The sequence below is a fragment of the Procambarus clarkii genome, chromosome 35 (genome assembly GCF_040958095.1).
Source record: "Procambarus clarkii isolate CNS0578487 chromosome 35, FALCON_Pclarkii_2.0, whole genome shotgun sequence".
Classification (NCBI taxonomy): Eukaryota; Metazoa; Arthropoda; class Malacostraca; order Decapoda; family Cambaridae; genus Procambarus; species Procambarus clarkii.
Window position 1 is genome coordinate 19,276,179 of NC_091184.1, and position 71,887 is coordinate 19,348,065.

The 71,887-nt window shown below is 53.4% G+C and overlaps 1 protein-coding gene across 1 annotated transcript; it reads left to right on the plus strand.

The window, feature by feature from the left end:
* The first annotated feature begins 1,803 nt into the window (after positions 1-1,803).
* On the plus strand, positions 1,804-56,731 carry LOC138371375 (uncharacterized). The gene is made up of 3 exons (XM_069336158.1): positions 1,804-1,945; positions 52,912-53,091; positions 53,208-56,731. Exons 1-3 carry the CDS (start codon positions 1,829-1,831, stop codon positions 53,718-53,720), a joined length of 810 nt encoding a protein of 269 aa, XP_069192259.1. The 5' UTR covers positions 1,804-1,828; the 3' UTR covers positions 53,721-56,731.
* Positions 56,732-71,887: the final 15,156 nt, after the last annotated feature.

The window sequence follows — 71,887 nt, forward strand, 5'->3', positions numbered from 1 at the left end:
AACATGTCCTGGACTGACATTAGGACACTGGGTTTTTGGCGGTTGAACAGGGTCCTGGCTGCATGCTACCTCGTTAACGTTCCTGGGCCTAGTTGGGCCTGTGTCGCTTTGGGTCGGTGGCTGCAGCCTGTCTCAACTTCGAGTTGAGATGTGGAACACTGACCGCCTCCAAGCAACAGCCTAGTGGACCATGCTCTCACAAGTCAAATAGTTCTCCTCCCCAAGCACGCCGGGCTCCTCCCCAAGCACGCCGGGCTCCTCCCCAAGCACGCCGGGCTCCTCCCCAAGCACGCCGGGCTCCTCCCCAAGCACGCCGGGCTCCTCCCCAAGCACGCCGGGCTCCTCCCCAAGCACGCCGGGCTCCTCCCCAAGCACGCCGGGCTCCTCCCCAAGCACGCCGGGCTCCTCCCCAAGCACGCCGGGCTCCTCCCCAAGCACGCCGGGCTCCTCCCCAAGCACGCCGGGCTCCTCCCCAAGCACGCCGGGCTCCTCCCCAAGCACGCCGGGCTTGGGGAGTAGAACTATTCCCAGAACCCCATCAAGCAGGTATCCCGGGTAAGTCCCCCTTCTTTCTTTTTAGTCGTTGGTGAAGTAGCTCCGGGGAGCCGTAGGGGCTACCCCTCAGAACATCAGTGTTGAATGTAATGAAACACCATTTTCTGGGTGAGTCCCAGAGGCTCCCCGGCAACCCTCCCTTTTTCCGGTTGGCAATTTTTGTGTATTTTAACATCCAGCCCCAGAACTTTAGGGTGGATTGCCGGTGTGGGTGTCTGGGGCTTCCTCTTCCCCCTCTTGGGGAGGGGGGATCTGTGTAGACATGCAATGTGGCTCGTGTGACGTCATGCTTGTTTGCTCGTTTTCATTTGGGGGTGGGGGGTTCTGTCCACTCGCTTGTCTAATTTCGTTGTTTTTAACCAGAATAGGGGTTTGTTTTGGGGCGCTTGCCTCTCTGGGTGCCTGTCCCAGTCGATGGCAGATATAGATTGCTCCAAATCACATGTGCATTTCTATACGCCATTGCTCCTCGTGCCTCTCCGAGGGGGCCATGTTCTGGCTCGTGGATCCCGGTAGACAAGAACTCCATGCACATTGATGCCAGAAAGCTAATATATCCATATCAGCTTGGATATCTGTGGGGAGCCTCCGGGACTCGCCCAGAAAATGGTGTTTCATTACATTCAACGCTGTTTTTTTGCTCTAATACCTGAAACGTTGTTATTACTAAAGTTAACTGTCATCTTGGTGTTTCTCTTCACTGTGGTCAGTGTCGAGAAACAACATTACTTATATTTTCCAGTTACTTTACTCAGAGCCTGATGCTTCATTATAGTCCAGTTACTTTACTCAGAGCCTGATGCTTCATTATAGTCCAGTTACTTTACTCAGAGCCTGACACTTCATTATAGTCCAGGTTCCACCATTAATGTTTGTGTTGGTAATGACAGGTGCAGGAGACCATCAGGGAGGCCCTGGAGATGATGACCACAGAGACAGGTGCCATAGCTGACCCCGTACACCTGGGAGACTCAGCCTCCACCATTAATGTTTGTGTTGGTAATGACAGGTGCAGGAGACCATCAGGGAGGCCCTGGAGATGATGACCACAGAGACAGGTGCCACAGCTGACCCCGTACACCTGGGAGACTCGGCCTCCACCATTATTGTGTTGGTAATGACAGGTGCAGGAGACCATCAGGGAGGCCCTGGAGATAACGACCACAGAGACAGGTGCCACAGCTGACCCCATACACCTGGGAGACTCAGCCTCCACCATTAATGTTTGTGTTGGTAATGACAGGTGCAGGAGACCATCAGGGAGGCCCTGGAGATGATGACCACAGAGACAGGTGCCACAGCTGAACCCGTATACCTGGGAGACACAGCCACCAGCATCATGAAAAAAGTTCAGGAAATCACTGGAGAGATCCCCCAGAAGCAATTAACAGTAAGTTTTTTATTTTCTCTCATAGGTCATATCTCAAGATAATGAATTGCGTTTTGAGAAGAGAAAGTTTGTTCTTAGGTTTACCGAGGTTCCCCAAGTTCTACTACTGAATTTCCTTAACATACAATCCACAATACGATCTAAAATATTTGTCTAACTCCTGGATAAATATATTCTGGTAAGTGAACAGATAAACAGATCAGGTGAAAGGAAACATGGGAACCTTTTCTGTTCTCCATGATGATTAAGCCTGTGATCCTCTATTGAACCCGGGATCCTGCCCCCCCCTCACAGAGGCACAAAGGGCAGGTGACACTCCACCAACCTACCGGGAAAGCATCCAGGAAGACAGTGAACCAAAACAGACCACTGATGGGTTCGAAGAGACTGAAGCAGTGAAAATGCCAACAAACTCCCAAACAATGCCAGCACCAACCCCCTGCCAGTAGAGGGAGGCTGGAGCTACAGGTCCAGCACCAACCCCCTGCCAGTAGAGGGGGGCTGGAGCTACATGTCCAGCACCACCCCCCTGCCAGTAGAGGGGGGCTGGAGCTACAGGTCCAGCACCAACCCCCTGCCAGTAGAGGGGGGCTAGAGCTACAGGTTCGGCACCAACCCCCCTGACAGTAGAGGGAGGCTGGAGCTACAGGTCCAGCACCAACCCCCTGCCAGTAGAGGGGGGCTGGAGCTACAGGTCCAGCACCAACCCCCCCCCCCCCTGCCAGTAGAAGGGGGGCTGGAGCTACAGGTCCAGCACCAACCCCCTGCCAGGAGAAGGGGGCTGGAGCTACAGGTCCAGCACCCCCCCCCCCTGCCAGTAGAGGGGGGCTGGAGCTACAGGTCCAGCACCAACCCCTTGCCAGTAGAGGGAGGCTGGAGCTACAGGTCCAGCACCAACCCCCTGCCAGTAGGGGGGGGCTGGAGCTACAGGTCCAGCACAAACCCCCTGCCAGTATAGGGGGGGGGGAGCTACAGGTCCAGCACCATCTGTCTGCCAGTAGAGGGGGACTGGAGCTACAAGTCCAGCACCAACCTCTGCTATTAGAGGGAGGCTGGAGCTACAGGTCCAGCACCAACCCTCTGCCAGTAGAGGGGGGCTGGAGCTACAGGTCCAACACCAACCCCCTGCCAGTAGAGGGGGGCTGGAGCTACAGGTCCAGCACCAACCCCCCACCCCTGCCAGTAGAGGGGGGGCTGGAGCTTCAGGTCCAGCACCAGCCCCCTGTCAGTAGAGGGGGCTAGAGCTACAGGACCAGCACTAACCCCCTGCCAGTAGAAGGGGGGCTGGAGATACAGGTCCAGTACCAACCCCCTGTCAGTAGAGGGGGCTGGAGCTACAGGACCAGCACTAACCCCCTGCCAGTAGAAGGGGGGCAGGAGATACAGGTCCAGTACCAACCCCCTGTAAGTAGAAGGGGGCTGGAGCTACAGGTTCAGCAACAACCCCCTGCCAGTAGAGGGGGGCTGGAACGACAGGTTCAGCACCAACCGCCTGCTATTAGAGGGGGGGCTGGAGCTACAGGCCCAGCGCCAACCCCCTGCCAGTAGAGGGGGGATGGAGCTACAAATCCAGCACCAACCCCCTGCCAGGAGAAGGAGCCTGGAGCTACAGGTCCAGCACCAACCCCCTGCCAGGAGAACGGGGCTGAAGCTACAGGTCCAGCACCAACCCCCTGCCAGTAGAGGTGGGCTGGAGCTACAGGTCCAGCACTAACCCCCTGCCAGTAGAGGGGGGCTGGAGCTGCAGGTCCAGCACCAACCCCCTGCCAGTAGAGGGGGGGCTGGAGCTACAGGTCCAGCACCAACCCCCTGCCAGTAGAAGGGGGGCTGGAGATACAGGTCCAGTACCAACCCCCTGTCAGTAGAGGGGGCTGGAGCTACAGGACCAGCACTAACCCCCTGCCAGGAGAAGGGGGCTGGAGCTACAGGTCCAGCACCAACCCCCTGCCAGTAGAAGGGGGGCTGGAGCTACAGGTTCAGCAACAACCCCCTGCCAGTAGAGGGGGGCTGGAACGACAGGTTCAGCACCAACCGCCTGCTATTAGAGGGGGGGCTGGAGCTACAGGCCCAGCGCCAACCCCCTGCCAGTAGAGGGGGGATGGAGCTACAAATCCAGCACCAACCCCCTGCCAGGAGAAGGGGCCTGGAGCTACAGGTCCAGCACCAACCCCCTGCCAGGAGAAGGGGGCTGAAGCTACAGGTCCAGCACCAACCCCCTGCCAGTAGAGGTGGGCTGGAGCTACAGGTCCAGCACCAACCCCCTGCCAGTAGAGGGGGGCTGGAGCTGCAGGTCCAGCACCAACCCCCTGCCAGTAGAGGGGGGGCTGGAGCTACAGGTCCAGCACCAACCCCCTGCCAGTAGAAGGGGGGCTGGAGATACAGGTCCAGTACCAATCCCCTGTCAGTAGAGGGGGCTGGAGCTACAGGACCAGCACCAACCCCCTGCCAGTAGAGGGGGGCTGGAGCTACAGGTCCAGCACCAACCCCCTGCCAGGAGAAGGGGGCTGGAGCTACAGGTCCAGCACCAACCCCCCCCCCCCCTGCCAGTAGAAGGGGGGCTGGAGCTACAGGTCCAGCCCCAACGCCCTGCCAGTAGAGGAGGGCTGGAGCTACATGTCCAGCACCAACCACCTGCCAGTAGAGGGGGGCTGGAGTTACAGGTCCAGTGTAACGGGGGGTGGGGGAAATAGCTCTATCTTGTCCATTATTCCACCCCCCAGTTAACTAACGAGGCCGGGGGAAACAGCTCTCTCTAGTCCGTTATCCCGTCCTCAGTTAGCTAACTATTCTAGAGCACCCTCCAGAGTTCCTAAGGCAACCTCTCTCGTTCAACACCTTGTAACCTAGGTATTCGACTACCTAGGTGCTAAGACTACAAGGCGCCGTCACTTGATCAGTTACCCGAAACTCTAGAGAGAACTCTAGAATACAGAATCATTGCCACAAACGTATAAGAGGAAACGAAAGGAAAGAAATGAATAGTGAAGTAATTAGTGAGGGTTTGGGGTAAGAGGTAGGGAGGTGGGAGGAGCGAGGAGGGTCATTAGTTGAAAGTGAGAGTTTAGAGATGGGTGGAGGGAGAGGTGTAGATAGGTAGAAGTAGAAGAGTAGATAGAAGTAGAAGAGTAGATAGTAGAAGACGAAATGCTGCCACCATCCATTCATGATCATTACATACAAGACAAGGAATGGAACTTGCCTGTATCACAAAATATTCTCAAAAGATGTTATTACCATGTATCAACTCCAAACATGTACTCATTAATATCTTGAATCTAGTAACCACCGAGGCTTTCTCACCTCAACTCAATTCTCTAGGGAACACAGTGAAAGACCATTTAAATAATAAATTCAACAATTATATTTTTCATGATAAGTATCATAACTTAAGCAATCCAAGTAAAATGTTAACGATTAATATTCAAAGTGAGTCATCATCCAAGAATTCGAGAACCCTACAACTTGACTGCCCCTGATCATCACACAACATATGTAAACACGACCAAGTCACCTTACTGTTCACTCACCGAGGACTGAGTCTAAGTTGAATAGAGAGGGGGGGGGGGGTCTGTAGCTTGACAGAGACTGTCTCGCCCCTGCCGGCCGACAGCCTCCCTGCTAGGGACGTCGTCTCAGCTCTCCTGGCTCGTGTGCTGTTCTGTCTCGTTAATCCTTATGCTCTATGCTCCCTCAGTATATATTGGGGACCCTAGTACTAACTCCGCCCACCAATAGATAGCCTCCGGCACTCTACCAAGCCACTCCTTAAACGTCGGCATGTTTGAAGGCTACCCGGCTCCAATTATACGCTTAGCGGAAGCAAGGTGAAATTCTCATGATCTGACCTCAGGTCACTTGGGGTCATTAACGCTTTGAGGTGTGAGATCTCAGGCAGACAACTGGCGCCTCTCAGATCCTTGTCTGTGACTCATGTACTATATATATTTTAAATAAACTAACCCAAACACTTTTACAGTGTTACATCTCCCCTTCTCCCCGAAATAAAGTTTTTGCAACACTGCTAAAGCAAGCTAGCTGTGTGCAACAACTTTATTAACGAAAAAAAAAATACATCCTAGCTAAACAAATATACATCATCCTACTCTAAAAATGAAATATGTGGACAGACGTCCATTGTCTCTGGCTGGGCGACGTCACTGCTTGGTCTTGTAGATAATCCTGTACCACATTTCTTCAACACAACTGCCTCCGTCGCTTCTCCGTCGTTAACGCACAACAACCCTTGGTCAACCCGAAAGCCGTTACTACTTGAACTGCGCACAGGACCGTGGAATTCGGTTGTCCCAGCTGATCTGTAATTGGCCCTACGTCAGTCACCATGAGAGACGTATATTGGGGTTCTTCACAGCTATAGGGACTACAAGTTTCGAGACCTTCATATAGTTGCCAACAGTAGAAATCCCATCCTACTCTTCTTCCTCCCTGTTGCTCCAGCACGCCTCCTTCAGAGAGCTACTTCTGACAGCCACATCAAGTCCGCACGACACAGGAAGAATCACTCAACAGAGCAACATGCTTGTAGGAGGGGCGGCCAGTCAAGGCAAACGATCCTGTCTTGCAATTACGCTCCATGCAATGATGCTGACACCAGCAAGGGACACTAGGTATCATGTCTCACTCAGCTTGTCTTATCTTCTCTTCTTTCTTCTCTCTACCTTCTTCTCTCTTCTTTCTTCTCTCTTCTTTCTTCTCTCTTCCTCCTCCCATGGGTCTTTGACAAGCGACCTGGGGTCCATTGGGGTCCGTCCGTCCTGGGGTCCATCCTGGGTAGACCGATGTTGGTGGGACAGACTGGAGTCGTTGTTGCTCCTCTTCCATCTTTACTGGGTCGTCTGGGGTCGTCTGCAGAACGACCTGGGGTCCACTGGGGGTCCGTCCGTCTTGGGGTCCGCTGGGGTCCGTCCGTCCTGGGGTCCACTGGGGTCCGCCCGTCTTGGGGTCCACTGGGTAGACCAATGTTGACCGACCGAGAGGACTGCATCTTGGGGTCCCCCGGGGTGGTGGTGGTGGTGGTGGAACCATGACCTCCAGGTAGTGGGCTGGTCGTGGTGGTGGTGATAAACGCCCGTGAGTATGGTACACAGCAGCCGTCTCCCTCTTTTGTATGTGCGTCTCTCCTCTCTTCTGGCTCCCACCTGTGGGTGAACAGAAAGGCGACAATACCCGTGTTCCATCTTGTTGTGTGACCCTGTAGTTTGTATAGGGTTCACACAGTCCAATTATAAGCTCTCCTCCTGGCAACAACTACACTTAATTTTTTTTTTTTTTTTAATAATCCAATTAACTCTGAATGATATTGACTTGGTGGAACATAAAACAGTAACAGAGTAAAGTTAGAGAAGAGAGAATAAGGTCGTCACTCCTTTTAACTTGTCACAAAAAAAAATCAACACTAATAGACAAAACACTAGCCTAAACTTAACTGTACCGTTCTTAATCTTAAGTACTTAATTAACCATTACTCCCACCCTTAACCTACAGCCACCTACGTGACCCAGAGTGTCTCCCTAGCATCTCCGCCGGTAAACAACTCCAAACTGTTGCCACCCCTGTGACCAGACTATCTAACGTCGAGCGTCCCCAACGTGAAGTCTACTGACATACTAAGCCTCCCCCTAGCATGCTGTACAAGACCAGTACACCTCGGGTTATTGCGTTCAAATGGAGTAAAACAGTCGATCGCAATAATCTGAGCAGAACCACACTTAAACTACTTAAGAACTACACCTGCCACTCCCCACTGACCTGGAGACCAGCGGTGGCTGGGTGTCCCCGTGGGACATGCGAGGTCACCTGTCACACTCAGCTGACCTGCACTACCAACACCGCTAAGTTCCCAAATCGCCAAATCTTATTACTAACATAAATCACTACACACGCAAGTTCTGGTGAACATTCCCTGAATACCACAAAACTCACAAAATCACTAAACCACAACACTAGAGAATCACAATCTCCTAACCTGAAAACTCGCTAAATCGCGAAAGTAAACACCTGTCAAGATCTCCCTGATAGCGCCTGAGCGGCAAAAGACACGTGGGACTGAACAATGTTAAAAGAACACCAACTACCTACAACATTGTTCAACACCGCTGCCAACATTGTAACGAGGGGTGGGGGAAATAGCTCTATCTTGTCCATTATTCCACCCCCCCCAGTTAACTAACGAGGCCGGGGGAAACAGCTCTCTCTAGTCCGTTATCCCGTCCTCAGTTAGCTAACTATTCTAGAGCACTCCCAGAGTTCCTAAGGCAGCCTCTCTCGTTCAACACCTTGTAACCTAGGTATCGACTACCTAGGAGCTAAGACTACAAGGCGCCGTCACTTGATCAGTTACCCGAAACTCTAGAGAGAACTCTAGAATACATAATCATTGCCACAAACGTATAAGAGGAAACGAAAGGAAAGAAATGAAAAGTGAAGTAATTAGTGAGGGTTTGGGGTGAGAGGTAGAGAGGTGGGAGGAGCGAGGAGGGTCATTAGTTGAAAGTGAGAGTTTAGAGAGGGGTGGAGGGAGAGGAGTAGATAGGTAGAAGTAGAAGAGTAGATAGAAGTAGAAGAGTAGATAGTAGAAGACGAAATGCTGCCACCATCCATTCATGATCATTACATACAAGACAAGGAATGGAACTTGCCTGTATCACAAAATATTCTCAAAAGATGTTATTACCATGTATCAACTCCAAACATGTACTCATTAATATCTTGAATCTAGTAACCACCGAGGCTTTCTCACCTCAACTCAATTCTCTAGGGAACACAGTGAAAGACCATTTAAATAATAAATTCAACAATTATATTTTTCATGATAAGTATCATAACTTAAGCAATCCAAGTAAAATGTTAACGATTAATATTCAAAGTGAGTCATCATCCAAGAATTCGAGAACCCTACAACTTGACTGCCCCTGATCATCACACAACATATGTAAACACGACCAAGTCACCTTACTGTTCACTCACCGAGGACTGAGTCTAAGTTGAATAGAGAGGGGGGGGGGGGGTCTGTAGCTTGACAGAGACTGTCTCGCCCCTGCCGGCCGACAGCCTCCCTGCTAGGGACGTCGTCTCAGCTCTCCTGGCTCGTGTGCTGTTCTGTCTCGTTAATCCTTATGCTCTATGCTCCCTCAGTATATATTGGGGACCCTAGTACTAACTCCGCCCACCAATAGATAGCCTCCGGCACTCTACCAAGCCACTCCTTAAACGTCGGCATGTTTGAAGGCTACCCGGCTCCAATTATACGCTTAGCGGAAGCAAGGTGAAATTCTCATGATCTGACCTCAGGTCACTTGGGGTCATTAACGCTTTGAGGTGTGAGATCTCAGGCAGACAACTGGCGCCTCTCAGATCCTTGTCTGTGACTCATGTACTATATATATTTTAAATAAACTAACCCAAACACTTTTACAGTGTTACATCTCCCCTTCTCCCCGAAATAAAGTTTTTGCAACACTGCTAAAGCAAGCTAGCTGTGTGCAACAACTTTATTAACGAAAAAAAAAATACATCCTAGCTAAACAAATATACATCATCCTACTCTAAAAATGAAATATGTGGACAGACGTCCATTGTCTCTGGCTGGGCGACGTCACTGCTTGGTCTTGTAGATAATCCTGTACCACATTTCTTCAACACAACTGCCTCCGTCGCTTCTCCGTCGTTAACGCACAACAACCCTTGGTCAACCCGAAAGCCGTTACTACTTGAACTGCGCACAGGACCGTGGAATTCGGTTGTCCCAGCTGATCTGTAATTGGCCCTACGTCAGTCACCATGAGAGACGTATATTGGGGTTCTTCACAGCTATAGGGACTACAAGTTTCGAGACCTTCATATAGTTGCCAACAGTAGAAATCCCATCCTACTCTTCTTCCTCCCTGTTGCTCCAGCACGCCTCCTTCAGAGAGCTACTTCTGACAGCCACATCAAGTCCGCACGACACAGGAAGAATCACTCAACAGAGCAACATGCTTGTAGGAGGGGCGGCCAGTCAAGGCAAACGATCCTGTCTTGCAATTACGCTCCATGCAATGATGCTGACACCAGCAAGGGACACTAGGTATCATGTCTCACTCAGCTTGTCTTATCTTCTCTTCTTTCTTCTCTCTACCTTCTTCTCTCTTCTTTCTTCTCTCTTCTTTCTTCTCTCTTCCTCCTCCCATGGGTCTTTGACAAGCGACCTGGGGTCCATTGGGGTCCGTCCGTCCTGGGGTCCATCCTGGGTAGACCGATGTTGGTGGGACAGACTGGAGTCGTTGTTGCTCCTCTTCCATCTTTACTGGGTCGTCTGGGGTCGTCTGCAGAACGACCTGGGGTCCACTGGGGGTCCGTCCGTCTTGGGGTCCGCTGGGGTCCGTCCGTCCTGGGGTCCACTGGGGTCCGCCCGTCTTGGGGTCCACTGGGTAGACCAATGTTGACCGACCGAGAGGACTGCATCTTGGGGTCCCCCGGGGTGGTGGTGGTGGTGGTGGAACCATGACCTCCAGGTAGTGGGCTGGTCGTGGTGGTGGTGATAAACGCCCGTGAGTATGGTACACAGCAGCCGTCTCCCTCTTTTGTATGTGCGTCTCTCCTCTCTTCTGGCTCCCACCTGTGGGTGAACAGAAAGGCGACAATACCCGTGTTCCATCTTGTTGTGTGACCCTGTAGTTTGTATAGGGTTCACACAGTCCAATTATAAGCTCTCCTCCTGGCAACAACTACACTTAATTTTTTTTTTTTTTTTAATAATCCAATTAACTCTGAATGATATTGACTTGGTGGAACATAAAACAGTAACAGAGTAAAGTTAGAGAAGAGAGAATAAGGTCGTCACTCCTTTTAACTTGTCACAAAAAAAAATCAACACTAATAGACAAAACACTAGCCTAAACTTAACTGTACCGTTCTTAATCTTAAGTACTTAATTAACCATTACTCCCACCCTTAACCTACAGCCACCTACGTGACCCAGAGTGTCTCCCTAGCATCTCCGCCGGTAAACAACTCCAAACTGTTGCCACCCCTGTGACCAGACTATCTAACGTCGAGCGTCCCCAACGTGAAGTCTACTGACATACTAAGCCTCCCCCTAGCATGCTGTACAAGACCAGTACACCTCGGGTTATTGCGTTCAAATGGAGTAAAACAGTCGATCGCAATAATCTGAGCAGAACCACACTTAAACTACTTAAGAACTACACCTGCCACTCCCCACTGACCTGGAGACCAGCGGTGGCTGGGTGTCCCCGTGGGACATGCGAGGTCACCTGTCACACTCAGCTGACCTGCACTACCAACACCGCTAAGTTCCCAAATCGCCAAATCTTATTACTAACATAAATCACTACACACGCAAGTTCTGGTGAACATTCCCTGAATACCACAAAACTCACAAAATCACTAAACCACAACACTAGAGAATCACAATCTCCTAACCTGAAAACTCGCTAAATCGCGAAAGTAAACACCTGTCAAGATCTCCCTGATAGCGCCTGAGCGGCAAAAGACACGTGGGACTGAACAATGTTAAAAGAACACCAACTACCTACAACATTGTTCAACACCGCTGCCAACATTGTAACGAGGGGTGGGGGAAATAGCTCTATCTTGTCCATTATTCCACCCCCCCCAGTTAACTAACGAGGCCGGGGGAAACAGCTCTCTCTAGTCCGTTATCCCGTCCTCAGTTAGCTAACTATTCTAGAGCACTCCCAGAGTTCCTAAGGCAGCCTCTCTCGTTCAACACCTTGTAACCTAGGTATCGACTACCTAGGAGCTAAGACTACAAGGCGCCGTCACTTGATCAGTTACCCGAAACTCTAGAGAGAACTCTAGAATACATAATCATTGCCACAAACGTATAAGAGGAAACGAAAGGAAAGAAATGAAAAGTGAAGTAATTAGTGAGGGTTTGGGGTGAGAGGTAGAGAGGTGGGAGGAGCGAGGAGGGTCATTAGTTGAAAGTGAGAGTTTAGAGAGGGGTGGAGGGAGAGGAGTAGATAGGTAGAAGTAGAAGAGTAGATAGAAGTAGAAGAGTAGATAGTAGAAGACGAAATGCTGCCACCATCCATTCATGATCATTACATACAAGACAAGGAATGGAACTTGCCTGTATCACAAAATATTCTCAAAAGATGTTATTACCATGTATCAACTCCAAACATGTACTCATTAATATCTTGAATCTAGTAACCACCGAGGCTTTCTCACCTCAACTCAATTCTCTAGGGAACACAGTGAAAGACCATTTAAATAATAAATTCAACAATTATATTTTTCATGATAAGTATCATAACTTAAGCAATCCAAGTAAAATGTTAACGATTAATATTCAAAGTGAGTCATCATCCAAGAATTCGAGAACCCTACAACTTGACTGCCCCTGATCATCACACAACATATGTAAACACGACCAAGTCACCTTACTGTTCACTCACCGAGGACTGAGTCTAAGTTGAATAGAGAGGGGGGGGGGGGGGGGTCTGTAGCTTGACAGAGACTGTCTCGCCCCTGCCGGCCGACAGCCTCCCTGCTAGGGACGTCGTCTCAGCTCTCCTGGCTCGTGTGCTGTTCTGTCTCGTTAATCCTTATGCTCTATGCTCCCTCAGTATATATTGGGGACCCTAGTACTAACTCCGCCCACCAATAGATAGCCTCCGGCACTCTACCAAGCCACTCCTTAAACGTCGGCATGTTTGAAGGCTACCCGGCTCCAATTATACGCTTAGCGGAAGCAAGGTGAAATTCTCATGATCTGACCTCAGGTCACTTGGGGTCATTAACGCTTTGAGGTGTGAGATCTCAGGCAGACAACTGGCGCCTCTCAGATCCTTGTCTGTGACTCATGTACTATATATATTTTAAATAAACTAACCCAAACACTTTTACAGTGTTACACCAGCACCAACCCCCCCATCCCCCCCTGCCAATAGAAGAGGGCTGGAGCTATCGGTCCAGCACCAACCCTCCCTGCCAGTAGAGGGGGGGCTGGAGCTACAGGTCCAGCTTCAACCCCCTGCCAGTAGAGGGGGCTGGAGCTACAGGTCCAGCACCAACCTCCTGCTGAAGAAGAGGGCTGGAGCTACGGGTCCAGCACCAACCCCCTGCCAGTAGAGGGGAGCTGGAGCTACAGGTCCAGCACCAACCCCCAGCCAGTAGAGGGGGGGCTGGAGCTACAGGTCCAGCACCAACCCCTTGCCAGTAGAGGGAGGCTGGAGCTACAGGTCCACCACCAACCCCCTGCCAGTAGGGGGGAGAGGGTTGGAGCTACAGGTCCAGCACCAACCCCCTGCCAGTATTGGGGAGAGGGTTGGAGGTACAGGTCCAGCACCAACCCCCTGCCAGTAGGGGGGAGAGGGTTGGAGGTACAGGTCCAGCACCAACCCCCTGCCAGTAGGTGGTGGCTGGAGCTACAGGTCCAGCACCAACCCCCTGCCAGTAGGGGGTTGTTTGAAGGCTACCCGGCTCCAATTATACGCTTAGCGGAAGCAAGGTGAAATTCTCATGATCTGACCTCAGGTCACTTGGGGTCATTAACGCTTTGAGGTGTGAGATCTCAGGCAGACAACTGGCGCCTCTCAGATCCTTGTCTGTGACTCATGTACTATATATATTTTAAATAAACTAACCCAAACACTTTTACAGTGTTACACCAGCACCAACCCCCCCATCCCCCCCTGCCAATAGAAGAGGGCTGGAGCTATCGGTCCAGCACCAACCCTCCCTGCCAGTAGAGGGGGGGCTGGAGCTACAGGTCCAGCTTCAACCCCCTGCCAGTAGAGGGGGCTGGAGCTACAGGTCCAGCACCAACCTCCTGCTGAAGAAGAGGGCTGGAGCTACGGGTCCAGCACCAACCCCCTGCCAGTAGAGGGGAGCTGGAGCTACAGGTCCAGCACCAACCCCCAGCCAGTAGAGGGGGGGCTGGAGCTACAGGTCCAGCACCAACCCCTTGCCAGTAGAGGGAGGCTGGAGCTACAGGTCCACCACCAACCCCCTGCCAGTAGGGGGGAGAGGGTTGGAGCTACAGGTCCAGCACCAACCCCCTGCCAGTATTGGGGAGAGGGTTGGAGGTACAGGTCCAGCACCAACCCCCTGCCAGTAGGGGGGAGAGGGTTGGAGGTACAGGTCCAGCACCAACCCCCTGCCAGTAGGTGGTGGCTGGAGCTACAGGTCCAGCACCAACCCCCTGCCAGTAGGGGGGGCTGGAGCTACAGGTCCAGCACAAACCCCCTGCCAGTATAAGGGGGGGGGGGAGCTACAGGTCCAGCACCATCTGTCTGCCAGTAGAGGGGGGGCTGGAGCTACAAGTCCAACACCATCCCTCTGCCAGTAGAGGGGGGCTGGAGCTACAGGTCCAGCACCAACCCCCTGCCAGTAGAGGGGGGGGGGGCTGGAGCTACAGGTCCAGCACCAACCCTTTGCCAGTAGAGGGGGGCTGGAGCTACTGGTCCAGCACCAACCCCCTGCCAGTAGAGGGGGGCTGGAGATACAGGTCCAGCACCAACCCCCCACCCCTGCCAGTAGAGGGGGGGCTGGAGCTTCAGGTCCAGCACCAGCCCCCTGTCCGTAGAGGGGGCTAGAGCTACAGGACCAGCACTAACCCCCTGCCAGTAGAAGGGGGGCTGGAGATACAGGTCCAGTACCAACCCCCTGTCAGTAGAGGGGGCTGGAGCTACAGGACCAGCACTAACCCCCTGCCAGTAGAAGGGGGGCAGGAGATACAGGTCCAGTACCAACCCCCTGTAAGTAAGAGGGGGGCTGGAGCTACAGGTTCAGCAACAACCCCCTGCCACTAGAGGGGGGCTGGAACGACAGGTTCAGCACCAACCCCCTGCTATTAGAGGGGGGGGCTGGAGCTACAGGTCCAGCACCAACTCCCTGCCAGTAGAGGTGGGGGGCTGGAGCAACAGGTCCAGCACCAACCCCCCCCTGCCAGTAGAGGGGGCTGGAGCTACAGGTCCTGCACCAACCCCCTGCCAGTAGAGGGGGGGGGGCTGGAGCTACAGGTCCAGCACCAACCCCCTGCCAGTAGAGGGGGGGCTGGAGCTACAAGTCCAGCAACAACCCCCCCCTGCCAATAGAGGGGGGTTGGAACGACAGGTTCAGCACCTTCCCCCTGCTATTAGAGGGGGGGGGGTGTTGGAGCTACAGGTCCAGCACCAACCCCCTGCCAGTAGAGGGGGGGGAGGGCTGGAGCTACAGGTCCAGCACCAACGCCCAACCAGTAGAGGGGGGCTGGAGCTACAGGTCCAGCAACAACCCCTTAGCCAGTAGAGGGGGAGGGGCTGGAGCTACAGGTCCAGCAACAACCCCTTAGCCAGTAGAGGGGGGGGGGGCTGGAGCTACAGGTCCAGCACCAACCCCCTGCCAGTAGGGGGGAGAGGGTTGGAGGTACAGGTCCAGCACCAACCCCCTGCCAGTAGGTGGTGGCTGGAGCTACAGGTCCAGCACCAACCCCCTGCCAGTAGGGGGGGCTGGAGCTACAGGTCCAGCACAAACCCCCTGCCAGTATAAGGAGGGGGGGAGCTACAGGTCCAGCACCATCTGTCTGCCAGTAGAGGGGGGGCTGGAGCTACAAGTCCAACACCATCCCTCTGCCAGTAGAGGGGGGCTGGAGCTACAGGTCCAGCACCAACCCCCTGCCAGTAGAGGGGGGGGGGGCTGGAGCTACAGGTCCAGCACCAACCCTTTGCCAGTAGAGGGGGGCTGGAGCTACTGGTCCAGCACCAACCCCCTGCCAGTAGAGGGGGGCTGGAGATACAGGTCCAGCACCAACCCCCCACCCCTGCCAGTAGAGGGGGGGCTGGAGCTTCAGGTCCAGCACCAGCCCCCTGTCAGTAGAGGGGGCTAGAGCTACAGGACCAGCACTAACCCCCTGCCAGTAGAAGGGGGGCTGGAGATACAGGTCCAGTACCAACCCCCTGTCAGTAGAGGGGGCTGGAGCTACAGGACCATCACTAACCCCCTGCCAGTAGAAGGGGGGCAGGAGATACAGGTCCAGTACCAACCCCCTGTAAGTTAGTGGGGGGCTGGAGCTACAGGTTCAGCAACAACCCCCTGCCAGTAGAGGGGGGCTGGAACAACAGGTTCAGCACCAACCCCCTGCTATTAGAGGGGGGCTGGAGCTACAGGTCCAGCACCAACTCCCTGCCAGTAGAGGGGGGGGGGCTGAAGCTACAGGTCCAGCACCAACATCCCCTGCCAGTAGAGGGGGGCTCGAGGTACAGGTCCTGCACCAACGCGCTGCCAGTAGAGGGGGCTGGAGCTACAGGTCCAGCACCAACCACCCTGCCAGTGGAGGGGAGGCTGGAGCTACAGGTCCAGCACCAACCACCCTGCCAGTAGAGGGGGGCTGGAGCAACAGGTCCAGCACCAACCCCCCCCCCTGCCAGTAGAGGGGGCTGGAGCTACAGGTCCTGCACCAACCCCCTGCCAGTAGAGGGGGGGGCTGGAGCTACAGGTCCAGCACCAACCCCCTGCCAGTAGAGGGGGGGGGCTGGAGCTACAAGTCCTGCACCAACCCCCTGCCAGTAGACGGGGACTGGAGCTACAGGTCCAGCAACAACCCCCCCCTGCCAGTAGAGGGGGGTTGGAACGACAGGTTCAGCACCTACCCCCTGCTATTAGAGGGGGGGGGGGTGTTGGAGCTACAGGTCCAGCACCAACCCCCTGCCAGTAGAGGGGGGGGGAGGGCTGGAGCTACAGGTCCAGCACCAACGCCCAACCAGTAGAGGGGGGCTGGAGCTACAGGTCCAGCAACAACCCCTTAGCCAGTAGAGGGGGGGGGGGCTGGAGCTACAGGTCCAGCACCAACCCCCTGCCAGTAGAATTGGGCTGGAGCTACAGGTCCAGCACCAACCCCTTGCCAGTTGAGAGGGGAGGGTGGAGCTACAGGTCCAGCACCAACCCCCTGCCAGTAGAAGGGGGCTGGAGCTACAGGTCCAGCACCAACCCCCTGCCAGTAGAGTAGGGGGCTGGAGCTACATGTCCAGCACCAACCCCCTGCCAGTTGAGGTGGGGGGGGGGTTGGGACTACTTTTTCAGCACCAACCCCCCTGCCAGTAGAGGGGGGGGGGCTGGAGCTACAGGTCCAGCACCAACCCCCTGACAGTAGAGGGGGGCTGGAGGTACAGGTCCAGAAACAACCCCTGCCAGTAGAGGGGGGGGAGGCTGGAGCTACAGGTCCAGATTCAACCCCCTGCCAGTAGAGGTGGGCTGGAGCTACAGGTCCAGCACCAACCCCATGCCAGTAGAGGTGGGGCTGGAGCTACAGGCCCAGAACCACACCCCTGGCAGTAGAGACTGGGGGGGGGGGTCTGGAGCTACTGGTCCAACACCAACCCCCCTGCCAGTAGAGGGGGGGCTGGAGCTACAGGTCCATCACCAACCGCCTGCCAGTAAAGGGGGGCTGGAGCTACAGGTCCAGCACCTACCCCCCTGCCAGTAGAAGGGAGATGGAGCTACAGGTCCAGCACCAACCCCCTGCCAGTAGAGGGGGGCTGGAGCTACAGGTCCAGGACAAACCCCCTGCCAGTAGAGGTGGGCTGGAGCTACAGGTCCAGCACCAACCCCTTGCCAGTAGAGGGGGGCTGGAGCTACAGGTCCAGGACAAACCCCCTGCCAGTAGAGGTGGGCTGGAGCTACAGGTCCAGCACCAACCCCCTGCCAGTAGAGGGGGGCTGGAGCTACAGGTCCAGCACCAACCCCCTGCCAGTAGAGAGGGCCTGGAGCTACAGATCCATCACCAACCCCCTGCTAGTAGAGGGGGGGGGGGGCTGGAGCTACAGGTCCAGCACCAACGCCCAACCAGGAGAGGGGGGGGAAGCTGGAGCTACAGGTCCAGCACCAACCCCCTACCAGTAGAGAGGGGAGGGTGGAGCTACAAGTCCAGCACCAACCCCCTGCCAGTAGAATTGGGCTGGAGCTACAGGTCCAGCACCAACCTCCTGCCAGTAGAGAGGGGAGGGTGGAGCTACAGGTCTAGCACCAACCCCACTGCCAGTAGATGGGGGCTGGAGCTACAGGTCCAGCACCAACCCCCTGCTAGTAGAGGGGGAAGCTGGAGCTACAGGTCCAGCACCAGCCCCCTGCCAGTAGAGGGGGGGGGGCTGGAGCTACAGGTCCAACACCAACCCCCTGCCAGTTGAAGGGGGGTGGGGGGGCTGGAGCTACAGGTCCAGCACCAACCCCCGGCCAGTAGAGGGGGGCTGGAGCTACAGGTCCAGCACCAACCCCCTGCCAGTAGAGGGGGCTGGAGCTACAGGTCCAGCACCAACCCCCTGCCTGTAGAGGGGGGCTTGAGCTACAGGTCCAGCACCAACCCCCTGCCAGTAGAGGGGGCTGGAGCTACAGGTCCAGCACCAACCCCCTGCCAGTAGAGGGGGATGGAGCTACAGGTCCAGCACCAACCCACCTGCCAGTAGAGGGGGGGGGGCTGGAGCTACAGGTCCAGCACCAACCCCCCAGCCAGTAGAGGGGGGCTGGAGCTACAGGTCCAGCAACAACCCCCCAGCCAGTAGAGGGGAGGGGCTGGAGCTACAGGTCCAGCACCAACTCCCTGCCAGTTGAGGTGGGGGGGGGCTGTAACTACTATTTCAGCACCAACCCCCCTGCCAGTAGAGGGGGGGGGGGCTGGAGCTACAGGTCCAGCACCAACCCCCCTGCCAGTAGAAGGGGGGGCTGGAGCTACAGGTCCAGAAACAACCCCCTGCCAGTAGAGGGGTGCTGGAGCTACAGGTCCAGCAGCAACCCCCTGCCAGTAGAGGGAGGCTGGAGCTACAGGTCCAGCACAAACCCTCTGCCAGTAGAGGGGGGCTGAAGCTACTGGTCCAGCACCAACCCCCTGCCGGTAGAGGGGGGCTGGAGCTACTGGTCCAACACCAACCCCCCCCTGCCAGTAGAGGTGGGTTGGAGGTACAGGTCCAGCACCAACACCCTGCCAGTAGCTACTGGTCCATCACCAACCCCCTGCCAGTAGATGGGGGATGGGGCTACAGGTCCAGCACCATCCCCCCCCTGCCAGTAGAGTGGGGGGGCTGGAGCTACATGTCCAGCACCAACCCCCTGCCAGTAGAGGTGGGGGGGCTGGGACTTCTTTTTCAGCACCAACCCCCTGCCAGTAGAGGGGGGCTGGAGCTACAGGTCCAGGACAAACCCTCTGCCAGTAGAGGGGGGCTGGAGCTACAGGTCCATCACCAACCCCCTGGAAGTTGAGGTGGGCTGGAATTCCAGGTCTAGCACCAACCCCCTGCCAGTAGAAGGGGGGCTGGAGCTACAGGTCCAGAAACAACCCCCTGCCAGTAGAGGTGGGTGGAGCTACAGGTCCAACACCAATCCTCTGCCAGTAGAGGTGGGCTGGAGCTACAGGTTCAGAACCAACCCCCTGCCAGTAGAGGTGGGCTGGAGCTACAGGTGCAGCACCAACCCCCTGCCGGTAGAGGGGGGCTGGAGCTACTGGTCTAGCACCAACCCCACTGCCAGTAGAGGGGGGCTGGAGCTACAGGTCCACAACCAACCCCCTGCCAGTAGAGGGGGGAAGCTGGAGCTACAGGTCCAGCACCAACCCCACTGCCAGTAGATGGGGGCTGGAGCTACAGGTCCAGCACCAATCCCCTGCCAGTAGAGGGGGGAAGCTGGAGCTACAGGTCCAGCACCAAACCCCTGCCAGTAGAGGGGGCTGGAGCTACAGGTCCAGCACCAGCCCCCTGCCAGTAGAGGGGGGGGGGCTGGAGCTACAGGTCCAGAACCAACAGCCTGCCAGTAGAGGGGGGCTGGAGCTACTGGTCCAACACCAACCTCTGCCAGTAGAAGGGGGGTAGGGGGGCTGGAGCTACAGGTCCAGCACCAACCCCCCTGCCAGTAGAAGGGAGATGGACCTACAGGTCCAGCACCAACCCCCTGCCAGTAGAGGGGGGCTGGAGCTACAGGTCCAGCAGCAACCCCCTGCCAGTAGAGGGGTCTGGAGTTACAGGTCCAGCACCAACCCCTAGCCAGTAGAGGGGGGCTGGAGCTACAGGTCCAGGACAAACCCCCTGCCAGTAGAGGGGGGCTGGAGCTACAGGTCCAGCACCAACCCTCCTGCCAGTTGAGGGGGGGGGCTGGAGCTACAGGTCCAGCACCAACGCCCAACTAGTAGAGGGGGGCTGGAGCTACAGGCCCAGCAACAACCCTTTAGCCAGTAGAGGGGGGGGGGCTGGAGCTACAGGTCCAGCACCAACCCCCTGCCAGTAGAGGGGGGGGAGGGCTGGAGCTACAGGTCCAGCACCAACGCCCAACCAGTAGAGGGGGGCTGGAGCTACAGGTCCAGCAACAACCCCTTAGCCAGTAGAGGGGGGGGGGGCTGGAGCTACAGGTCCAGCACCAACCCCCTGCCAGTAGAATTGGGCTGGAGCTACAGGTCCAGCACCAACCCCTTGCCAGTAGAGAGGGGAGGGTGGAGCTACAGGTCCAGCACCAACCCCCTGCCAGTAGAAGGGGGCTGGAGCTACAGGTCCAGCACCAACCCCCTGCCAGTAGAGTAGGGGGCTGGAGCTACATGTCCAGCACCAACCCCCTGCCAGTTGAGGTGGGGGGGGGTTCTGACTACTTTTTCAGCACCAACCCCCCTGCCAGTAGAGGGGGGGGGCTGGAGCTACAGGTCCAGCACCAACCCCCTGACAGTAGAGGGGGGCTGGAGGTACAGGTCCAGAAACAACCCCTGCCAGTAGAGGGGGGGGAGGCTGGAGCTACAGGTCCAGATTCAACCCCCTGCCAGTAGAGGTGGGCTGGAGCTACAGGTCCAGCACCAACCCCATGCCAGTAGAGGTGGGGCTGGAGCTACAGGCCCAGAACCACACCCCTGGCAGTAGAGACTGGGGGGGGGGGGGTCTGGAGCTACTGGTCCAACACCAACCCCCCTGCCAGTAGAGGGGGGGCTGGAGCTACAGGTCCATCACCAACCGCCTGCCAGTAAAGGGGGGCTGGAGCTACAGGTCCAGCACCTACCCCCCTGCCAGTAGAAGGGAGATGGAGCTACAGGTCCAGCACCAACCCCCTGCCAGTAGAGGGGGGCTGGAGCTACAGGTCCAGGACAAACCCCCTGCCAGTAGAGGTGGGCTGGAGCTACAGGTCCAGCACCAACCCCTTGCCAGTAGAGGGGGGCTGGAGCTACAGGTCCAGGACAAACCCCCTGCCAGTAGAGGTGGGCTGGAGCTACAGGTCCAGCACCAACCCCCTGCCAGTAGAGGGGGGCTGGAGCTACAGGTCCAGCACCAACCCCCTGCCAGTAAAGAGGGCCTGGAGCTACAGATCCATCACCAACCCCCTGCTAGTAGAGGGGGGGGGGCTGGAGCTACAGGTCCAGCACCAACGCCCAACCAGGAGAGGGGGGGGAAGCTGGAGCTACAGGTCCAGCACCAACCCCCTACCAGTAGAGAGGGGAGGGTGGAGCTACAAGTCCAGCACCAACCCCCTGCCAGTAGAATTGGGCTGGAGCTACAGGTCCAGCACCAACCTCCTGCCAGTAGAGAGGGGAGGGTGGAGCTACAGGTCTAGCACCAACCCCACTGCCAGTAGATGGGGGCTGGAGCTACAGGTCCAGCACCAACCCCCTGCTAGTAGAGGGGGAAGCTGGAGCTACAGGTCCAGCACCAGCCCCCTGCCAGTAGAGGGGGGGGGGCTGGAGCTACAGGTCCAACACCAACCCCCTGCCAGTTGAAGGGGGGTGGGGGGGCTGGAGCTACAGGTCCAGCACCAACCCCCGGCCAGTAGAGGGGGGCTGGAGCTACAGGTCCAGCACCAACCCCCTGCCAGTAGAGGGGGCTGGAGCTACAGGTCCAGCACCAACCCCCTGCCTGTAGAGGGGGGCTTGAGCTACAGGTCCAGCACCAACCACCTGCCAGTAGAGGGGGCTGGAGCTACAGGTCCAGCACCAACCCCCTGCCAGTAGAGGGGGATGGAGCTACAGGTCCAGCACCAACCCACCTGCCAGTAGAGGGGGGGGGGCTGGAGCTACAGGTCCAGCACCAACCCCCCAGCCAGTAGAGGGGGGCTGGAGCTACAGGTCCAGCAACAACCCCCCAGCCAGTAGAGGGGAGGGGCTGGAGCTACAGGTCCAGCACCAACTCCCTGCCAGTTGAGGTGGGGGGGGGGCTGTAACTACTATTTCAGCACCAACCCCCCTGCCAGTAGAGGGGGGGGCTGGAGCTACAGGTCCAGAACCAACCCCCCTGCCAGTAGAAGGGGGGGCTGGAGCTACAGGTCCAGAAACAACCCCCTGCCAGTAGAGGGGTGCTGGAGCTACAGGTCCAGCAGCAACCCCCTGCCAGTAGAGGGAGGCTGGAGCTACAGGTCCAGCACAAACCCTCTGCCAGTAGAGGGGGGCTGAAGCTACTGGTCCAGCACCAACCCCCTGCCGGTAGAGGGGGGCTGGAGCTACTGGTCCAACACCAACCCCCCCTGCCAGTAGAGGTGGGTTGGAGGTACAGGTCCAGCACCAACACCCTGCCAGTAGCTACTGGTCCATCACCAACCCCCTGCCAGTAGATGGGGGATGGGGCTACAGGTCCAGCACCATCCCCCCCCTGCCAGTAGAGTGGGGGGGCTGGAGCTACATGTCCAGCACCAACCCCCTGCCAGTAGAGGTGGGGGGGCTGGGACTTCTTTTTCAGCACCAACCCCCTGCCAGTAGAGGGGGGCTGGAGCTACAGGTCCAGGACAAACCCTCTGCCAGTAGAGGGGGGCTGGAGCTACAGGTCCATCACCAACCCCCTGGAAGTTGAGGTGGGCTGGAATTCCAGGTCTAGCACCAACCCCCTGCCAGTAGAAGGGGGGCTGGAGCTACAGGTCCAGAAACAACCCCCTGCCAGTAGAGGTGGGTGGAGCTACAGGTCCAACACCAATCCTCTGCCAGTAGAGGTGGGCTGGAGCTACAGGTTCAGAACCAACCCCCTGCCAGTAGAGGTGGGCTGGAGCTACAGGTGCAGCACCAACCCCCTGCCGGTAGAGGGGGGCTGGAGCTACTGGTCTAGCACCAACCCCACTGCCAGTAGAGGGGGGCTGGAGCTACAGGTCCAGCACCAACCCCCTGCCAGTAGAGGGGGGAAGCTGGAGCTACAGGTCCAGCACCAACCCCACTGCCAGTAGATGGGGGCTGGAGCTACAGGTCCAGCACCAATCCCCTGCCAGTAGAGGGGGGAAGCTGGAGCTACAGGTCCAGCACCAAACCCCTGCCAGTAGAGGGGGCTGGAGCTACAGGTCCAGCACCAGCCCCCTGCCAGTAGAGGGGGGGGCTGGAGCTACAGGTCCAGAACCAACAGCCTGCCAGTAGAGGGGGGCTGGAGCTACTGGTCCAACACCAACCTCTGCCAGTAGAAGGGGGGTAGGGGGGCTGGAGCTACAGGTCCAGCACCAACCCCCCTGCCAGTAGAAGGGAGATGGACCTACAGGTCCAGCACCAACCCCCTGCCAGTAGAGGGGGGCTGGAGCTACAGGTCCAGCAGCAACCCCCTGCCAGTAGAGGGGTCTGGAGTTACAGGTCCAGCACCAACCCCTAGCCAGTAGAGGGGGGCTGGAGCTACAGGTCCAGGACAAACCCCCTGCCAGTAGAGGGGGGCTGGAGCTACAGGTCCAGCACCAACCCTCCTGCCAGTTGAGGGGGGGGGCTGGAGCTACAGGTCCAGCACCAACGCCCAACTAGTAGAGGGGGGCTGGAGCTACAGGCCCAGCAACAACCCTTTAGCCAGTAGAGGGGGGGGGGGGCTGGAGCTACAGGTCCAGCACCAACCCCCTGCCAGTAGAGAGGGGAGGGTAGAGCTACAGGTCCAGCACCAACCCCCTGCCAGTAGAGTGGGGGGCTGGAGCTACATGTCCAGCACCAACACCCTGCCAGTTGAGGTGGGTGGGGGGCTGGGACTACTTTTTCAGCACCAACCCCCCTGCCAGTAGAGGGGGGGGGCTGGAGCTACAGGTCCAGCACCAACCCCCTGCCAGTAGAATTAGGCTGGAGCTACAGGTCCAGCACCAACCCCCTGCCAGTAGAGAGGGGAGGGTGGAGCTACAGGTCCAGCACCAACCCCCTGCCAGTAGAGTGGGGGTTGGAGCTACAGGTCCACCAACAACCCCCTCCCAGTAGAGGGGGGCTGGAGCTACAGGTCCGGCACCAACCCTTGCCAGTAGAAGGGGGATGGGGCTACAGGTCCAGCACCATCCCCCCCCTGTCAGTAGAGTGGGGGCTGGAGCTACATGTCCAGCACCAACCCCCCTGCCAGTAGAGGTGGGGGGCTGGAGCTACATTTCCAGCACCAACCCCCTGGAAGTTGAGGTGGGCTCGAGTTTCAAGTCTAGCACCAACCCCCTGCCAGTAGAAGGGGGGGGGGCTGGAGCTACAGGTCCAGAAACAACCCCCTGCCAGTAGAGGGGGGGCTGGAGCTTCAGGTCCAGAACCAACAGCCTGCCAGTAGAGGGGGGGGGCTGGAGCTACAGGTCCAGCACCAAACCCCTGCCAGTAGAGGGGGCTGGAGCTACAGGTTCAGCACCAGCCCCCTGCCAGTAGAAGGGGGGTGGGGGGGGCTGGAGCTACAGGTCCAGCACCAACCCCCTGCCAGTAGAAGGGGGGTGGGGGGGCTGGAGCTACAGGTCCAGCACCAACCCCCTGCCAGTAGAAGGGGGCTGGGACTTCTTTTTCAGCACCAACCCCCCCTGCCAGTAGAGGGGGGGGGGCTGGAGCTACAGGTCCAGCACCAGCCCCCTGCCAGTAGAGGAGGGGGGGCTGAAGCTACAGGTCCAGAACCAACAGCCTGCCAGTAGAGGGGGGCTGGAGCTACTGGTCCAACACCAACCCCCTGCCAGTAGAAGGGGGGTGGGGGGGCTGGAGCTACAGGTCCAGCACCAACAGCTTGCCAGTAGAGGGGGGCTGAAGCTACAGGTCCACCACCAACCCCCTGCCAGTAGAGGGGGGGGGGGCTGAAGCTACAGGTCCAGAACCAACAGCCTGCCAGTAGAGGGGGGCTGGAGCTACAGGTCCAACACCAATCCCCTGCCAGTAGAGGGGGGGGGCTGGAGCTACAGGTCCAGCACCAATCCTCTGCCAGTAGAGGGGGGGGCTGGAGCTACAGGTTCAACACCAATCCCCTGCCAGTAGAGGGGGGGGATGGAGCTACAGGTGCAGCACCAACCCCCCTGCCAGTAGAAGGGAGATGGAGCTACAGGTCCAGCACCAGGGGGGTGGAGCTACAGGTCCAGCATCAACACCCCTGCCAGTAGAAGGGATGGCTGAAGCTATAGGTCCAGAAGCAACCCCCTGCCAGTAGAGGGGGGGGCTGGAGCTATATGTCAAGCACCAACCCCCTGCCAGTAGAGGGGGGCTGAAGCTGCAGGTCCAGCACCAACTCCCTGCCAGTAGAGGTGGGCTGGAGCTACAGGTCCAGCACCAACCCCCTGCCAGTAGAGGTTGGGGCTGGAGCTACAGGTCCAGCACCAACCCCCTGCCAGTAGAAGGGGGGTGGGGGGGGGCTGGAGCTACAGGTCAAGCACCAACACCCTGCCTGTAGAGGGGGGCTGGAGCTACAGGTTCAGCACCAACTTCCTGCCAGTAGAGGGGGGCTGGAGCTACAGGTCCAGCACCAACCTTCTGCCAGTAGAGGGGGGGGGGCTGGAGCTACAGGTCCAGCACCAACCCCCTGCCAGTAGAGGAAAGCTGGAGCTACAGTTCCAGCACCAACCCTCTGCCAGTAGAGGGGCGGGAGCTACAGGTCCAGCCCCAACCCCCTGCCAGTAGAGGCGGGCTGGAGCTACAGGTCCAGCACCAACCCCCCTGCCAGTAGAGTGGGGCTGAAGCTACAGGTCCAGCACCAACCCCCTGCCAGTAGAGGTGGGCTGGAGCTACAGGTCCAGCACCAACCCCCTGCCAGTAGAGGGGGGGGGGGTTGGAGCTGCAGGTCCAGCACCAACCCCCTGCCAGTAGAAGGGGGGGGCCGGAACTGCAGGTCCAGCACCAACCCCCTGCCAGTAGAGGAGGCTGGAGCAACAGGTCCAGCACCAACCCCTTGCCAGTAGAGGGGGGGGGGGGCTGGAGCTGCAGGTCCAGCACCAACCCCCTGCCGGTAGACGGGGGCAGGAGCTACTGGTCCAGCACCAACCCCCCCTGCCAGTAAATGGGGGCTGGAGCTACAGGTCTAGCACCAATTCCCTGCCAGTAGAGGGGAGCTGGAGTTACAGGTCCAGCACCAACCCCCTGCCAGTAGAAGGGGGCTGGAGCTACAGGTCCAAAACCAACCCCCTGCCAGTAGAGGGGGTGGGAGGGGCTGGAACTACAGGTCCATCACCAACCTCCCTGCCAGTAGAGGAGGGGGGGTGTTGGAGCTACAGGTCCATCACCAACCCCCTGCCAGTAGAGGGGGGCTGGAGCTACAGTTCCAACACCAACCCCCTGCCAGTAGAGGGGGACTGGAGATACAGGTCTAGGACTAACCCCCTGCCAGTAGAGGGGGGCTGGAGCTACAGGTCCAGCACCAACCCCCTGCCAGTAGAGGTAGGCTGGCGCTACAGGTCCAGCACCAACGCCCAGCCAGTAGAGGGGGGCTGGCGATACAGGTCTAGGACTAACCCCCTGCCAGTAGAGGGGGGCTGGAGCTACAGGTCCAGCACCAACCCCCTGCCAGTAGAGGTAGGCTGGCGCTACAGGTCCAGCACCAACGCCCAGCCAGTAGAGGGGGGCTGGAGATACAGGTCTAGGACTAACCCCCTGCCAGTAGAGGGGGGGGGGCTGGAGCTACAGGTCCAGCACCAACCCCCTGCAAGTAGAGGTAGGCTGGAGCTACAGGTCCAGCACCATCCCCCTGCAAGTAGAGGTAGGCTGGCGCTACAGGTCCAGCACCAACGCCCTGCCAGTAGAGGGGGGCTGGAGATACAGGTCTAGGACTAACCCCCTGCCAGTAGAGGGGGGGCTGGAGCTACAGGTCCAGCACCACCCCCCTGCCAGTAAAGGGGGGGCTGGAGCTACAGGTCTAGCACCTTCCCCCTGCCAGTAGAGGTGGCTGGAGCTACAGGTCCATCACCAACACCTTGCCAGTAGAGGGGGGGGGGGCGGCAGGAGCTACAGGTCCACTACCAACCCCCTGCCAGTAGATGGGGGTCCAGCACCAACCCCTGCCAGTAGAAGAGGTCTGGGGCTACAGGTCCAGCACCATCCCCCTGCCAGTACAGGGGGCTGGAGCTACAGGTCCATCACCAACACCTTGCCAGTAGAGGGGGGCTGGAGCTACTGGTCCAGCACCAACCCCCTGCCAGTAGAGGGGGGCTGGAATTACAGGTCCATCACCAATCCCCTGTCAGTAGATGGGGCCTTGAGCTACAATTCCAGCACCAACCCCCTGCCAGTAGAGGGAGGCTGTGGGTACAGGTCCAGCACCAACCCCATGCCAGTAGAAGGGGGGGGGGGGCTGGAGTTACATGTCCACCACCAACCCCCTGCCAGTAGAGGGGAGCTGGAGGTACAGGTCCAGCACCACCCCCTGCCAGTAGAGGGGGGAAGCTGGAGCTACAGGTCCAGCACCAAACCCCTGCCAGTAGAGGGGGCTGGAGCTACAGGTCCAGCACCAGCCCCCTGCCAGTAGAGGGGGGGGGCTGGAGCTACAGGTCCAGAACCAACAGCCTGCCAGTAGAGGGGGGCTGGAGCTACTGGTCCAACACCAACCTCTGCCAGTAGAAGGGGGGTAGGGGGGCTGGAGCTACAGGTCCAGCACCAACCCCCCTGCCAGTAGAAGGGAGATGGACCTACAGGTCCAGCACCAACCCCCTGCCAGTAGAGGGGGGCTGGAGCTACAGGTCCAGCAGCAACCCCCTGCCAGTAGAGGGGTCTGGAGTTACAGGTCCAGCACCAACCCCTAGCCAGTAGAGGGGGGCTGGAGCTACAGGTCCAGGACAAACCCCCTGCCAGTAGAGGGGGGCTGGAGCTACAGGTCCAGCACCAACCCTCCTGCCAGTTTAGGGGGGGGGGGCTGGAGCTACAGGTCCAGCACCAACGCCCAACTAGTAGAGGGGGGCTGGAGCTACAGGCCCAGCAACAACCCTTTAGCCAGTAGAGGGGGGGGGGCTGGAACTACAGGTCCAGCACCAACCCCCTGCCAGTAGAGAGGGGAGGGTGGAGCTACAGGTCCAGCACCAACCCCCTGCCAGTAGAGAGGGGAGGGTGGAGCTACAGGTCCAGCACCAACCCCCTGCCAGTAGAGTGGGGGGCTGGAGCTACATGTCCAGCACCAACACCCTGCCAGTTGAGGTGGGTGGGGGGCTGGGACTACTTTTTCAGCACCAACCCCCCTGCCAGTAGAGGGGGGGCTGGAGCTACAGGTCCAGCACCAACCCCCTGCCAGTAGAATTAGGCTGGAGCTACAGGTCCAGCACCAACCCCCTGCCAGTAGAGAGGGGAGGGTGGAGCTACAGGTCCAGCACCAACCCCCTGCCAGTAGAGTGGGGGTTGGAGCTACAGGTCCACCAACAACCCCCTCCCAGTAGAGGGGGGCTGGAGCTACAGGTCCGGCACCAACCCCTGCCAGTAGAAGGGGGATGGGGCTACAGGTCCAGCACCATCCCCCCCCTGTCAGTAGAGTGGGGGGCTGGAGCTACATGTCCAGCACCAACCCCCCTGCCAGTAGAGGTGGGGGGCTGGAGCTACATTTCCAGCACCAACCCCCTGGAAGTTGAGGTGGGATCGAGTTTCAAGTCTAGCACCAACCCCCTGCCAGTAGAAGGGGGGGGGCTGGAGCTACAGGTCCAGAAACAACCCCCTGCCAGTAGAGGGGGGGCTGGAGCTTCAGGTCCAGAACCAACAGCCTGCCAGTAGAGGGGGGGGCTGGAGCTACTGGTCTAGCACCAACCCCACTGCCAGTAGAGGGGGGGAAGCTGGAGCTACAGTTCTAGCACCAACCCCCTGCCAGTAAAGGGGGGCTGGAGCTACAGGTCCAGCACCAAACCCCTGCCAGTAGAGGGGGCTGGAGCTACAGGTTCAGCACCAGCCCCCTGCCAGTAGAAGGGGGGTGGGGGGGCTGGAGCTACAGGTCCAGCACCAACCCCCTGCCAGTAGAAGGGGGGGGGGGGGCTGGAGCTACAGGTCCAGCACCAACCCCCTGCCAGTAGAAGGGGGCTGGGACTTCTTTTTCAGCACCAACCCCCCCTGCCAGTAGAGGGGGGGGGGCTGGAGCTACAGGTCCAGCACCAGCCCCCTGCCAGTAGAGGAGGGGGGGCTGAAGCTACAGGTCCAGAACCAACAGCCTGCCAGTAGAGGGGGGCTGGAGCTACTGGTCCAACACCAACCCCCTGCCAGTAGAAGGGGGGTGGGGGGGCTGGAGCTACAGGTCCAGCACCAACAGCTTGCCAGTAGAGGGGGGCTGAAGCTACAGGTCCACCACCAACCCCCTGCCAGTAGAGGGGGGGGGGCTGAAGCTACAGGTCCAGAACCAACAGCCTGCCAGTAGAGGGGGGCTGGAGCTACAGGTCCAACACCAATCCCCTGCCAGTAGAGGGGGGGGCTGGAGCTACAGGTCCAGCACCAATCCCCTGCCAGTAGAGGGGGGGGGCTGGAGCTACAGGTCCAACACCAATCCCCTGCCAGTAGAGGGGGGGATGGAGCTACAGGTGCAGCACCAACCCCCCTGCCAGTAGAAGGGAGATGGAGCTACAGGTCCAGCACCAGGGGGGTGGAGCTACAGGTCCAGCATCAACACCCCTGCCAGTAGAAGGGATGGCTGAAGCTATAGGTCCAGAAGCAACCCCCTGCCAGTAGAGGGGGGGCTGGAGCTATATGTCAAGCACCAACCCCCTGCCAGTAGAGGGGGGCTGAAGCTGCAGGTCCAGCACCAACTCCCTGCCAGTAGAGGTGGGCTGGAGCTACAGGTCCAGCACCAACCCCCTGCCAGTAGAGGTTGGGGCTGGAGCTACAGGTCCAGCACCAACCCCCTGCCAGTAGAAGGGGGGTGGGGGGGGGCTGGAGCTACAGGTCCAGCACCAACACCCTGCCTGTAGAAGGGGGCTGGAGCTACAGGTTCAGCACCAACTTCCTGCCAGTAGAGGGGGGCTGGAGCTACAGGTCCAGCACCAACCTTCTGCCAGTAGAGGGGGGGGGGCTGGAGCTACAGGTCCAGCACCAACCCCCTGCCAGTAGAGGAAAGCTGGAGCTACAGTTCCAGCACCAACCCTCTGCCAGTAGAGGGGCGGGAGCTACAGGTCCAGCCCCAACCCCCTGCCGGTAGACGGGGGCAGGAGCTACTGGTCCAGCACCAACCCCCCCTGCCAGTAGAGGGGGGGGGGCTGGAGCTGCAGGTCCAGCACCAACCCCCTGCCGGTAGACGGGGGCAGGAGCTACTGGTCCAGCACCAACCCCCCCTGCCAGTAAATGGGGGCTGGAGCTACAGGTCTAGCACCAATTCCCTGCCAGTAGAGGGGAGCTGGAGTTACAGGTCCAGCACCAACCCCCTGCCAGTAGAAGGGGGCTGGAGCTACAGGTCCAAAACCAACCCCCTGCCAGTAGAGGGGGTGGGAGGGGCTGGAACTACAGGTCCATCACCAACCTCCCTGCCAGTAGAGGAGGGGGGGTGTTGGAGCTACAGGTCCATCACCAACCCCCTGCCAGTAGAGGGGGGCTGGAGCTACAGTTCCAACCCCAACCCCCTGCCAGTAGAGGGGGACTGGAGATACAGGTCTAGGACTAACCCCCTGCCAGTAGAGGAGGGCTGGAGCTACAGGTCCAGCACCAACCCCCTGCCAGTAGAGGTAGGCTGGCGCTACAGGTCCAGCACCAACGCCCAGCCAGTAGAGGGGGGCTGGCGATACAGGTCTAGGACTAACCCCCTGCCAGTAGAGGGGGGCTGGAGCTACAGGTCCAGCACCAACCCCCTGCCAGTAGAGGTAGGCTGGCGCTACAGGTCCAGCACCAACGCCCAGCCAGTAGAGGGGGGCTGGAGATACAGGTCTAGGACTAACCCCCTGCCAGTAGAGGGGGGGGGGGCTGGAGCTACAGGTCCAGCACCAACCCCCTGCAAGTAGAGGTAGGCTGGAGCTACAGGTCCAGCACCATCCCCCTGCAAGTAGAGGTAGGCTGGCGCTACAGGTCCAGCACCAACGCCCTGCCAGTAGAGGGGGGCTGGAGATACAGGTCTAGGACTAACCCCCTGCCAGTAGAGGGGGGGCTGGAGCTACAGGTCCAGCACCACCCCCCTGCCAGTAAAGGGGGGGCTGGAGCTACAGGTCTAGCACCTTCCCCCTGCCAGTAGAGGGGGCTGGAGCTACAGGTCCATCACCAACACCTTGCCAGTAGAGGGGGGGGGGGGCGGCAGGAGCTACAGGTCCACTACCAACCCCCTGCCAGTAGATGGGGGTCCAGCACCAACCCCTGCCAGTAGAAGAGGTCTGGGGCTACAGGTCCAGCACCATCCCCCTGCCAGTACAGGGGGCTGGAGCTACAGGTCCATCACCAACACCTTGCCAGTAGAGGGGGGCTGGAGCTACTGGTCCAGCACCAACCCCCTGCCAGTAGAGGGGGGCTGGAATTACAGGTCCATCACCAATCCCCTGTCAGTAGATGGGGCCTTGAGCTACAATTCCAGCACCAACCCCCTGCCAGTAGAGGGAGGCTGTGGGTACAGGTCCAGCACCAACCCCATGCCAGTAGAAGGGGGGGGGGGGCTGGAGTTACATGTCCACCACCAACCCCCTGCCAGTAGAGGGGAGCTGGAGGTACAGGTCCAGAAACAACCCCCTGCCAGTAGAGGTGGGCTTGAGCTACAGGTCCAGTACCAACCCCCTGCCAATAGAGGGGAGCTGGAGCTACAGGTCTAGCACCAACCCCCTGCCAGTAGAGGGGGGCTGGAACTACAGGTCCAGCACCAAACCCCCTGCCAGTAGAATGGGGTAGGAGCTACAGGTCCAGCACCAACCCCCTGCCAGCAGAAGGGGCTGACCCTACAGGTCCAGCACCAATCTCCTGCCAGTAGAGGGGGGCTGGAATTACAGGTCCGGCAGCAATCCCCTGTCAGTAGATAGGGGCTGGAGCCACAAGTCCAGCACCAACCCCCTGCCAGCAGAGGGGGCTGGACCTACAGGTCCAGCACCACCCCCTGCCTGTAGAGGGGGGGGCTGGACTTACAGGTCCAGCACCAACCCCCTGCCAGCAGAGGGGGCTGGAATTGCAGGTCCATCACCAATGCCCTGTCAGTAGAAGTAGTAGGGATGGCAACGCACAGACGATTTTTTTTTTTGGGGGGGGGGAAATCGTCTGTGTGAGCCATGGTTTTCAGGGTTTTCAGGTCAAAAATCGTCTGTGTGAGCCATGGTTTTCAGGTAAATTTAGAATATCGTCTGTGCGTTGCCAGGGTTTTCAGGAGAATTTGGCTAGTCACAGATTTGGGATTAAGGATTTCTTATGAGCAAGTAATTTTTGAGATTTTAGAAGTTTGTTAAGGTTTCTTATGATGAAAATAAGTTTATACGAGTTTGTTAAAGTTCTTATGGGAGAAATTCAAATATCGTCTGTGAGTTGCCAGGGTTTTCAGGAGAATTTGGGGAGTCACAGATTTGGAATTAAGGAATTCGTATGAGGAAAATAATTTCTGAGATTATAGACGTTTGTTAAGTGTTCTTATGAGGAAAATAAGTAGGAAAATCTTATAGAATTTTTTTAGAAATATCGTGTTTGTGTCACAGCATTTCCAGGTAAACTCTATGGACAACCTTTGCCCGTTTTCAATCACACATTTTTCAAAGAGCATTTTCAGAGAATATTGTCTTAGACGTTTTGATAAGGAAAACAGACAACTTAGCCATAACATTTAGTTTTATATCCATTTACGGCTATTTCACCTGTAAAGACCAAAATTGAACAGAGCCCAGTTATAGACAGAAATTCGTTAGAGACCAGTTTGTGCCCAAAATTCTCAGAGTCCACTTTGTTAGCAAAATTAGTCAGAGACAGTTTAAAGCTCAAATTTCATCAGAGTTCTGTTTATGCCTGAAATAATCAGAGTCAAGTTTTAGCCAGAAAATTAACAAAGTCCAATTAACAACAGAAATTCGTCAGTCCTATAATCTACCAAAATTTGTCAGAGTCCACTTTGTGAGCAAAATTCGTCCATTTTCAACCCATTTTTATCAGAGTCCATTTTATACCGAAATTTCGTCAGAGTCCAGTAAAGGCCAAAAATGATCTGAGTCCAATTATCAACAGAAATTCATCAGAGTCCAGTTTTCTAGCAAAATTCATCAGAGTCCTGTAATCTGTGAAAACTTGACAGAGTCCATTTTATACCCAATTTTCGCCAGAGTCCAGTTTATACCGAAAATTCACCAGAGTCCACTTTGAGAGCAAAATTCATCAGAGTCCAGTTCTTGATCGAAATTAATAAATCAGAGTCCAATTGAAGACCCAAATTTGACAATGACCACATTTTCGTTAGTAACAGACCAATTTTCTCCGAAATTTAAAGCAGACATACTTCAAAGTTAGTAATTAAGATCAAGTCAGTTACTGAGCTCCAGCTCTCGTCCCCCACCCTACTTCCCCCTAAAGTCTTTGTTAATATCCTATCAATTCCCCTGAAATTTTACCGCTCTGTGTTTCAGACACCGTAAATAAGATAAAAACAGTTATCAAGCTCCAGCTCTCGTCCCCACCTTAGTTCTCTCTCGTATCTTTGTAAATAACCAATCAATTTTCCCTGAAATTTTTACCCTCTGTATTTCAGGCATAGTAAATATGATATAAACAATTATAAAACTCTAGCTCTTGTCCTCTGTCCAAGTTCACTCCTGTAAATTCATTACTATCAGTCCAAATCCCCCTGAGATTTGAACACTCAACTACATTTTCAGACCCCCCTGCAAATAAATCAAAGCAAATTATCAAGTTCCAACTCATGTTCTTCACTTAGTTCAATGTTCATCAAATTATTTCAGATCAAGCCTCTCTCTAGTCTATCAAAGTAAACATCATTTCCTTTAATACCCTTTTTGTACTCAGCTATGTAATATTCACCCGATCATATAACACCTTACCTTCAATACCTTTTGTTTACCCAAGTAAGCAATAATCACACGGTCAAAATCTCACCGTACACTTTCCCTCCCTTACCTTCTCATCCCCAACTTATCCAATCTTCAATAATCCTACTGTATTTGCATATTTTCTCTATATTCAGCTGTGTTCTTTACATTTGTCCATGTTATCTGTGTTCGCTCCATGTTCTACAAATGTTCACAGCAAGCTCAGTTCAAATTTTTTCACCTGTTTTTCTCATTTTTTCTGTTTTCTACCATTCTTCCCTGTATGTTCACTCTGTTTTTGTTATGTTTTTCATGTACATCATATGTTCCTCTGTATAACTTTTATACTCAATATTCATGTTCTCAATGTTCTTAGCTTGTTCTTCACATGTTCAGTGTTCATTCTTTGTATTCCCTATGTTCCTTATCATGTCTTCATATTCTCTATAAGTTGATATTCCCTACATGTTCACTCTATTCATCAACTTTTTCTTACATGTTTTCTGTGTTCACTGTGTTCATTCCCTTACTTAACCTCAATTTTTTATGTTCTTTGTTTCTTTAAACCATTTTGTTTCTTCCATTCACTAACTAGTTCTTTTTTCAAATATTATCATCGGCAATACAGTTCCCTCAACAATTTTAGTCACCCAGTTTTATTTGCAAAAACTATGTCAAAGTAATTCTCGTAGTCAACTTAATAGTTCTACCAACCCTGTTCTTAAACAAATCTACACTTTACTCAGTTCCAAATTTACAAAGACAAACCTTTCTTGTAACTTCTTATCTAAAAATCTTTCGCCAATCAACTAAAACATAGTCACTTTCGTCATTTCTCAACTAAACTTATTATCCAATCAACCAAAAATAGTCAGGATTAATCTCATTCAACACCGTTCTTAACTAAAACAACCTTTCTCTTAGCTAAAAATTGTCAAAGGAATCTTTCCAACACTGTTCATAACTAACTTTATCTATCGTCAAGTAATTGAAAATAGTCTTGTTCATCATTTTGTAACAGCCATTATGTTTCGTCAAGTAAGAAAAAATAACCAAAGATATCTTTCATCGCTGTTCTTAACTGACATTATACTTTGGGGAGCACGAAATAGTCTCCCTCATCATGTTTTGTCTTTTTTGCTTAACTAAAAGTATTCAACAGTCAACTAAAAAATAGTTACTTCATCATGTTTCCCTGTCATTTCTTAACTGAAATATCACTTCTCTCATCTGAAAAATAGTCAATGTCTTGCCTCTTTCCAACACTGTTCTTGACTAAAGTAACCTTTCACTTCGCTAAAATAGTCATATTCATCATTGTTCCTAACTAAAATTATATGTCGTTAAGTAAGAAAAATAGTCAAAGGTGCTCTCCGTAACACCAAAGTTACTCTTCGAGAAATCAAAGACACTCTTCAATACATCAAGGACTTACTCAAAGACACCAAAGTTGCACTCAAAGACATCCTTTGAGACATCAAAGACATCCTTTAAGACATCAAAGTTATTCTCAGAGGCATAAAAGCTATTCTCAGAGACATAAAAGTTATTCTCAGCGACATGAAAGTTATTCTCAGAGACATAAAAGTTATTCTCTAAGTAACCTTTCGTTCATCAGAGAAACTTTCTAAGACATCTTCGTTCATTAAAGTTAATCTCAGAGGCATAAAAGTCATTCTCAGAGCTATCAAACTTGTTCTCAAAGTCATCAAAGTTATTCCAAGAGACGTCAAAGTTAATCAAAGACATCATCTTTCATCAAAGCTATTCTCTCTAAGCCATCAATGTTCTTCTCTAAGACATAAAAAGTTATTCTCTGAGCTAACAAAATACTACTCATGTTCTCAAAGACATTCTCAAAGTCATCAAAGTTATTCTAAGAGCTAACAAAAGTTATTCTCAGAGTCACCTTCGTTCTTCAGAGAAACTTTCCAAAACATCTTTGTTCATCAAAGTTACTCTCGGAGTTATCAAAAGGTTTTCTCTAACTCACTTTTGTTCATCAAAGTTGATCTCAGAGATAACAAAGGTAATCTCTAACACACTCTCGTTCATCAAAGTTGTTTCAAAGACATCAAAGTTAATCTCAGAGATATCCAAAGATATTCTCATGTTCACAAAAGTTATTCTGAGCTATCAAAGTTAATCTCAGACATCTTCGTTCATAAAAGTTATTCTCAGAGACATCTAAAGTTATTCTCTAAGACATCAAAGTTATTCTAGTTATCTAGACATCAATGTTACTTAGTTAACGTAACGTTCCTAAACCTAACTTTACCTATCCTAACATAACTTACCTTACCTTTACCTATCTTACCTAACTTAACCTGCATAACCTAACATTACCTATCCTAACTTAATTTAACTTACCTTACCTTTACCTATCTTCCCTAACTTATTAACCTGCATAACCTAACTTTACCTATCCTAACTTAACTTACCTTACCTTACCTAACTTATCCTGCTTAACCTAACTTACCTACATTACCTAACTTAACCTGCTTAACCTAACTTTACCTATTCTAACATAACTTACCTTACCTTTACCTATCTTACCTAACTTAACCTGCATAACCTAACTTTACCTATCCTAACTTAACTTGCCTTACCTTACCTATCTTACCTAACTTATCCTGCTTAACCTAACTTACCTACCTTACCTAACTAAACCTAACCTAACTTACCTACCCTACCTAACTTAACCTGCTTAACCTAACTTACATAACCTAACCTAACCTGCTTAACCTAACTTACCTTACCTTACCTATCTTACCTAACTTACCTAACTTAACCTAACTTACCTACCCTACCTAACTTAACCTGCTTAACCTAACTTACCTTACCTTACCTAACTTAACCTAACTTATGCTGCTTAACCTACCTTTCCTAACTTAGCCTGCTTAACCTAACTTACGTAACTTATCTTACCTATCCTAACCTAACTTCCTTTACCTAACTTAATCTTACATTCCCAAACTGATGTATCCTAACTTATCTAGTCCAACCAGACATGATCTAACTTACATAATTATTCCTGCTTGTCTTTTGTCTTTTGTGTTTCGTCAATCATTCTCATATTCATTTACTCATTTCAAGGGTTAATTTCTCAAATGGACATTTTTGCATTTCAAGTGTTATTTGTTTAAGATTGGGTGTTTAACCATTTCAAAGGATTTTTGTTATATATGGGAATTTACTCGTTTCAAGGGCTAATTTCTCAAATGGTCATTTTTTTGCAGATCAAGGGTTATTTGTTAAAGTTCATCAAGTTGCTCATAAGTTGTATTTATTATGTTTGTTATCATATGTTCTTATTTCCCAACCCCTTAACCTAACCTCTTGTAATCTTAATGTATTTAGTAGGTTCTATCATATGTTCTTATTCCCCAACCCTTTAACCTAACCTTTCAGATGTAGTTTATTGTGTTTTTGACGTATTTGTTAAATATATTATCCTTTTCATAACCTTTCAGATGTAGTTTTGTTTCTCCTTTGTATATTTTTACCCAAACCCACCATCCCACTTAACCTTCTTTCCATCTTTTACTTTGTTTCTCCTACTCCTTCTAACCCCCGTTTTCTATCTTTCTCCCTTATTCTCTCTCTTCCTCCCCCCCCTCTCTCACTCATTTGCTCAAATGCTCTCTTGTTTCTCAATTTCAAGTCTTAGTGCTCCCATGCTCCCACTCCCTTGCTCTCTTGTTTTTTCTCAAATGTCAAGTCTTAGTAGATCTGATTCTTTACTATTGTAATTTTATTATTACTAAGATAAAGAATGAACTTATATGTGAAAACAAAGTAAAAGAAGGAAAGAAGGTTAAGTGGGATGGTGGGTTTGGGTAAAAATAAAATATGGAGCTACTGGTCCAACACCAGCCCCTTGCCAGTAGAGGGGGGCTGGAGCTACAGGTCCAGCACCAACCCCCTGCCAGTAGAGTTGGGGCTGGAGCTACAGGTCCAGCATCAATCCCCTGCCAGGAGAGGGGGCGCTGGAGCTACATTTCCAGCACCAACCCCCTGCCAGTAGAGGGAGGCAGGAGCTACAGGTCCAGCACAAACCCCCTGCCAGTAGAGGTGGGATGGAGCTACAGGTCCAGCACCAACCCCCTGCCAGTAGAGGGGGGCAAGAGCTACAGGTCCAGCACCAACCCCCTGCCAGTAGAGGGAGGGCTGGAGCTACAGGTCCAGCACCAACCCCTTCCAGTAGAGGTGGGCGGGAGCTACAGGTCTTGAACCAACCCCCTGCCAGTAGAGGGAGGCTAGAGCTACAGGTCCAGCACCAACCCCTGCTAGTAGAGGGAGGCTGGAGCTACAGTCCAGCACCAACCCCCTGCCAGTAGAGGGAGGCTTGAGCTACAGTCCAGCACCAACCCCCTGCCAGTAGAGGGAGGCTGGAGCTACAGGTCCAGCACCAACCCCCTGCCAGTAGAGGGAGGCTGGAGCTACAGGTCCAGCACCAACCCCCTGCCAGTAGATGTGGGATGGAGCTACAGGTCCAGCACCAACCCCCTGCCAGTAGAGGGGGGCTGGAGCTACAGGTCCAGCATCAACCCCCTGCCAGTAGAGGGGGGCTGAAGCTACAGGTCCAACACCAACCCCCTGCCAGTAGAGGGGGCACTGGAGCTACTGGTCCAGCACCAACCCCCTGCCAGTAGAGGGGGCTGGAGCTACAGGTCCAGAATCAACCCCCTGCCAGTAAAGGGGGGGTGGAGCTACAGGTCCAGCATCAACCCCCTGCCAGTAGAGGGGGGTTGGAGCTACAGGTCCAGCATCAACCTCCTGCCAGTAGAGGGGGGCTGAAGCTACAGGTCCAACACCAACCCCCTGCCAGTAGAGGGGGGGGGGGGGGGTGGAGCTACAGGTCCAGCATCAACCCCCTACCAGTAGAGGGGGGCTGAAGCTACAGGTCCAACACCAACCCCCTGCCAGTAGAGGGGGGGGGGGTAGGAGCTACAGGTCCAGAACCAACCCCCTTCCAATAGACGTGGGGGGGTTAGGAGCTACAGGTCCAGAACCATCCCCCTGCCAGTAGAGGGGGGAGGGGTAGGAGCTACAGGTCCAGAACCAACCCCCTGCCAGTAGAGGGGGGGGGGCTGGAGCTACAGGTCCAGCACCAACCCCATGCCAGTAGAGGTGGGCTGGAGCTACAGGCCCAGAACCACACCCCTGGCAGTAGAGGGAGGGGGGGGGGCTCTGGAGCTACTGGTCCAACACAAACCCCACTGCCAGTAGAGGGAGGCTGGAGCTACAGGTCCAGCACCAACCCCCTCCCAGTAGAGGGGGGGGCTGGAGCTACAGGTCCAGCACCAACCCCTTCCAGTAGACGTGGGCTGGAGCTACAGGTCTTGAACCAACCCCCTGCCAGTAGAGGGAGGCTAGAGCTACAGGTCCAGCACCAACCCCTGCTAGTTGAAGGAGGCTGGAGCTACAGTCCAGCACCAACCCCCTGCCTGTAGAGGGAGGATTGAGCTACAGTCCAGCACCAACCCCCTGCCAGTAGAGGGAGGCTGGAGCTACAGGTCCAGCACCAACCCCCTTCCAGTAGAGGGGGGCCAGGAACTACAGGTCCAGCACCAACCCCCTGCCAGTAGAGGGGGGCTGGAGCTATGGGTCCAGCACCAACCCCCTGCCAGTAGAGGGGGGCTGGAACTACATGTCCAGCACCAACCCCCTGCCAGTAGAGGGGGAGGGGCTGGATCTACAGGTCCAGCACCAACCCCCTGCCAGTAGAGGGGGGCTGGAGCTACAGGTCCAGCACCAACCCCCCCCCCCTGCCAGTAGAGGGGGGGGGGGTTGGAGCTACATGTTCAGCACCAACCCCCTGTCAGTAGAGGTGGGATGGAGCTACAGGTCCAGCACCAACCCCCTGCCAGTAGAGGTGGGATGGAGCTACAGGTCCAGCACCAACCCCCTGCCAGTAGAGGGGGCTGGAGCTACAGGTTCAGCACCAACCCCCTGCCAGTAGAGGTGGAATGGAGCTACAGGTCCAGCACCAACCCCCTGCCAGTAGAGGGGGGCTGGAGCAACAGGTCCAGCACCAACCCCCTGCCAGTAGAGGGGGGCTGGAGCTACAGGTCCAGCACCAACCCCCTGCCAGTAGAGGGGGAGCTGGAGCTATTGGTCCAGCACCAATCCCCTGCAAGTAGAGGGGGCGCTGGAGCTACTGGTCCAGCACCAACCCCCTGCCAGTAGAGGGGGTGTAGCTACAGGTCCAGCATCAACCCCCTGCCAGTAGAGGGGGGGTGGAGCTACAGGTCCAGCATCTACCCCCTGCCAGTAGAGGGGGCTGAAGCTACAGGGCCAACACCAACCCCCTGCCAATAGAGGGGGGGTAGGAGCTACAGTTCCAGAACCAACCCCCTGCCAGTAGAGGTGGGCTGGACCTACATGTCCAGCACCAACCCCCTGCCAGTAGAGGGGGGCCAGGAACTACAGGTCCAGCTCCAACCCCCTGCCAGTAGAGGGGGGGCTGGAGCTACAGGTCCAGCACCAACCCCCTGCCAATAGAGCGGGGCCAGGAACTACAGGTCCAGCACCACCACCCTTCCAGTAGAGGGGGGCCAGGAACTACAGGTCCAGCACCAACCCCCTGCCAGTAGAGGGGGGCTGGAGCTACGGATCCAGCACCAACCCCCTGCCAGTAGAGGGGGGCTGGAACTACATGTCCAGCGCCAACCCCCTGCCTGTAGACGGGGAGGGGGCTCGATCTACAGGTCCAGCACCAACCCCGTGCCAGTAGAGGGGGGCTGGAGCTACAGGTCCAGCACCAACCCCCTGCCAGTTAAGGTGGGCTGGAGCTACAGGTCCAGCACCAACCCCCTGCCAGTAGAGGGGGGCTGGATCTACAGTTCCAGCACGAACCCCCTGCCAGTAGAGGGGGGCTGGAGCTACAGGTCCAGCACCAACCCCCTGCCAGTAGAGGGAGGCTTGAGCTACAGTCCAGCACCAACCCCCTGCCAGTAGAGGGAGGCTGGAGCTACAGGTCCAGCACCAACCCCCTGCCAGTAGAGGGAGGCTGGAGCTACAGGTCCAGCACCAACCCCCTGCCAGTAGATGTGGGATGGAGCTACAGGTCCAGCACCAACCCCCTGCCAGTAGAGGGGGGCTGGAGCTACAGGTCCAGCATCAACCCCCTGCCAGTAGAGGGGGGCTGAAGCTACAGGTCCAACACCAACCCCCTGCCAGTAGAGGGGGCACTGGAGCTACTGGTCCAGCACCAACCCCCTGCCAGTAGAGGGGGCTGGAGCTACAGGTCCAGAATCAACCCCCTGCCAGTAAAGGGGGGGTGGAGCTACAGGTCCAGCATCAACCCCCTGCCAGTAGAGGGGGGTTGGAGCTACAGGTCCAGCATCAACCTCCTGCCAGTAGAGGGGGGCTGAAGCTACAGGTCCAACACCAACCCCCTGCCAGTAGAGGGGGGGGGGGGGTGGAGCTACAGGTCCAGCATCAACCCCCTACCAGTAGAGGGGGGCTGAAGCTACAGGTCCAACACCAACCCCCTGCCAGTAGAGGGGGGGGGGTAGGAGCTACAGGTCCAGAACCAACCCCCTTCCAATAGACGTGGGGGGGTTAGGAGCTACAGGTCCAGAACCATCCCCCTGCCAGTAGAGGGGGGAGGGGTAGGAGCTACAGGTCCAGAACCAACCCCCTGCCAGTAGAGGGGGGGGGGGCTGGAGCTACAGGTCCAGCACCAACCCCATGCCAGTAGAGGTGGGCTGGAGCTACAGGCCCAGAACCACACCCCTGGCAGTAGAGGGAGGGGGGGGGGCTCTGGAGCTACTGGTCCAACACAAACCCCACTGCCAGTAGAGGGAGGCTGGAGCTACAGGTCCAGCACCAACCCCCTCCCAGTAGAGGGGGGGCTGGAGCTACAGGTCCAGCACCAACCCCTTCCAGTAGACGTGGGCTGGAGCTACAGGTCTTGAACCAACCCCCTGCCAGTAGAGGGAGGCTAGAGCTACAGGTCCAGCACCAACCCCTGCTAGTTGAAGGAGGCTGGAGCTACAGTCCAGCACCAACCCCCTGCCTGTAGAGGGAGGATTGAGCTACAGTCCAGCACCAACCCCCTGCCAGTAGAGGGAGGCTGGAGCTACAGGTCCAGCACCAACCCCCTTCCAGTAGAGGGGGGCCAGGAACTACAGGTCCAGCACCAACCCCCTGCCAGTAGAGGGGGGCTGGAGCTATGGGTCCAGCACCAACCCCCTGCCAGTAGAGGGGGGCTGGAACTACATGTCCAGCACCAACCCCCTGCCAGTAGAGGGGGAGGGGCTGGATCTACAGGTCCAGCACCAACCCCCTGCCAGTAGAGGGGGGCTGGAGCTACAGGTCCAGCACCAACCCCCCCCCCCCTGCCAGTAGAGGGGGGGGGTTGGAGCTACATGTTCAGCACCAACCCCCTGTCAGTAGAGGTGGGATGGAGCTACAGGTCCAGCACCAACCCCCTGCCAGTAGAGGTGGGATGGAGCTACAGGTCCAGCACCAACCCCCTGCCAGTAGAGGGGGCTGGAGCTACAGGTTCAGCACCAACCCCCTGCCAGTAGAGGTGGAATGGAGCTACAGGTCCAGCACCAACCCCCTGCCAGTAGAGGGGGGCTGGAGCAACAGGTCCAGCACCAACCCCCTGCCAGTAGAGGGGGGCTGGAGCTACAGGTCCAGCACCAACCCCCTGCCAGTAGAGGGGGAGCTGGAGCTATTGGTCCAGCACCAATCCCCTGCAAGTAGAGGGGGCGCTGGAGCTACTGGTCCAGCACCAACCCCCTGCCAGTAGAGGGGGTGTAGCTACAGGTCCAGCATCAACCCCCTGCCAGTAGAGGGGGGGTGGAGCTACAGGTCCAGCATCTACCCCCTGCCAGTAGAGGGGGCTGAAGCTACAGGGCCAACACCAACCCCCTGCCAATAGAGGGGGGGTAGGAGCTACAGTTCCAGAACCAACCCCCTGCCAGTAGAGGTGGGCTGGACCTACATGTCCAGCACCAACCCCCTGCCAGTAGAGGGGGGCCAGGAACTACAGGTCCAGCTCCAACCCCCTGCCAGTAGAGGGGGGGCTGGAGCTACAGGTCCAGCACCAACCCCCTGCCAATAGAGCGGGGCCAGGAACTACAGGTCCAGCACCACCACCCTTCCAGTAGAGGGGGGCCAGGAACTACAGGTCCAGCACCAACCCCCTGCCAGTAGAGGGGGGCTGGAGCTACGGATCCAGCACCAACCCCCTGCCAGTAGAGGGGGGCTGGAACTACATGTCCAGCGCCAACCCCCTGCCTGTAGACGGGGAGGGGGCTCGATCTACAGGTCCAGCACCAACCCCGTGCCAGTAGAGGGGGGCTGGAGCTACAGGTCCAGCACCAACCCCCTGCCAGTTAAGGTGGGCTGGAGCTACAGGTCCAGCACCAACCCCCTGCCAGTAGAGGGGGGCTGGATCTACAGTTCCAGCACGAACCCCCTGCCAGTAGAGGGGGGCTGGAGCTACAGGTCCAGCACCAACCCCCTGCCAGTAGAGGTGGGCTGGAGCTACAGCTCCAGCACCAACCCCCTGCCAGTAGAGGGGGCCTGGAGCTACAGGTCCAGCACCAACCCCCCCCCCCTGCCAGTAGAGGGGGGGGGGTTGGAGCTACAGGTTCAGCACCAACCCCCTGCCAGTAGAGGGAAGCTGGAGCTACAGGTCCAGCACCAACCCCCTGTCAGTAGAGGTGGGCTGGAGCTACAGGTTCAGCACCAACCCCCTGCCAGTAGAGGTGGGATGGAGCTACAGGTCCAGCACTAACCCCCTGCAAGTAGAGGGGGGCTGGAGCTACAGGTCCAGCACCAACCCCCTGCCAGTTAAGGTGGGCTGGAGCTACAGGTCCAGCACCAACCCCCTGCCAGTAGAGGGGGGCTGGATCTACAGTTCCAGCACCAACCCCCTGCCAGTAGAGGGGGGCTGGAGCTACAGGTCCAGCACCAACCCCCTGCCAGTAGAGGTGGGCTGGAGCTACAGCTCCAGCACCATCCCCTGCCAGTAGAGGGGGCCTGGAGCTACAGGTCCAGCACCAACCCCCCCCCTGCCAGTAGAGGGGGGGGGGTTGGAGCTACAGGTTCAGCACCAACCCCCTGCCAGTAGAGGTGGGATGGAGCTACAGGTCCAGCACTAACCCCCTGCAAGTAGAGGGGGGCTGGAGCTACAGGTCCAGCATCAATCCCCTGCCAGGAGAGGGGGCGCTGGAGCTACATTTCCAGCACCAACCCCCTGCCAGTAGAGGGAGGCTGGAGCTACAGGTCCAGCACAAACCCCCTGCCAGTAGAGGGGGGCTGGAGCTACAGGTCCAGCACCAACCCCCTGCCAGTAGAGGGGGGGCTGGAGCTACAGGTCCAGCACCAACCCCTTCCAGTAGAGGTGGGCGGGAGCTACAGGTCTTGAACCAACCCCCTGCCAGTAGAGGGAGGCTAGAGCTACAGGTCCAGCACCAACCCCTGCTAGTAGAGGGAGGCTGGAGCTACAGGTCCAGCACCAACCCCCTGCCAGTAGATGTGGGATGGAGCTACAGGTCCAGCACCAACCCCCTGCCAGTAGAGGGGGGCTGGAGCTACAGGTCCAGCACCAACCCCCTGCCAGTAGAGGGGGGGCTGGAGCTACTGGTCCAACACCAATGCCCTGCCAGTAGAGGGGAAGCTGGAGCTACTGGTCCAGCACCATCCCCCTACCAGTAGAGCGGGCTGGAGCTACAGGTCCAGCATCAACCCCCTGCCAGTAGAGGGGGCACTGGAGCTACTGGTTCAGCACCAACCCTCTGCCAGTAGAGGGGGCTGGAGCTACAGGTCCAGAATCAACCCTCTGTCATTAGAGGGGGGCTGGAGCTACAGGTCCAGCATCAACCCCCTGCCAGTAGAGGGGGGCTGAAGCTACAGGTCCAACACCAACCCCCTGCCAGTAGAGGGGGCATTGGAGCTACTGGTCCAGCACCAACCCCCTGCCAGTAGAGGGGGCTGGAGCTACAGGTCCAAAATCAACCCCCTGCCAGTAAGGGGGGGTGGAGCTACAGGTCCAGCATCAACCCCCTGCCAGTAGAGGGGGGTTGGAGCTACAGGTCCAGCATCAACCTCCTGCCAGTAGAGGGGGCTGAAGCTACAGGGCCAACACCAACCCCCTGCCAGTAGAGGGGGGTGGAGCTACAGGTCCAGCATCAACCCCCTACCAGTAGAGGGGGGCTGAAGCTACAGGTCCAACACCAACCTCCTGCCAGTAGAGGGTGGGGGGTAGGAGCTACAGGTCCAGAACCAACCCCCTTCCAATAGACGTGGGGGGGTTAGGAGCTACAGGTCCAGAACCAACCCCCTGCCAGTAGAGGGGGGAGGGATAGGAGCTACAGGTCCAGAACCAACCCCCTGCCAGTAGAGGGGGGGGGGGCTGGAGCTACAGGTCCAGCACCAACCCCATGCCAGTAGAGGTGGGCTGGAGCTACAGGCCCAGAACCACACCCCTGGCAGTAGAGGGGGGGGGGGGCTCTGGAGCTACTGGTCCAACACAAACCCCACTGCCAGTAGAGGGAGGCTGGAGCTACAGGTCCAGCACCAACCCCCTCCCAGTAGAGGGGGGGCTGGAGCTACAGGTCCAGCACCAACCCCCTCCATAGACGTGGGCTGGAGCTACAGGTCCAGCACCAACCCCCTCCAGTAGAGGGGCTAGAGCTACAGGTCCCACCACAAACCCCTGCCAGTAGAGGGAGGCTGGAGCTACAGTCCAGCACCAACCCCCTGCCTGTAGAGGGAGGCTGGAGCTACAGTCCAGCACACAACCCCCTGCCAGTAGAGGAGGCTGGAGCTACAGGTCCAGCACCAACCCCCTTCCAGTAGAGGGGGCTGGAACTACAGGTCCAGCACCAACCCCTGCCATGAGAGGGGGGCTGGAGCTACGGGTCCAGCACCAACCCCCTGCCAGTAGAGGGGGGCTGGAACTACATGTCCAGCACCAACCCCCTGCCAGTAGAGGGGAGGGGCTGGATCTACAGGTCCAGCACCAACCCCCTGCCAGTAGAGGGGGGCTGGAGCTACAGGTCCAGCACCAACCCCCCCCCCCCCCTGCCAGTAGAGGGGGGGGGGGTTGGAGCTACATGTTCAGCACCAACCCCCTGTCAGTAAGGGGGATGGATACAGGTCCAGCACCAACCCCCTGCCAGTAGAGGTGGGATGGAGCTACAGGTCCAGCACCAACCCCCTGCCAGTAGAGGGGGCTGGAGCAACAGGTCCAGCACCAACCCCCTGCCAGTAGAGGGGGGCTGGAGCTACAGGTCCAGCACCAACCCCCTGCAGTAGAGGGGGCGCTGGAGCTACTGGTCCAGCACCAACCCCCTGCCAGTAAGGGGGTGGAGCTACGGTCCAGCACAACCCCCTACTAGTAGAGGGGGGCTGGATCTACAGTTCCAGCACCAACCCCCTGCCAGTAGAGGGGGGCTGGAGCTACAGGTCCAGCACCAACCCCCTGCCAGTAAGGTGGCTGGAGCTACAGCTCCAGCACCAACCCCTGCCAGTAGAGGGGCCTGGAGCTACAGGTCCAGCACCAACCCCCCCCTGCCAGTAGAGGGGGGGGTTGGAGCTACAGGTTCAGCACCAACCCCCTGCCAGTAGAGGGCTGGAGCTACAGGTCCAGCACCAACCCCCTGTCAGTAGAGGTGGGATGGAGCTACAGGTCCAGCACCAACCCCCTGCCAGTAGAGTGGGATGGAGCTACAGGTCCAACACCAACCCCCTGCCAGTAGAGGGGGCTGGAGCTACAGGTTCAGCACCAACCCCCTTCCAGTAGAGGTGGGATGGAGCTACAGGTCCAGCACTAACCCCCTGCAGTAGAGGGGGCTGGAGCTACAGGTCCAGCATCAATCCCCTGCCAGGAGAGGGGCGCTGGAGCTACATTTCCAGCACCAACCCCCTGCCAGTAGAGGGGGCTGGAGCTACAGGTCCAGCACAAACCCCCTGCCAGTAGAGGGGGGCTGGAGCTACAGGTCCAGCACCAACCCCCTGCCAGTAGAGGGGGCTGGAGCTACAGGTCCAGCACCAACCCCTTCCAGTAGAGGTGGGCGGGCTACAGGTCTTGAACCAACCCCCTGCCAGTAGAGGGAGGCTAGAGCTACAGGTCCAGCACCAACCCCTGCTAGTAGAGGGAGGGGCTGGAGCTACAGGTCCAGCACCAACCCCTGCCAGTAGATGTGGATGGAGCTACAGGTCCAGCACCAACCCCCTGCCAGTAGAGGGGGGGGGTTGGCTACATGTTCAGCACCAACCCCCTGTCAGTAAGTGGGATGGAGCTACAGGTCCAGCACCAACCCCCTGCCAGTAGAGGTGGGATGGAGCTACAGGTCCAGCACCAACCCCCTGCCAGTAGAGGGGGGCTGGAGCTACAGTCCAGCACCAACCCCCTGCCAGTAGAGGGGGGGCTGGAGCTACTGGTCCAACACAAACCCCCTGCCAGTAGAGGTGGCTGGACCTACATGTCCAGCACCAACCCCCTGCCAGTAGAGGGGGGGCTGGAGCTACAGGTCCAGCACCAACCCCCTGCCAATAGAGCGGGGCCAGGAACTACAGGTCCAGCACCAACCCCTTCCAGTAGAGGGGGGCAGGACTACAGGTCCAGCACCAACCCCCTGCCAGTAGAGGAGGGCTGGAGCTACGGGTCCAGCACCAACCCCCTGCCAGTAGAGGGGGCTGGAACTACATGTCCAGCGCCAACCCCCTGCCTGTAGACGGGGAGGGGGCTGGATCTACAGGTCCAGCACCAACCCCCTGCCAGTAGAGGGGGCTGGAGCTACAGGTCCAGCACCAACCCCCTGCCAGTTAAGGTGGGCTGGAGCTACAGGTCCATCACACAACCCCCTGCCAGTAGAGGGGGGGCTAGATCTACAGTTCCAGCACCAACCTTCTGCCAGTAGAGGGGGGCTGGAGCTACAGGTCCAGCACCAACCACCTGCCAGTAGAGGTGGGCTGGAGCTACAGGTCCAGCACCAACCCCCTGCCAGTAGAGGGGGCCTGGAGCTACAGGTCCAGCACCAACCCCCCCCCCCCCCTGCCAGTAGAGGGGGGGTTGGAGCTACAGGTTCAGCACCAACCCCCTGCCAGTAGAGGGAAGCTGGAGCTACAGGTCCAGCACCAACCCCCTGTCAGTAGAGGTGGGATGGAGCTACAGGTCCAGCACCAACCCCCTGCCAGTAGAGGTGGGATGGAGCTACAGGTCCAACACCAACCCCCTGCCAGTAGAGGGGGCTGGAGCTACAGGTTCAGCACCAACCCCCTGCCAGTAGAGGTGGGATGGAGCTACAGGTCCAGCACCAACCCCCTGCAAGTAGAGGGGGCTGGAGCTACAGGTCCAGCACCAACCCCCTGCCAGTAGAGGGGGGCTGGAGGTACTGGTCCAGCACCAATCCCCTGCCAGTAGAGGGGGGGCTGGAGCTACTGGTCCAGCACAATCCCCCTGCCAGTAGGGGGGCTGGAGCTACAGGTCCAGCACCAACCCCCTGCCAGTAGAAGGGCGCTGGAGCTACTGGTCCAGCACCAACCCCCTGCCAGTAGAGGGGCTGGAGCTACAGGTCCAGCATCAACCCCCTGTCAGTAGAGGGGGTGGAGCTACAGATCCAGCATCTACCCCCTGCCAGTAGAGGTGGCTGAAGCTACAGGTCCAACACCAACACCCTGCCAGTAGAGAGGGGGGGGGGTTAGGAGCTACAGGTCCAGCACCAACCCCCTTCGAGTAAAGGGGGGCCAGGAACTACAGGTCCAGCACGAACCCCTTGCCAGTAGAAGGAGGGGGGGGCTGGAGCTACATGTCCAACACCAACCCCCTGCCAGTAGAGGTGGGATGGAGCTACAGGTCCAGCACCAACCCCCTGCCAGTAGAGGTGGGCTGGAGCTACAGGTCCAGCACCAACCCCCAGCCAGTAGAGGTGGGCCAGGAACTACAGGTCCAGCACCAACCCCCTGCCAGTAGAGGGGGGCTGGAGCTACTGGTCCAGCACCAACCCCCTGCCAGTAGAGGGGGGCCAGGAACTACAGGTCCAGCACCAACCCCCTGCCAGTAGAGGGGGGCCTGAGCTACTGGTCCAGCACCAACCCCCTGCCAGTAGAGGGGGGCTGGAGCTACAGGTCCAGCACGAACCCCCTGCCAGTAGAGGGGGGCTGGAGCTACAGGTCCAGCACGAACCCCTTGCCAGTAGAATGAGGGGGAGGCTGGAGCTACAGGTCCAGCACCAACCCCCTGTCAGTAGAGGTGGGATGGAGCTACAGGTTCAGCACCAACCCCCTACCAGTAGAGGTGGGATGGAGCTACAGGTCCAGCACCATTCCCCTGCCAGTAGAGGGGGCCTGGAGCTACAGGTCCATCACCAACACCCTGCCAGTGGAGGGGGGCTGGAGCTACTGGTCCAGCACCAACACCTTGCCAGTAGAGGGGGGGGGCGGCTGGGGCTACAGGTCCACTACCAACCCCATGCCAGTAGAGGGGGGGGTCCAGCACCAACCCCTGCCAGTAGAAGAGGTCTGGGGCTACAGGTCCAGCACCAACCCCCTGCCAGTAGAGGGGGGCTGGAGCTACAAGTCCAGCACTAACCCCCTGCCAGTAAAGGGGGTGCTGGAGCTACAGGTCCAGCACCAACCCCCTGCCAGTAGAGGGGGCGCTGGACCTACTGGTCCAGCACCAACCCCCTGCCAGTAGAGGGGGGCTGGAGCTACAGGTCCAGCACCAACCCCTTCCAGTAGAGGTGGGCTGGAGCTACAGGTCTTGAACCAACCCCCTGCTAGTAGAGGGAGGCTAGAGCTACAGGTCCAGCACCAACCCCTGCTAGTAGAGGGAGGCTGGAGCTACAGTCCAGCACCAACCCCCTGCCAGTAGAGGGAGGTTGGAGCTACAGAGTCCAGCACCAACCCCTTGCCAGTAGAGGGAGGCTGGAGCTACAGGTCCAGCACCAACCCCCTGTCAGTAGAGGTGGGATGGAGCTACAGGTCCAGCACCAACCCCCCTGCCAGTAGAGGTGGGATGGAGCTACAGGTCCAGCACCAACCCCCTGCCAGTAGAGGGGGGCTGGAGCAACAGGTCCAGCACCAACCCCCTGCCAGTAGAGGTGGGATGGAGCTACAGGTCCAGCACCAACCCCCTGCCAGTAGAGGGGGTCTGGAGCTACAGGTTCAGCACCAACCCCCTGCCAGTAGAGGTGGGATGGAGCTACAGGTCCAGCACCAACCCCCTGCTAGTAGAGGGGGCTGGAGCTACAGGTCCAGCACCAACCCCTGCCAGTAGAGGGGGGGCTGGAGCTACTGGTCCAGCACCATCCCCCTGCCAGTAAAGGGGGCTGGAGCTACAGGTCCAGCATCAACCCCCTGCCAGTAGAGGGGGAGCTGGAGCTACTGGTCCAGCACCAACGCCCTGCCAGTAGAGGGGGGCTGGAGCTACAGGTCCAGAATCAACCCTCTGTCATTAGAGGGGGGGGGTGGAGCTACAGGTCCAGCATCAACCCCCTGCCAGTAGAGGGAGGGGTGGAGCTACAGGTCCAGCATCTACCCCCTGCCAGTAGAGGGGGCTGAAGCTACAGGTCCAACACCAACCCCCTGCCAGTAGAGGGGGGGGGGATAGGAGCTACAGGTCCAGAACCAACCCCCTTCCAATAGACGTGGGGGGTTAGGAGCTACAGGTCCAGATCCAACCCCCTGCCAGTAGAGGGGGGGGGTAGGAGCTACAGGTCCAGAATCAATCCCCTGCCAGTAGAGGTGGGCTGGATCTACATGTCCAGCACCAACCCCCTGCCATTAGAGGGGGGCCAGGAACTACAGGTCCAGCACCAACCCCCTGCCAGTAGAGGGGGGCTGGAGCTACAGGTCCAGCACCAACCCCCTGCCAGTAGAGAGGGGCCAGGAACTACAGGTCCAGCACCAACCCCCTGCCAGTAGAGGGGGGCTGGAGCTACAGGTCCAGCACGAACCCCTTGCCAGTAGAGGGGGGCCAGGAACTACAGGTCCAGCACCAACCCCCTGCCAGTAGAGGGGGGCTGGAGCTACAGGTCCAGCACCAACCCCCTGCCAGTAGAGGGGGGCCAGGAACTACAGGTCCAGCACCAACCCCCTTCGAGTAGAGGGGGGCCAGGAACTACAGGTCCAGCACCAACCCCCTGCCAGTAGAGGGGGGCTGGAGCTACAGGTCCAGCACGAACCCCTTGCCAGTAGAGGGGGGCTGGAGCTACAGGTCCAGCACGAACCCCTTGCCAGTAGAGGGGGGGGGGCTGGAGCTACATGTCCAGCACCAACCCCCTGCCAGTAGAGGGGGGCTGGAGCAACAGGTTCAGCACGAACCCCTGCCAGCAGAGGGGGGCTGGAGCTACAGGTCCAGCACCAACCCCCTGCCAGTAGAGGTGGACTGGAGCTACAGGTCCAGCACCAACCCCCTGCCAGTAGAGGTGGACTGGAGCTTCAGGTCCAGCACGAACCCTCCCCCCCCCCTGCCAGTAGAGGGGGGGGGGAACTGAAGCTACAGTTCGAGCTCCAACCCCCTGCCAGTAAAGGGGGGCTGGAGCTACAGGTCCAGCACGAACCCCTTCCCAGTAGAGGGGGGCCAGGAACTACAGGTCCAGCACCAACCCCTGCCAGTAGAGTGGGGCTGGAGCTACAGGTCCAGCACCAACCCCCTGCCAGTAGAGGGGGGCCAGGAACTACAGGTCCAGCACCAACCCCCTTCGAGTAGAGGGGGGCCAGGAACTACAGGTCCAGCACCAACCCCCTGCCAGTAGAGGGGGCTGGAGCTACAGGTCCAGAACCAACTCTCTGCCAGTAGAGGTGGGCTGAAGCTACAGATCCAGAACCAACCCCCTGCCAGTAGAGAGGGGCTGGAGCTACTGGTTCAGCACCAACCCCCTGCCAGTAGAAGGGGGGGGGCTGAAGTTACATGTCCACCACCAACCCCCTGCCAGTAGAGGGGGGGGGCTGGAACTACTTTTCCAGCACCAAACCCCCTGCCAGTAGAGGGGGGGGTGGAGCTACAGGTCCAGCACCAACCCCCTGCCAGTAGAGGAGGGGGCTGGAGCTACAAGTGCAACAAAATGGGACTGACACTGTCCACAGGTGATAATGCGACTGACACTGACCACAGGTGATAATGGGGCTGTCACTGACCACAGGTGATAATGGGGCTGACACTGACCATAGGTGATAATGGGGCTGACACTGTCCACAGGTGATAATGGGGCTGGCACTGACAACATGTGATAATGGGGCTGGCACTGACAACATGTGATAATGGGGCTGACACTGACCACAGGTGATAATTGGGCTGACACTGTCCACAGGTGATAATGGAGCTGACACCGACCACAGGTGATAATGGGGCTGACACTGTCCACAGGTGATAATGGGGCTGACACTGTCCACAGGTAATAATGGGGCTGACACCGACCACAGGTGATAATGGGGCTGACACTGACAACAGGTGATAATGGGGCTGACACTGACCACAGGTGATAATGGGGCTGACACTGTCCACAGGTGATAATGGGGCTGACACTGTCCACAGGTGATAATGGGGCTGACACTGACCACAAGTGATAATGGGGCTGACACTGACCACAGGTGATAATGGGGCTTACACTAACCACAGGTGATAATGGGGCTGTCACTGACTACAGGTGATAATGGGGCTGACACTGTCCACAGGTGATAATGGGGCTGACACTAACCATAGGTGATAATGGGGCTGTCACTGACTACAGGTGATAATGGGGCTGACAAAGACCACAGGTGATAATGAGGCTGACACTGACCACAGGTGATAATGGGGCTGACGCTGATCACAGGTGATAATGGGGCTGACACTGTCCACAGGTCATAATGGGGCTGACACTGACCACAGGTGATAATGGGGCTGACACTGACCACAGGTGATAATGGGGCTGACACTGACCACAGGTGATAATGGGGCTGACACTGTCCTCGGGTGATAATGGGGCTGACACTGTCCACAGGTTGAGGACCTCCGCAGGATGAGGGAGCCCGTCAAGAGGCTGGTGGAGGCTGGCCGGGTGTTGGCCGTCCAGGAAGACCAAGATGGCTGCCGCGCCGCCAGGATAACTCTACAAGACAGACAGCTGTACCTCCACCCACTCCTGCGTCAGCCCACGCCCGCCGACGCCCACGCCCTCCAGGTTACTTTATTACACCCACTAGTCTTACTGACATTACTGAATTACTGAGTTATGATAACTAATGTGATAACATTTTGTTATACAGTTATCAGCATGATTTATTTCATTTTCTGCAGGAGAGTGAGGTTGTGGGCGTGCTGGACCCCTCCTGCACCCTGGCGTTCCTTGACCTCGGGTGGGCGGGGTCAACAAGAGGGCGGGTCACCATCCGGCTGACCCCTGACACACCGCTGGCCAGACAGTTTGTGTTGTTGTGTACGGGCCAGCGGGGCCACACCTACCGCAACACTAAACTGTTGTGGGTGTGGGGCAAGGGTAGGCCGGGGGAGTATGTGGTGGGCGGGGACTACGAGAGTAATGATGGTAAGGGAGGAGCCCCACTGCTGCCTGACCTCCAGGGGCAGTACCGGGAGTCAGGCCAGGCAGGAGCTGTGTTGACCAGGTGGGGGCCGGGGAGTCAGAGGAGTGCGCAGTTCGCCATCATCACCAGGGGCTTCCAGGATGGTTACCAGTGGTCATATGTCTTGGGTGATGTGGTGAGCGGCCTGGATGTGGTGAGGGCAGCAGTAAACCACAGTGATATTACGGAGGTGACTGTGGTGGACTGTGGTGTTGTGCTGCCACTCTAGTTCACTGTACCATCACCATCACTACTGTGGTGTTGTGCTGCCACTCTAGTTCACTATCACCACTACTGTGGTGTTATGCTGCCACTCTAGTTCACTGTACCACCACTACAGTGGTGCTGTACTGCCACTCTGGTTCACTGTACCATTACCATCACTACTGTGGTGTTGTGCTGCCACTCTAGTTCACTGTACCACCACCATCACTACTGTGGTGTTGTGCTGCCACTCTAGTTCACTGTACCACCACCATCACTACTGTGGTGTTTTGCTGCCACTCTAGTTCACTGTACCATCACCATCACTACTGTGGTGTTGTGCTGCCACTCTAGTTCACTGTACCACCACCATCACTACTGTGGTGTTGTGCTGCCACTCTAGTTCACTGTACCATCACCATCACTACTGTGGTGTTGTGCTGCCACTCTAGTTCACTGTACCACCACCATCACTACTGTGGTGTTGTGCTACCACTCTAGTTCACTGTACCACCATCATCACTACTGTGGTGTTGTGCTGCCACTCTAGTTCACTGTACCATCACTACTGTGGTGTTGTGCTGCCACTCTAGTTCACTGTACCATCACCATCACTATTGTGGTGTTGTGCTGCCACTCTAGTTCACTGTACCATCACCATTACTACTGCGGTGTTGTGCTGCCACTCTAGTTCACTGTACCATCACCGTCACTACTGTGGTGTTATGATGCCACTCAAGTTCACTGTTCCATCACTACTGTGGTGTTGTGCTGCCACTCTAGTTCACTATACCATCACCATCACTACTGTGGTGTTTGCTGCCACTCTAGTTCACTGTACCATCACCATCACTACTGTGGTGTTGTGCTGCCACTCTAGTTCACTGTACCATCACTACTGTGGTGTTGTGCTACCACTCTAGTTCACTGTACCATCACCATCACTACTGTGGTGTTGTGCTGCCACTCTAGTTCACTGTACCACCACTATCACTACTGTGGTGTTATGCTGCCACTCTAGTTCACTGTACCATCACTACTGTGGTGTTGTGCTACCACTCTAGTTCACTGTACCACCATCATCACTACTGTGGTGTTGTGCTGCCACTCTAGTTCACTGTACCATCACTACTGTGGTGTTGTGGTGCCACTCTAGTTCACTGTACCATCACCATCACTACTGTGGTGTTGTGCTGCCACTCTAGTTCACTGTACCATCACCATTACTACTGCGGTGTTGTGCTGCCACTCTAGTTCACTGTACCATCACCATCACTACTGTGGTGTTGAGTTGACACTCTAGTTCACTGTACCATCACCATCACTACTGTGGTGTTGTGCTGCCACTCTAGTTCACTGTACCACCACCGTCACTACTGTGGTGTTATGATGCCACTCTAGTTCACTGTACCATCACTACTGTGGTGTTGTGCTGCCACTCTAGTTCACTGTACCATCACCATCACTACTGTGGTGTTTTGCTGCCACTCTAGTTCACTGTACCATCACCATCACTACTGTGGTGTTGTGCTGCCACTCTAGTTCACTGTACCATCACTACTGTGGTGTTGTGCTACCACTCTAGTTCACTGTACCATCACCATCACTACTGTGGTGTTGTGCTGCCACTCTAGTTCACTGTACCACCACTATCACTACTGTGGTGTTATGCTGCCACTCTAGTTCACTGTACCATCACTACTGTGGTGTTGTGCTACCACTCTAGTTCACTGTACCACCACCATCACTACTGTTGTGTTCTGCTGTCACTCTAGTTCACTGTACCACCACCATCACTACTGTGGTGTTGTGCTGCCACTCTAGTTCACTGTACCATCACCATCACTAGTGTGGTGTTGTGCTACCACTCTAGTTCACTGTACCATCACTACTGTGGTGTTGTGCTACCACTCTAGTTCACTGTACCACCATCATCACTACTGTGGTGTTGTGCTGCCACTCTAGTTCACTGTACCATCACTACTGTGGTGTTGTGCTGCCACTCTAGTTCACTGTACCATCACCATCACTACTGTGGTGTTGTGCTGCCACTCTAGTTCACTGTACCATCACCATTACTACTGCGGTGTTGTGCTGCCACTCTAGTTCACTGTACCATCACCATCACTACTGTGGTGTTGAGCTGACACTCTAGTTCACTGTACCATCACCATCACTACTGTGGTGTTGTGCTGCCACTCTAGTTCACTGTACCACCACCGTCACTACTGTGGTGTTATGATGCCACTCTAGTTCACTGTACCATCACTACTGTGGTGTTGTGCTGCCACTCTAGTTCACTGTACCATCACCATCACTACTGTGGTGTTTTGCTGCCACTCTAGTTCACTGTACCATCACCATCACTACTGTGGTGTTGTGCTGCCACTCTAGTTCACTGTACCACCACTATCACTACTGTGGTGTTATGCTGCCACTCTAGTTCACTGTACCATCACTACTGTGGTGTTGTGCTACCACTCTAGTTCACTGTACCACCACCATCACTACTGTTGTGTTCTGCTGTCACTCTAGTTCACTGTACCATCACTACTGTGGTGTTGTGCTACCACTCTAGTTCACTGTACCACCATCATCACTACTGTGGTGTTGTGCTGCCACTCTAGTTCACTGTACCATCACTACTGTGGTGTTGTGCTGCCACTCTAGTTCACTGTACCATCACCATCACTACTGTGGTGTTGTGCTGCCACTCTAGTTCACTGTACCATCACCATTACTACTGCGGTGTTGTGCTGCCACAATAGTTCACTGTACCATCACCATCACTACTGTGGTGTTGAGCTGACACTCTAGTTCACTGTACCATCACCATCACTACTGTGGTGTTGTGCTGCCACTCTAGTTCACTGTACCACCACCGTCACTACTGTGGTGTTATGATGCCACTCTAGTTCACTGTACCATCACTACTGTGGTGTTGTGCTGCCACTCTAGTTCACTGTACCATCACCATCACTACTGTGGTGTTTTGCTGCCACTCTAGTTCACTGTACCATCACCATCACTACTGTGGTGTTGTGCTGCCACTCTAGTTCCTACCACTCTAGTTCACTGTACCATCACCATCACTACTGTGGTGTTGTGCTGCCATTCTAGTTCACTGTACCACCACTATCACTACTGTGGTGTTATGCTGCCACTCTAGTTCACTGTACCATCACTACTGTGGTGTTGTGCTACCACTCAAGTTCACTGTACCACCACCATCACTACTGTTGTGTTCTGCTGTCACTCTAGTTCACTGTACCACCACCATCACTACTGTGGTGTTGTGCTGCCACTCTAGTTCACTGTACCATCACTACTGTGGTGTTGTGCTGCCACTCTAGTTCACTGTACCATCACCATCACTACTGTGGTGTTGTGCTGCCACTCTAGTTCACTGTACCATCACCATCACTAGTGTGGTGTTGTGCTACCACTCTAGTTCACTGTACCATCACTACTGAGGTGTTGTGCTGCCACTCTAGTTCACTGTACCATCACCATCACTACTGTGGTGTTGTGCTGCCACTCTAGTTCACTGTACCATCACCATCACTACTGTGGTGTTGTACTGCCACTCTAGTTCACTGTACCACCACCATCACCATCACTACTGTGGTGTTGTGCTGCCACTCTAGTTCACTGTACCATCACCATCACTACTGTGGTGTTGTGCTGCCACTCTAGTTCACTGTACCACCACTATCACTACTGTGGTGTTGTGCTACCACTCTAGTTCACTGTACCATCACTACTGTGGTGTTGTGCTGCCACTCTAGTTCACTGTACCACCACCATCACTACTGTGGTGTTGTGCTGCCGCTCTAGTTCACTATACCACTTTTACTGTGGTGTTGTGCTGCCACTCTAGTTCACTGTACCACCACCATCACTACTGTGGTGTTGTGCTGCCACTCTAGTTCACTGTACCATCACCATCACTACTGTGGTGTTGTGCTGCCACTCTAGTTCACTGTACCACCACTATCACTACTGTGGTGTTGTGCTACCACTCTAGTTCACTGTACCATCACTACTGTGGTGTTGTGCTGCCACTCTAGTTCACTGTACCACCACCATCACTACTGTGGTGTTGTGCTGTCACTCTAGTTCACTGTACCATCATTATTGTGGTGTTGTGCTGCCACTCTATTTCACTGTACCACCACCATCACTACTGTGGTGTTGTGCTGCCACTCTAGTTCACTATACCATCTTTACTGTGGTGTTGTGCTGCCACTCTAGTTCACTGTACCACCACCATCACTACTGTAGTGTTGTGCTGCCACTCTAGTTCACTGTACCAATACCATCACTACTGTGGTGTTGTGCTGCCGCTCTAGTTCACTGTACCATCACTACTGTGGTGTTGTGCTGCCACTCTAGTTCACTGTACCACCACCATCTCTACTGTGGTGTTGTGCTGCCACTCTAGTTCACTGTACCATCACCATCACTACTGTGGTGTTGTGCTGCCGCTCTAGTTCACTGTACCATCACTACTGTGGTGTTGTGCTGCCACTCTAGTTCACTGTACCACCACCATCACTACTGTGGTGTTGTGCTGCCACTCTAGTTCACTGTACCATCACTACTGTGGTGTTGTGCTGCCACTCTAGTTCACTGTACCACCACCATCACTACTGTGGTGTTGTGCTGCCGCTCTAGTTCACTGTACCATCACTACTGTGGTGTTGTGCTGCCACTCTAGTTCACTGTACCACCACCATCACTACTGTGGTGTTGTGCTGCCACTCTAGTTCACTGTACCATCACTACTGTGGTGTTGTGCTGTCACTCTAGTTCACTGTACCACCACCATCACTAATGTGGTGTTGTGCTACCACTCTAGTTCACTGTACCATCACTACTGTGGTGTTGTGCTGTCATTCTAGTTCACTGTACCACCAATATCACCATCACTCCTGCATCACTATGGTCAGCATGTAGTTAATCCCAATGTAATTTAAGGACACGCCTTTATCACTATATCATCATAACTTCACTATCTTTGGTATTTAACACTTTGGTATTTATACTTTGGTATCATATACCTGACAATCACGGCTGTATCACCATCAGTGCTTTATCTTCTCAGTACTGTAACCTATCATTGCTGTATCACTATAGCTTCACTATCACCTCTATATATCACCATCACCTCAGGCCCCACACTTGGGGTCAAATACTGACCATGTTGAGTAACAAATTGTTGGTGTCACTATATGACAGCTGTTGTCACTGTTATACCACCAACAGCTCACTATCACATAACACTATCACTGCTACACCAACATCATTTCACTTTCTCTGCATTATCACCTCACAGTGATAGATTTCCTCCTTACATTTACTAATATATCACTATCACTGCTACAGCACCACTACCTCACCATCACTGCTATATCACCATCACCTCACCATCACTGTCATATCACTATCACCTCAGTATCACTGCTGTATCACCACTATACTATCACAGCTATATTACCATCACCTCACTACCGCTGTCATATAACCACCTCAGTATCACTATCACACTATCTTTATTAAATTACTATCACCATCACCTCACAATCACTCAGGTGTGTTGTGATATTACCATACTGGACCATTGTGTGTTGTGATATTACCATACTGGACCATTGTGTGTTGTGATATTACCATACTGGTCCATGGTGTGTTGTGATATTACCATACTGTACCATGGTGTGTTGTGATATTACCATACTGGTCCATGGTGTGTTGTGATATTACCATACTGGACCATGGTGTGTTGTGATATTACCATACTGGTCCATGGTGTGTTGTGATATTACCATACTGGACCATGGTGTGTTGTGATATTACCATACTTGTCCATGGTGTGTTGTGATATTACCATACTGGACCATGGTGTGTTGTGATATTACCATACTGGTCCATGGTGTGTTGTGATATTACCTTACTGGACCATGGTGTGTTGTGATATTACCATACTGGTCCATGGTGTGTTGTGATATTACCATACTGTACCATGGTGTGTTGTGATATTACCATACTGGTCCATGGTGTGTTGTGATATTACCATACTGGACCATGGTGTGTTGTGATATTACCATATTGTACCATGGTGTGTTGTGATATTACCATACTGGTCCATGGTGTGTTGTGATATTACCATACTGGTCCATGGTGTGTTGTGATATTACCATACTGGACCATGGTGTGTTGTGATATTACCATACTTGTCCATGGTGTGTTGTGATATTACCATACTGGACCATGGTGTGTTGTGATATTACCATACTGGTCCATGGTGTGTTGTGATATTACCTTACTGGACCATGGTGTGTTGTGATATTACCATACTGGTCCATGGTGTGTTGTGATATTACCATACTGTACCATGGTGTGTTGTGATATTACCATACTGGTCCATGGTGTGTTGTGATATTACCATACTGGACCATGGTGTGTTGTGATATTACCATATTGTACCATGGTGTGTTGTGATATTACCATACTGGTCCATGGTGTGTTGTGATATTACCATACTGGTCCATGGTGTGTTGTGATATTACCATATGGGTGTGAGGTGGTGTTATGACCACACATACACCAGTATGATCATACTGTAGCTGGTGTATGATGTGCTCAAACTGTATAGTGATGTCTTGGCTGATTAGCCTAGTATCACGAATATTAATTTATGTAGTTATTCTTTTTTCGACAACACGCTAGTATTAAATGTGTATTGCCAATGTATTCCACATATATCTATGTATATTATATATCTGTACCGTAGGTCCTCGTCATGTATTTGTGGATATATATTAGAAGTCTAGTGAATAGCAGTAGCCTAATGTCATGTAGCTTGAAAAACATCCGTATATGCTTATATTATGGAATGCTACATAATGCTCTATAGGAAATATTATATGAACTATGATGGAGAATGTATAAATTTTGGTCTCGGATGTATTACTGTCATGTATACTGTGTAATTTCCCTTTCATTATTGTTCATTACATTGTCCTCTAACATTAAATTATATTTTGGCACTGTGAGATGTATACCACATAAACATGGTTTATGTGGTATACATCTCACAGTGCCAAAACTGTAAGGTCTAAACTGTAGGCTGAAGCACATATATAATGGTTACAATCAATGTTGTAATGTATGGATATGTGAAAACAACTTTCTATTGTGCACTGCCACACAATAGCAGGGATGGTTCATAAGTGATGCAGCTTAGAAGTAATATAAATAAAATTTTTCTTCATTCTTTAAAATGGACAAGCAGATTTTTGATAAATTGTTAAGATGTCGTCCAGAACACCTGAGTCAATAAAATAGTTACACAGTTGGTGGTACAAGAGGCCAGGAGGCCTGAAGTCCTCTACGGTTTCACATTCAACAATATAGTGTTCTAGTGAATGCATTAAAGGTTTATCACAGAATTTACAATCCGAGTATTCTGGTAGTGGCTCAGCCTCACTAACCTGCCAGATGTGTCTATAGCCAAGGCGAATTCGCGCAATGACTACATCACACTGCCTGGTTCGGTTACTGTGCTGACCATTCAAATACCTATTATTACAAAACTTGTCATAACTTTTAATACTGCAGCTTTCAGGTCTCTGGGCATTTCTTAGTTCTTCTAAATCTGAGTTAATTTCTTTAATTTGTATGTTTCTAATAATTGCATTAGTTAGTCCAAAGTCATAATCAATGTTTTCTTTCCTGCAAGCCTCATTGGCCAATCGATCTACAAAGTCATGTTTTCCAACTCCAACATGGGATGGGATCCACACAAATTTTATACAAGAGTTATTATCATTGGCAAAAATTACATTCCATTTAATATTACAAGCTACTTCCGACATACATTGTGATGGGTTATTTAAGGACTGCAGAGCACTTTTAGAGTCACAGAAAATAACTCCACCACCATTGAACTTAAGGTATTCAGTGGCTAGATAAATGCCCAGTAGCTCGGTCTGTGTCGTGCTTGCCCAGTTGTTCAATCTCTATGTACTAGACATGATCATTTCATTCCCCTTATATACTGCACATGCACAACCTGTTCTACCAGTGCCTAACTGCACAGAGCCATCAGTAAAGGCATAGGATTCAGTGGGTTTGAGAATTTGAAGATGACTGTCAATAGCTTCTAATGTTATACATCTCAAAATGTCAGTGTTATACATTTGTTTTACACTGATGGAGGGTATAATGCCGAGAGACCTCCACATCTTTCCAAGGGGGAATATTGTGAACAGTTTTATCAGTGTTAAGAGACACATTCAGTTTCTGAAGATTATAGGCACAACAACTGAGCCACACACTGTAGGGAGCTTTTTGCGGCGGATTGAGGGAACAGTCAGAATTGTTTAGAATGGATCTCAATTTAATTTGAATAGAGCTGGGGGGACCATTATTTTTCAAAGTTTTGGCGCAAAACATAGTATTAAGTAGAACTATTCTTTCGTAAATTGAAGGGAAGGTTAGTTCCTTTCTCATGTTAACAATTCTGACAGTTCTAGGACAACCCAGGATGATGCGCATGGCATCATTCTGTACTACATCTAGGCCTTGTAATTGTTTAGGAGAAAAATTGAGATGCAAGGCATAATAATCAAGAACAGATCGTATAAAGGCAAAATAAAAACTACGAGTATATTTTATGTTACTGAAAAATCCTTTGCCAACAAGAGTTCTCAGTCGAGCGCATGTGTTGCTGCTATGGTCCGGGTCTTGTGCCCTTATTTGTGTCATTTGACTGCTAGGATATTTGTCATGTTGCAGTAATGTATACCATGGATCAATTCTACCATTGTGCATCCTTTATACCAGGTGATAGATGCTGTTATATATCTTCGTGAGGTGGGTACCTGAGGATCTTAAGTGATGCCATTGTGCTGTATATGATATTGATTCCTCATGCCTCATTTGTTAATGGTTGTGACACCACCACCACCCTGTATTGGTATTAGCAGCATAATAGGCGCTAGTGTCCCACTGCGCCACGATAGAGCCTGGCGTCAGCTAGTGCTGATTGTATGCAGTTTTGAGACCTGTTGATGATCATGCCCAGCTTTGAGAAGCTGGATAAATCATTGAGTGTGAGTTTATAGATTGTATTTTTTTTATGTTCATTTATGTTAATACCCAGTAAACTGGAATATTTTTTGTTAGCCTTTCACTCCCCTAGACACTTATTGATATTTGGCCAGGCTGTGTCTTCTATTGATGCTGTGTGTATGTATGTGTATGTGTATGTGTGTGTGTGTGTGTGTGTGTTGTATATATATATATATATATATATATATATATATATATATATATATATATATATATATTAGTATATTTTGGTAGCAGTCTTTCCTGTAGACATATATTATTAAATATGACCGAAAAAGTAATATTAATAATTCTAACACGAATTTTCTCTATCTTACATTTCTTTTCACTGTTGATGGTAATTCAAAGATCAATTCTCCAAAATTCATTTTTATTTCTAGTCTGACACGACACTTGAGCGCGTTTTGTAAAACTTATTACATTTTCAAAGACTTTAGTTTACAAACACACAACTGAAACTGAATAGAGCTTACACATTTTCGAGTTTATATCTACAATTGGGTGAGGTGGATGAGGTGAAAACAAACTTTCAACAATGGGTATTAAATTCAAACACAAGACAGAACACGAAACAATGGGTATTGAATGGAAGTAATTGTAGAAAGCCTATTGGTCCATATTTCTTGATGCTTCTATATTGGAGCGGAGTCTTGAAGTGGGTAGAATATAGTTGTGCATTAATTGGCTGTTGATTGCTGGTGTTGACTTCTTGATGTGTAGTGCCTCGCAGACGTCAAGCCGTCTGCTATCGCTGTATCTATCGATGATTTCTGTGTTGTTTGCTAAGATTTCTCTGGTGATGGTTTGTTTGTGGGAAGAGATTATATGTTCCTTAATGGAGCCCTGTTGCTTATGCATCGTTAAACGCCTGGAAAGAGATGTTGTTGTCTTGCCTATATACTGGTTTTTTTTAGGGTAACAGGTACTCTGAGAGAGAACTCTATCAACATCAGAGGCCCGAGACTGTTCAACACGCTTCCACTACACATAAGGGGCATAACTGGCAAACCCCTCACAGTGTTCAAGAGAGAACTGGATAAGCACCTCCAAAGGATACCTGATCAATCAGGCTGTGAATCATACGTCAGGCTGCGAGCAGCTGCGTCTAACAGCCTGGTTGATCAGTCCAGCAACCAGGAGGCCTGGTCGACGACCGGGCCGCGGGGACACTAAGCCCCGGAAGCACCTCAAGGTAGCCTCAAGGTAGGTAGACTTACAGACCTTGAAGCACAAAAGAAGGTCACCACCAAAGATACCTTACAAGCAGAACTTATTGCGGAAGGAGGAAAGAATCAAGGCAACTACAGAAGCACCATACTGTCCCCCGAGCTCAAAGCGGCAGCTAAGAGCCTTCATGAGAACAAGGAGATAGTTGTCAGGAGAGGCGACAAGTCGCCAATATACGTCATTCTTAAAAAAGACGAATATCTGGCGAAAATGAACCTCATACTCTCTGACCAAACTAAATTCCAAAGGGTAACGAAGGACACTACAGCCGAACTGAAAGCAAAGGTCAACAAATTGATCGAAACTGTGAACGGCAAGAAATCTGGACTCCACCTGCCAAAGATTATTGGGGAATATAAACCTGGATATGCGTATGGAAATGTCAAGACACATGTGGGAACCGACCTGTGAGATTTATATTTATTTAATTTATATGGATTTATATTTACGTTAATTTATATACTTCGATAGCAATTTGTATGATGATAAGTGGACTGTATTTCTGCAATAATCTCACAATCTCACAAATCGATCCTCTACACATTAGGGGGGGGTTTATATTAAATTTATATACATGCAGCTAATCAAACTACAGTATTAACTACACATATTGAAGAGGTTCCTTATCTTATTTGTACAGCAGGCCTTAGTCCACCAGGTATAACCAGGATGTAGACACCACATTTTCCTCGTGTGAGGTAGCTTCCAACACCCTGGTAACTGATGCACAAAGCATGCTTCCTCGTCTTGACCTGTCAAAAGGGCGCTAGCTGTAAAGCCAGAATCCTAATATATGACAACTATATCAGAGAAAACACTGTACAAGGAACCATGAAGACCTGGGCTTAATTACCTTTAGTATGAGGCGATCTTATGCTCTAACCAGCTCACCCTATCCAATGACATTAATGGCCACTAATGATAGATAAATGGGTTTCGGTAGAACACTTAACTTGAATTTGTTGACAGTGTGTTGATGATGGTACACCTTTGGTTTCCATAACAACTGCCCGAAACGCTTTGCGTAATAGTGGCTTTAGGCATTGTATGTACTAGCTCTATCTATAAAGCCAACAAACTTTGTAAAATCTCTTTATGTATGTACCTTACCTAAATAAAAATTATTATTATTATTATTATTATTATTATTATTATTATTATTATTATATTATATAACACTTCGTCCAAGTAAAATTAACAGGAGCCGTATTTGCTCCCGTGAGCCTCTGTGGTCTCAGTAACAAACAATGGCTGACCACTCCCTCACCCTGACGCCTGGCTTACATTGTCCAGATGACAGTAAGTGATAGAAGGGTCACATTTACTCTATTTTGATATTGATAATTAAGTTAATTTATATGAGATGTTTTTATGATGGTTAAGTCCAAAGACTAATGTATTTAAGAATAATTCCCACCATAATAGGTGGTGAATTTATAATAGTATGTGGTAATGATATTCCGTTTTCTATAGACGGTAATTCCACTACAAGTTACGTTTTCTATGGGTTAACTTGTGTATACAATATAGCAGCAACATTATCTGTCTGTATGATATTATTAAATGGTGTCGGATTTTCCGACACCAAGCCTGGAAACCCACTTTGGCCAATCATCAGCCAGATACCCACACCCACGTACAGACTGGCGAAACGACTCAACGGCTTGCTGACTCCTTATGTCCCATGCGCCTTCAGCCTGAAGTCTCCAAAGGAATTTGTTGACTTGCTGCGGGGAACACGGGCCACAGGGATAAGAGCCTCGTTGGACGTAGAATCTCTGTTTACCAACGTACCTGTGGATGAAACAATCGGGATGATAGCCGACAGAGTGTACCGTGATCCGGCCTGTACTCCTCTTGACATACCAGAAAACAGTCTAAAGAAACTAATCAAAGCTTGTACTAAAGAGGCACCCTTCTTGAGCCCGGATGGGCACATGTATAAGCAAGTAGATGGGGTCGCCATAGGTTCTCCCCTAGGTGTCCTGTTTGCAAACTTCTACATGGGTACCATCGAGCAAAAAGTCTTAGTCGACATGAACTTGAAACCGGCCATATACTGCAGGTATGTTGACGACATTTTTACACAGGTACCTGATGTCAGACATCTGCAGGAGCTGAAGGAGGCATTTGAGCAGAGTTCCGTGCTGCGTTTCACTTACGAGATGGAAAAGGATGGGAAGCTGCCCTTTCTAGATGTAACAGTCATGGAAAAGGGCGGAGGTTTCCACACTGCAGTCTACACTAAGGAAACGAACATAGGAATGTGCCTAAATGCCAACAGCGACTGCCCAGACAGGTACAAGAGGAGTGTTGTTAACGCATATGTCGACCGTGCTCTCAGCCACAGCTCAGAATGGAAGCAAGTCGACGAAGAACTCTGTAGGGTAAGGCAGGTCCTAGTCAATAACGGCTTCTCCAATGGTTTCGTCGAAGACATCATAAGAAGGAAAGTGAAAAGCCATGCAACCTCTGAAGAGACAACTAACACAACACCTATACCCCCTATTAGACTATTTTACAGGAACTTCTTTTCCACAGCTCATAAAACGGAGGAAAGGGTCCTGAAAGATATTGTTAATAGAAACGTTATCCCTACAGACAATAAATCAGGAATACAACTGACGATTTACTATAAAACCAGAAAAACGGCCAGCCTACTCATGAGAAACTCTCCAGACACAAAACAGAACGCTTTAAAAGAGACTAACGTCGTCTATGCCTTCAAATGCCCTCTTGGGGACTGTAAGCTCCAAAAAAAACAGTATATAGGCAAGACAACAACATCTCTTTCTAGGCGTTTAACGATGCATAAGCAACAGGGCTCCATTAAGGAACATATAATCTCTTCCCACAACCAAACCATCGCCAGAGAAATCCTAGTAAACAACACAGAAATCATCGATAGATACAGCGATAGCAGGCGGCTTGACGTTTGCGAGGCACTACACATCAAGAAGTCAACACCAGCAATCAACAGCCAATTATTGCACAACTGTATTCTACCCACCTCAAGACTCCGCTCCAATATAGAAGCAACAAGAAATATGGACCAATAGGCTTTCTACAAACACTTCTATTCAATATCCATTGTTTCGTGTTCTGTCTTGTGTTGATGAAATTAATACCCTATTAATACCACTTCTTGTTCTGTCTTGTGTTGATGAAATTAATACCCTACTAATACCCTATTGTTCTGTCTTGTGTTAATGCCACATCACCCCTTCCACCTCACTCAAATGTAGATATAAAATCGGAGATGCGTAAGTTCTATTCAGTTGTGTATTTGTGAACTAAAGTCTTTGAAAATGTAATAAGTTTTACGAAACGCGCTCGTGTCGCGTCAGACTAGAAATAAAAATGAATTTTGGAGAATTGATTTTTGATTTACCTCCAACAGTGAAAAGAAATGTACGAAAGATTGAGAAAATTCGTGTTAGAATTATTAATCTTACTTTTTCGGTCATATTTAATAATATATGTCTACAAGAAAGACTGCTACCAAAATATACTAATATATATATATATATATATATATATATATATATAATATATATATAATATATATATATACATATATATATACATATATATAATATATATAATATATATATATATATATATGTATATATATATGTATATATATATATGTATATATATATATGTATATATATATATATATATATATATATATATATATATATATATATATATATATATATATATATATATTATATATATATATATATATTATATATATAATATATATATTGGGAGTTCATAACCTCATATCATAACAGGTAGGGATTATTTCTTAGTTCTTTCTCAGCCAACTTGGGAGTGTCAACAAGAATCACTGCTGTCGTTGCTGAGCAGCAATATGAGCCCAGAGGTCCACTTTGGATAGTCGTTGTCCCTGTGAGGCTTTGGGCACCCCCAGCTCCACTGGTTCCTCCCCTCAACTGTGAAGGAAAGAAAGCTCTGCTTCTGGCACTTCACTGATGCCAGTAACACCCAGAGAGTCACCTGGTGAGGCCTCACATCAACCATACGTCCACCAACCATACCAGTGAAGAAAACCAATTTATTTATTTATATACAAGTAGGTACATTTTGTTTATAAGAATACATTGCAATGATGTTTTTACATTCTTGTAAAGCCTTGTAAATTGTAAATTAGAACAGAAAGCCACTTAAGAGATAAAGAAGACTTCAAAATATTAATTCATGTGAAATCGTAATAAAAATCTCCTTCAGTATTGGACCTATTATTATAAACAAAGGTTCATGCACAGTGGACGACAAAGAAATTAGTGTTATCCTAAAAAATCAGTACGAGGGCATGTTTAGCAATCCTCATCAATACTAATTTGATTCACAGCGAGTAATCACATTAACAACCCATGTGTTTGGTAGTCCACCACACACCCCAGACAATCAGGCCACAACATGGAGAAGGACTGCAACCTGGAGATCTGCTGAACACATGAGGATTTCCTGAGGCTTCCACTGAAACCTGACCAGGATTTTCACACAATCCTCCCCATGCACTCTGGTGGATTCTCACACAATCCCCCATGCACTCTAGGGAGATTTTCACACAATTCCCCCCATGCACTCTAGGGAGATTCTCACACAATCACCCCATGCACTCTCGCTGTCATCTAGGAATGTTCTACCTCTGATGCTCCTCTTTTAATACACAGAGTAATGACACTAAGATGTGATTACCCCCCATGCACTTTTTCAGATTACATGGGGGGGGGGGAATGTTTGAAAATCCTGGTCCAGCTTCAGTGAAAGCCTCAGAAAACCCTCGTGTATTTAGCAGAACTTTAGATTGCAGTCCTTTTCCATGTCGTGGCCTGATTGTCTGGGGTGTGTGCATGGGAATCCCCACCACATAGGTTCGAATCCTCATCACGGCTCCTAAGGATTTTCTCACTAATTTGATTATTCCCATCCTGATTAGTATCTATATGTATTCAAGAAATAGTGACGGGCTTTAATTACTCTCGGGTCACTTCCACACCTGCAGAGGTAGGAAATAAACTCCCAAGTCAAAAAATAGAACATTTAATACAAATAAATGACGATGGCAAATATTGATATTAACTGAGGCTGGACCCACGACCCCTCAGTGTACTCTTCTTGAACTCTCCTCAACACCATGTCACAAACTTGTTGTTAATTGTCTTATATCACATGTGACTGTCTCCTCTGTAATTGAAGTGAACCTCTGGTCAAAACTGTACATACATCTAATGTGTTCATGTGCTCAATAACTTCACCACATAACCTTCCCTTCCTGGACAAAAATAAATCAACATATGGTCAAACACTCCACATAATGGACAACAATAAATGGGTACACTAACTTGCACATATATGTCTAATATTGGAAAGTCCCTTGACGATTGTTCATCAGTAACATTCCCTGAGGTAATTAAGATCAGCCATTCTCGACACCAAGACAAAAGAATATTACATGCATGGAAAGGTATGAGCAGTTGGTCATAGGAGACACTGCTAACGACCCGTTGTTGAGTGCCTTAAACACTCCACTGGGATGTTGGGACAATGTTTACACTGATGCATCTGGCAGCGTGGCGCCTCCCTTGCTGGCTGAGACCCAGTAACAGTCTGGGCTTCACACTGTCCTCCAAATATATCAACCCAGCCTCTTGTTTACACTGGGATGTTGGGTGTGACGGACCTCGGCGCCATCTACGATCCAGGTGCCGAACTATAGCAGTTGACCCTCCTGTTAATTGTAGGTTCCCATCTTATAGTCGGCTGAGCTGGAAGGTGACGACCAACCAGGGACAGGCAATGGAAGGCAGTGAAGCCAGGAGAGTGGAAGAGTGCTTAGGTCGACCTGAGGTGCTGGCTAGTGTGACGCTGTGGCCTTTACTTCTGGAGGGGCTAGCCAGTTGGGCTAGTTGAGGGCGTTGGACTTCACTCCTGGAGATGCTAGCCAATAGGGCTAGTTGAGTGCTGTTGTTGGGTACTGTGGACTTCACTATTGGAAGGTGCTAGCCAGTGGGGCTAGGTGAGCGCTTTGGACATTGGCGGATGAGCGTAGTAGCGAGTGCGCTACAGAGGGGGAGCATTTGAAGACGGCTCCATAACGGCAGATAGCGTAAGGGCTAGTGGTGCCTTGAAGACCTCGTCAGAGGCATATAGTGTCCTTTCTCACTTTCAACGGGCTCACTTTCCAGCCCGTTGTTGTCGTGAGGAGGCTTGGTGGGCTGCTGTCAGTGTGATGGTCCATGGGACAGCATTTCTTCTGTACTTTTGAAGTCTTATGGTCCTCCCCCCCCCCCCCCCCCCACCTACCTTTCCAGCCCGTTGTCATAGTGAGGGAGCTTGGTGGGCAGCTGCCAGGGTGTGATGCTTCATGGGACAGTCCTCTGCCGTCTTCACTAATTTTGCTGGATACTATTTCCTCTCCCTTATGTTTCATTTTGCCTTCCCCATCTCCTTTCTAATTGTCATTTCCCGCTGACCTTTTGCCATTCTTGAATATTCTTTCGAACATCTTCTGTTTTGACGCCCGGATGTTTGGGGAGGCACACTCTCACCTGTAGAACTGTGGTACCCGACGTTGTGAGGGAGGGGACGCTTCTATTGTCAATCCTCGCCTTCGTTGCTCAACCCAATTTCGATGGACTGAAGGTTCTTTAGGTGACGATTGCGGGGTGCATACTCATGATACACCCCTGGGGAGCCCCATCTTGTTGGGTGTTCTATCCTCCTAATTGGGGCTCCATGAAGGGTATGGGGGCTTATTCTTGAATGAAATTATTACCTGCTCATTGTTATGCCACTGAATGATCCTCTTATAACTTCCCAGGCGCGTGGAGTGGGCGACCAAGCCCCTGAGTCGGACTGTGTTGGAAGACTGGGCTATGTAGCCCCTGCTACATTGGGCCCAAACCTAGCTACTCAATTGACCCTCCTAACTACACCCTTCCGGTCCCCCCCCCCTCCCCACCTTTTGGTAGGGTTGAGTCCCAAAACCCAAGGGATGACCACCTCATCACCTGGAGTGGCTCCTTCTCTCATTGTGACAACTGGGCCATTTACCCCTCCACTTACTGGGGGTGCTTGGTGCCAACCCCCCACAGTTGTACTCGCATGATTCCTTCCAGTGGTAATATGTTCCACGCCTTGTTTGGTCCCGCTACGTGGACTAAATACTTTGATCTCAACCATCAGCATTCTACACGGCCTGATAATTTCTTCCTCCTTAAACAGCTCATTCTTTCAGGGGATAACTCTGTTACTTTTAACCCCATTCGTACTGGTACACGTGTCATTGCTGCTCCTTCTCGGAAGCAGCTGCCGGCTTAGTCGCATTGTTCAGCATTGGGGAGACCCCTGCTAGAATCTCCAAAAATACCTGGTTAAATGTCTGTATTGGCACTGTTATCCGCCCGCACTATGTTGCGAATGGTGTTGGGGAACTGAAAGACTGCCACGAAGATAATTAAACATACCCTTGAAGCCTAAGGCCATTCTGTCCTCCAGGTTGATACGGTCACTTGGCCCCCACGTGGATGTCGTCATCAGCCTCTTCGAGTTGTGAAGATCACTTTTGATAGTAGGACCCTTCCGCCTTCTATAATTCTTGCTGGTGCCAGATGCTCCGTTCAGGAGTACATTCCCTCTCCTGTAATTTACAATAGGTGCTGGAACTTTGGGCTTGGTACCCTCAAATCCACAAGTGCTGTGTCACAAGGCTCAGATGACATTCATCATGAGATGCTGCATCGTCTCCCTCCAATGTGCATTTCAGTATTTACTGTATCTATAACTGTATTT

Bases quoted from the DNA above. Each gene is read 5' to 3' on its own strand.
- LOC138371375 (XM_069336158.1), top strand. From the start codon at position 1,829: ATGATGACCACAGAGACAGGTGCCACAGCTGAACCCGTATACCTGGGA. The intron at 1,946-52,911 runs GTAAGTTTTTTA...CACTGTCCACAG, and splicing joins TCCCCCAGAAGCAATTAACA to GTTGAGGACCTCCGCAGGAT. The intron at 53,092-53,207 runs GTTACTTTATTA...CATTTTCTGCAG, and splicing joins CCGACGCCCACGCCCTCCAG to GAGAGTGAGGTTGTGGGCGT.